Genomic DNA, 70841 nt, shown 5'->3' with positions numbered 1-70841 from the left:
GGCGGTAGCCTGGTTTTCCCCTCCCAGTTGTTTCTCTACATACCACTTCTGATTACGCACCTCTCGAATTCCCTACCAGCTCTAACCATAGACCCCTTCTTTTTCTCTCCTCTTTCCTCTTCAAATGCAAAGTCTAGCAGGGCAAGGCCCTTCCTAGAGAGAGAGAGAGAAGGTGACTGAGGAGAGCCAGCATCCTCCTCTGGAGGCAGGGGAGATGGAAGAGGCCGGAAACACTATTTTAATAATGATTTCCCTCATCACAATAGCTGTCACTGCAGGGAGCCCTTCCCTCTGAGCTCCAATTGAGCAGAACAGTTTCCGGACAAACGAACCATATCTCCTAGACTATTGTGTTCAGTTCTGATGCCAAATATTTTGTTTTAATCCAAGCTCCAAGGGCTACCATTACTCAATTGTCTCAGTTTTGAGTTAGGAGACATGGCTAGCATATCTCTGGCGCACCCTTCCTCTGAGCAACCCTACCATATGCTGACTATATTTAGTACTTGCTCTGCTGTTGCTGATTACATTAGTGTCCACTTGGTCACCTAGAGACTGCAGGTTCCTTCAGGTCCCAAGCAATATTCCATTTGGTCCTAAGCTTCATGACTAGGTTCGTATTAGTTAGCTAATGCTGCGTAACAAAGCACCTCAAATGTGGCGATTTTAAAATAACAGTTGATTTTTAAATAACAGTCATCATTGCTTCAATGGATCAGGAATCTGGCAGTGGCTTAGCTGGGTAATTCTATCTCAGTCTTTCTCATGAGGTTGCAGGCATGGATGAATTGCGCCCCCTCCTCTATTGTCATATATAGTCCCCTAACTCCCAATGTGACTATATTTGGAGATAGGACTTTTAAGAAGAGGAGAGAACTTCTCCACGTGCCTGTACTGAGGAGGCCATGGTTCCCAGCAGGCCATCTGCAAGCCAGGAAGGAAGTCCTCACCTGACGAAGCAGGCTCCAGAACTGAGAGAAAATAAATGTCTGCTTTTTTTGGTTTGTTTTGATTTTGATGCTGAGGATCGAACCCAAAGTTATTCTACCTCCAAGCTACACCCCTAGCACTTTTTATTTTTATTTTTTTAATTTACAAACAGGGTGTCCCTAGGTTGCTGAGGACCTCACTAAATTACTAAGGCTGGTCTTGAACATGTGATCCTCCTGACTCAGCCTCCTGAGTACTGGGATTATAGGTGTGCGACCCCATAATCAACTTAAGTGCCAGTTGTTTAAGCTGCCCAGTCAGTGGTGTTTGTCATAGCAGCCCAAACTGACTAAGACAAGGTGATTACCCACGCCCTTTGCCAGTAAGCCAGCAGGTCCCGGGGTGGGAGCCCTTTGCTCTGCTGACTCAGGGTCCACTGCCTTTTCTGCTCTACCTCCTGTCTCTAGGAGAACATACATCCTCCCTACCCCCGGCCCTCTGGGTATCGTGAGCACATTTCTTTGACTAAAGTGGTAAGTACCACATATAGGAAGGGATAATTGGAAAAGTCAGCTCTGTTTAAATTCAGGCCCATTTCCTAGGTAACTGGCTACCCTCACTCAATCCTTCTCCAAAAAAAAAAATATATATATATTTTTTTTCGGTACTGGGGATGGAACCCAGGGGCATTCTGCCTCCAAGCTACACCCCCAGCCGTATTTTTTAATTATTTATTTAGAAACAGGGTCTGAGTTGCAAAGGGCCTAAGTAGCTGAGGCTGGCTGCGAACCATGATCCTCTTGTCTCAGCCTCCCAAATGCTGGGATCACAAGCATGCGCCACCACACCCGGCTCTTTCTCTGAAATTTCTACAGCCCTCTCACCTCGTGTCACTAAACCCCCCTCAGTGCTTCCAGACCTCTTGGAGAGGTCCCAGGAGCAAAACTTTGGTCAAGCGCCTACAGATGGAGTGGACAGAGAGCCCAGCTCCCCACCCAGGGAGTGACTTGGCTCACCCCTTCTTTTCATCATTCCTCCGTTGGCTTCTGGAGCCTCGGTAGCCTTGGCAGCTCCCCCTGCAGCTGTCATCCGGGGCTCTGTCCCACCCCACAGTTTCCCCGGAAGCCGGGAGTTTCCACGTGGAGCTTGGTGGGGGTGGGGGGTGGGGAGTGTGGTTTAATAGGAGGTCTGAAATTATAGAATCTAGAACTGGAGTCGGGCTGGGACATGAAGAGGGGAGCTCCCACCCTCCTCTATTTAGAGGAAGTTGCTGCAGCCCCAACCTCCCGATTCATTCACTCCAACCTCCCTTCTTCACTAGCTCCATCCAGCCACGACCGCCATGTCTGAATTCCCCAGAGGGATGGCACCACCACTTTCAACAATGGAATTTACAGCCTTTCCCCAAAGATACTATCTATACATTTTTGAGTGTGTATGTGCAGTACTGGAGATTGACCCCAGGGGCATGCTACCTCTAAGCTATACCCCCGACCCTTTTTAATTTTTTGTTTGTTTGTTTTAAACAGAGTCTCTCTAGATTGCTGAGAGTTTTACTACATTGCTGAGGTTGTCCTCAAACCTGAAATCCTCCCATCTTAACCTCCCAAGTACTGAGATTATAAGCATGCCACTACTGTGCCTGGCTCCATCTAGACTTTTAAAATAAATATTTCACCTCCCCTCTTTTTATGCACTGGTCTAGTTATCTCCCAAGTTTTATATATTTCATGCATCTCTGTATCTCTCTGCACTTTATCTGGGAAGTGGGGGAGTATAGCTCACATTAGGGGATCTGGAGTCAAAAGGACCTGAATTAAAGCCTCAGCTCTGCATTCTTAGCTGAGTGATGTAGCCTATGTGGGCCTTGGCTTTCATTCTGAAAAATGGAGCTGATCATGCCCCGTCCTCACAGGGTTGTTGGGAAATTATGTAAGACAGATCTCATCAAGGGCCCTGCACACAGGAAATACTGGAAAGTGTTAGGCATTGCTATTCAAACCCTCATTGCTTGGTTAGCTGTGATCATTATGCACTGACTTTTCCTGGTTCCTTACTGAGAAGACAAGAAACTGGGGTGATCAGGGACAGGAGTGAATGGTCAAACACATGCCATTTCTTTGTCTTTTCCTTCCTTTCTTCCTTCCTGCTTGCCTTCCTTCATTCTCATTCTCTCTCTCTCTCTCTCTCTCTCTCTCTCTCTCTCTCTCTCTCTCTCTCTCTCTTCTCTTTCTTTCATTTGTCTGTGTGGTTCTGGAGATTCTACCCAGAACCACAAATACAAATACCCAGGGGCATTCTACCTCCAGATCTACCCTCCAACCCTATTTTATTTTTTTTTATTTTGAAACAGGGTCTCACTCTGTCTCCTACCTCACAGAGTCTGAGAAAATTCTCAAAGGCAGGGTTTAGAGAACAAAACCAACTTTGGAGGTCCCAGGGCGTCCTCTAGGGAACAGGGAGATTGAACATACGTGTGTGTGTGTGTGTGTGTGTGTGTGTGTGTGTGTGTGTCTGTCTGTCTGTCTGTCTGTCTGCAGGTATATCTCAATGTGGAGACACTACAGAGGTCTAGGCTGAGCGAGGGCATTAACTGAGCAAGCCACCCCTGCCTCCAGGAAGTTTGACCCCAGTTTCCAGGGTCTTATGGTCCAGACAATCTGGAAAATCTCCCTCTTTCTGCAGCCAAAATCCCTTCCTGCCTCGTGAGGTGTGGGGACAACTGAGCGGACAGCAGCTTCCTCCTCTTCTTCATCATGAGTGTTTCCAAGTCCAGGTTTGCAGCCAGTCCCTGATGAAGGCCTCTCATGAAGGTTCCACGGGTCCACCTTGCAAATTGTCTGGGAGCTGGGAGGAGGCCCAGGACTGGCCAGGACGCCCTTCGGAAGAGTCAGGCAGTGCAACTGTCCCAGACATCAAGGCAGCAGGGCCTTAGATGCAGGAAGGGCAAGGAGGCCTGTGTCTGGATTCCCTGTGGACTCTCCTCAGCAGCAGGCACCAAAACGCCCCGCGTTCGTGACCCATTACACCAACAGCGGTAGCCACGGCTGCGAGGTTGCGAAACATTTTCCATCCCGGCCCCGGTTCTGGTAACTTCTCTCTTCGTTTCTCATTCTTCCAGTTTTTCCATATTTGCCTGAGATGAATGAATGACTAGATTCAAGGGAATTTTTTTTTCACTCAAATGTTTGGAAAATGACTAGAAGCATTACAGTGACACTCTTTCTCCTGGCTTGCTGTTGGTTGAGTTGTTTTTTTTTTTTTTTTTTAGGGGAGTGAGGTTAGAATAGCTTGTTCTTCTTTTGAAAGCCACCTAACAACTCAGGTATGTCGTATAGTGGCCACCAGACTTATATTTTTTAAAACAAAAAAGAGAAAAAAGTCCAGTTCTTTAAATTTTTAAAAAGTCAATTTGTTGAATCTATATGCATATATGATTAACTTTTTGTGAATATATGGTGATGGTACTGATGATTAAACCCGGGGACATTGTACCTCCAATATACATCCCTTGCCCTCTCTTTTTAAATTTTTTTGCTTTGAAACAGGGTCTCAATAGGTTGTTGAGAGTCTTGCTAAGTTGCTAAAATTGACCTTGAACCTTCAGTCTTCCTGTTTTATCCTCCCAAGTACTGGGATTATAGGCAAATGCCACTATAACCTGCTGTTTTTTTTTTTGTTTTTTGGTACTCAGGATGGAACCCAGGGGCATTCTACCTCCAAGATACCACCCTCATCCCTATTTTAATTTTCATTTTGAGACAAGGTCTCATTATGTTGCCAAGGCTGACCTGCAATCCTCCTGTCTCAGCCTCCCAAATATTGGGATTACAGGCCACATACCTGGTCTATATATGTGTGTGCAGAAGTGTGACTTTGTTTTCTTTCTTTCTTTTTTCTTTCTTGTTTTCTTTCTCTCTTTCTTTCTTTTCTTTCTTTCTTTCTTTCTTTCTTTTTTTTTTTTTTTTTTTTGGTACTTAGGATTCAACCTAGGAGCATTCTACCTCTGAGTTACATCTCAGGTCAGACATATTTTATTTTTTGTTTTTCAAGAACGTCTGACTAAGTTACTGAGGCCAGCCTCAAACCTGTAATCTTCCTGTCTCAGCCTCCCAACTACTTGGATACAGTCATGTATTACTGTGCCTGGCTTTTTTTTTTTTTCCTTAAGAAATTAAATTTTATTTGGGCTTAGTTAGGCTGGAGAATCTTAGTCTTAATATAGGAGTTGACCCCTCTCCCCAAGGCTGTGTCTAATTTGTGGGTAGGGTGAGCTCTGGCTCTGATGTCCAGTGTCACCTGTCTGCACAAGCATCCTCTGAGACCTCCATCTTCCCATCTGGCCTCGGTGGGTGGACTTCTCAGATGGGGGGCAGCTACCCTCTTGTTTCTGCCTTGTGGTTTTCTCAGGCTGGTGGTCCTCTCTGCCACTTGGCAGTAATTCTGGGTCTCCACCACATGCTAGAACAAACCAGAGAAGACTTCTAGGCAACCTCTCTTTCCCCCTGATGGTATGGGACCTGCCTAGGCACCCCTGCTTTGCTTTCTGTAGGAGCATTGTGCCTCCTACAGCTGTCCAGGGGCAGAAGGCACAGGCTTTATGGTCTTGGGTCCCTCTGATTTCCTGGGATTTTGTCTGTCTTTGGGGCTCAGCCTTGTTACTGGGTAAATAAATGGATGCAGAGCCTACTTCTCCATAACTCACCAATGTCTGTGCGCTCTGTCCTCCCCTAGCGCCCATCCCCAGGCCTCTCCCTGAGTTTTAGGAGATGTGAATCAGGCAGGGGGGGGGGGGTAGGGGTTGTCAATCAGGAGGGAAGTACTGCAGTCTGCAGAACTTCTCTCCCCAGTCTTCCATCTGATTTGTAGATGTAGCTGAGGGGATGAAAGCTGGGCAGGGTGAGACTCCTGCTTGGCTGATACAGCCCTGCCTGAAGCTTTGGGGAAGAAGGCCAAAGAGCAGAAGGAATTGTTGGGAGGGAACAGAGTTAGTAGTTCAGAAAAATTTCCTGCCCCGCCTAAAGACTCACAGCTTTTTAATATGGTGACCATATGTCTGGCATTTTCTATGACAGTCCCCAATTTAATTAATTTTGTTCTTAAACTTAAAAAAAAGGCCCTCTGTTAAATATCTAGATAGATGTATTTTAAATTGCATCCTTTGACTGAGTCTTTCGTATAGAGATAATTGAAAGTACAAGTGGGAAGAAGGTGGGGAGACAATGAGGGCCACTGTCATTCACGTGTGTGTGTGTGTGTGTGTGTGTGTGTGTGTGTGTGTGTGTGTGATGCATCACAGCAATGTGACTGTGTCCCTAGGTCCCATTGTGTTGACTGGAATGAAGCATTTCTCAGAAACCCCGACAGGAGCGAGGGGAGTGCCCCTGAACACTTCCAACCCTCGGGGCGGAACCGTGGAGGGCCCTGGCTCTGATTGGCCCCTGCAGCTCCCTAGGCCAGACAGCTGTGGACCCCAACCTGCTTCAAGGACTCTGCAAGATGACGGCATATCACGCCTGAACTTGATCATGCCTGAACTTGGAGAAGTGGCAACCACATGCTCAGCCCTCCTCATTCTGCTCACCCAAGGGCGGCATCCCTGATTGTCCCGGGCGCAGGCATTGTGAGAGCAGTCAAGGTGCAGTCTGTGTATGTTGCACGGCACCCTGACCACCCCGCCTCTCACCCCACCTGCCACCTCTGGCTGGTCCCAGCCCCAGACCAGCCCGATCTGGGACTCCAGCCTACACAGCTCCCCTAAACGCCACATCTGTACACCCACCTGCCTGCCACAGTGCCACTGCAGTGTTGACTGGGAAACACCTCAAATTCAAATTTACTTTGTCTCAGTGTGGCCTCATCCATCCCCCAAGCCCGAGCCCCCTTTGTATTCCACACTCTGGGTCACATTCAACACCATTCCAGTCTGTGCACGTCACGGGGTGGCTGGGGTGACGGAGAGTGTCTGTGAATCTCCTAAAATCACGGGCAGATTTTGTGTATATGTCTTTTCTTCTTGCAGAAGGAGATGATAGCTTCTGATTCTTTTTTTTTTTTTTTTTTTTTTTTTCCATACTGGAGATTGCACCTGGAGACACTCTACCTCCAAGCAACACCTCTGGCCCTTTTTAATTTTGAAACAATGTCTGGCAAAGTTGCTACAACTGGCTTCAAACGGGGATTTTCCTGTCTCAGCCTCACTCCTACTAGGCTTGGGGGCATGCGACACCACACAGGGCTTCTCCTGATTCTGACTGAAAAACAAATAGCTGCTGAGTCCAGCCCCATCAGGTGTTCTGCTCCATCACCACCCGCATCTTCTCCCATCCCCCAGTCCCCACGTGTCCTGAACCTATGCTTCATGGGCACTGACTGACTCTTTGTAGGTTCTAGAAAATATGATCAATTAAAAAATAAAAATAAAAATGTATGGTGCTGGGGATTGAACCTGGGACCTGCCACTGAGCTGTACCCCAGGCCCCAACTTCACTGATTTAATGTATGCTGGCCTTTCTACCTGAAAGGTATTGCCCACCCTCTTCATCTGCAGGATTCAGACCACACCTCTCCTGAAAAGTCTCCCTCCCTGGCTTCTCTGTGACACTCACATCATGATCTCATAGAATTTTTACAACATTGGAAAGTAGGTTTAAATTAAATATATATTATATCATCTTCACAGAAGAGTGGACCAGGCTCAGAGAAGATAAGTGATTCTCGTCAGGCAACACAACCAACAAGTAAGCAGACATTCACTCACAGCTGGCATGCTGAGCCCCACAGATGTGTCCCACAGAAGCCCGGAGCTCTGGCATCTCCATGCCTCTCCATCTCCCCATCCTCTGGCATTCCGATGGCTTCCCACACATTCCTGAAGCCTCCCAGGAACAGCCAGCATTCCCACCCAAACCACCAGGGGCGGGGGAAGGTCTCCACAGCCACGCTTCTGCCAGCCTGGCTCCCATGGCCCTGCGGTAGGCACGGTGGGCGCAGGGCCACGCCTCAGCCCCTCTCCAAGGCCTGCCTGTACAGGATCCTCTGGGTCCTGTCTTGGCATCAACATGCTGGGCCCTTTGTGGAAGTTTACCACAGGCCTCACTCTGTGGCAGAGGCAACTGGTGAACCAGATGTGCAGGGGGCAGGGTGGGGTCCTTGGACAGGCTGAGCACAGAAGGGCGCTGCGCTGGCTATCTGCAGGGTAGCCAGATGCTGTCTCGAGGCGGGACAATGACGTTGCATAGAATGTTTGGGTGGGACCCTCAGGCAGGGTGGGCGGGACCGGCGGGCGAGGCAGCTCCTTTCTGGTGGGTGTTGGTGTGAATTGTCTGTGATGTGAATGACGGGCCCTGCAGGGGGTTCTGGGCTTTGAAACTCACAGTCCTATTGCAGATGTTCTCAAGGGGCCTCATAACCACCTCCAGCACAGGTACTGTCTTTATGGCTATTCACATATGAAGAGCTGATGCTCGCAGGTCCTGACCCCAGGCCAGAGGCCTTGCTGCTAACCTTGCTAGCCAGGGGACCAGGCCGGTCCTGCGCCTGCGCAAGAGTGAAGCCCGGGAGGGGCGGGGCGCGGAGGCCAGCGCGGCTCAGAGGTTGCCGGGTGGGAATGCAGCCCCGGGATTGCGAGATCTTTGGATTTTTCCAGAGAAGCTGAAGAAAAAAAAAATCTGGATTTAAAAAAAGTGAAATCTCCCATTTTTTAATGTTGACAGCTAATTTAAATTCTATTAAAATGTCTAGTCAAGGAAACAAAACACATTCCTGGGTTGGACTCAGCCCCAGGCTGCCAGACTTGAGCCCACACATTGCCTGCAAGTTGCCAGCAAAGCTAAGAGGAGCCCCTACCTTCTCCGGGAGAATTAAACAATCCAAGTACCCTGGCGGCGGGGCCAGTAAAAGTCAGCACAAAGGAACCACTTGCTGAGAGCCGAACTTCAGGCTTCGTTTTGGGAATGTGAGGTAAAACTTGACAAAGGCAGACAAAACCCCATCCTTATGGACCAAACATTCTAACTGATAAGACCTAAAAGATAGTATATGAAGTTATAATGTGTTAATAGTGACTACTAAGGGGAAAACTAAACCCCATCAGGGAGTCAAAAAGTTTTGTGTGAGCTGGATGTGGTGGCACACACGTGTAATCCCAGCTACTTGGGAAGCTGAGAGGAGGATCAGAAGTTCAAGGCCGGCCTGAGCAATTTAGGAGACTCTGTCTCTAAATAAAAAGCACTGGGGATGTAGCTCAGTCATAGAGTACGCCCGAGTTCAAAATCTAGTACTGCAATAACAATAATAACAACGACAAGAATAATATTTTGTGTGCTGTAATTCCAGCGAGGTAGCCAGAGACAGCCTCCATGAGACAGTATAAGAAGATAAAGCCTGAGAAGCAGACGGGAAATATGTAGAGAAGAACATCCAGAAAGAGAAAATCGCAGGTATGAAGTCCCTGTGGCCTGACGGGGAGTACCGGGGTGGGAAAGAAATGAAAGGGGCGCGTGGTAGAATTAGACAGAAGAGGTCCAAGGAGAGGGGAGAAGGGAGAGGGGAAGTCAGGTGCCGAGGGCTTGTATTAGACTCCATGGAGTCTAATCGGTCTCTCAGCATCCTTCCTGTTGCCGTAAGAAGAGACTGGAGAGCAGCAAGGGAGGAAGCAGCGAGTGCCTCGAGAGGCTGTTGCATCCCGGGTGAGGGAAGGAAGGATTCTGAGTAGCGGCTATGAAGGTGGTGAGAAGGGACCAGGTCCTGCACATTGCCGCGGTGCGATGGCACAGGTTAACTGCCAGTTCTTGGGTGGGGTTGATCTCTGTGACGTAAATTCATCTAACATTGCTGGTTTCAAGCTACCAACAGCATGTGACCCCGCTCCTGAGATTCCAGAAGATGTAACCGTTAGCTCTTGCAGCTTCTGCACACTAGTGAGGAGACCTAACAGGATTTGCTGATGTGGGAGGAGAGAGAAGGAAAACAAAGAGGACTCCAAGTTTGGGGCAGCTCATAAAATGCAATTGTCATTTATTTGGATAGCGAGTAGTATGATGGGATCAGGTTCAAGAGGAGATAACAACTATGCTTGTGGAATCCAGATATCTTTTTTTTTTAATTCTCACCGACATGATTACTATGGTTTTATACAATATTCATCTAAGATCTCTCCATACATTGGCCACTTTAGTTGCTTTTCATTCTTCCTTACCTCTCAGACCTTCCGTCTAGGATCATTTCCCTCTGCCTGAAGAATAAAGGATTCTTTAGTGAGAAACAGCTGGTAGTAAACGTCCTTTTTTTTTTTTTTTTTTTTTTTTTACTTTATTCCTAGCATCTGGAAACATCTGTATTTCACTCTTGTTCTTGAAATGTATGTTCACTTAGAAAATAATTTTTAGCGGTTGTTTGCTTTTAGCATATTGAAAAAAATGCTTAAAATAATCTGTCTTTAATATTTTCCTTTGTGTTTTTAATCTTGTTTGGGATTAGTTTGTCTTCTTGTTGTCTTTTATCAGCGCTGGAACATTGTTGGCTGTCTTTTGTTCACATATTGCCTCCGACACAATTCATCTCTCATGTGTTTCTGGGACTCCAATTAAACTTATGCTGAAGGTGGGCACATTGGCACGTGCCTGAGGCTGAGACAAGTACAGATTCAAGGCAGCCTCGGCGACTTAGCAAGACCCTGTTTCCAAATAAAATGAGTTGGAGGTGTAGCTCAGTAGTAAAATGCCTCTGAGTTCAATCCCCAGTACATACCCCTCCACACACACATCTACACCACATTCTTTGCACTCTGCGGTAACTTTTTTTCCTTTAGTTTTCTCTGTATTATGATTTGGATATTTTCTATATTTTTTAATTTTTATTCATTGAATTAATATTTCTAGAAGTTTTATTTGATGTTTTCTAATTTATTTATTTTTTGTACTAGGATTTGAACCCAGGGCCATTCTATAACTCTGAGTTACACCCCCCAGTCCTTGAGGGTCCTGCTAAGCTTTTGAGGTTCCTCTTGAACCTACAATCCTCCTGTCTCAGTCTTCCAAGAACTCCCAGTACTTGGGATGCACTACTGCGCCTGGCTGTTTTTCCAAATTAAAATCAATTGTTACAGTCTATTGCCTGCAAATATTTTCAAGCATGTCTTTCATTTCTCTAAACATTGTAATCATAATTATCTTAAAGTATCAGTCTGGTCATTACAAAATCTAAACTTTTGTAGTTTAGTTTCACTTGTCTGTTGTATGTATTAGTTCTTACTTGTGGCTTCTGTTTACTGGCATATTTGGTTATTTTTGTTTGTTTGTTTGTTTGTTTGTTTTTGTTGTTGATGTTACCCATCAAACCCCCCCAAAAATTTAGCGAAATTCTTTGAGACCTGGAGGATGAGAATGCATTCTTTCAAAGAAGCATTTCTGTTTATTTTGTTTTGTTTTTTCCTTTGCCAATAACTTGTGGGCAGTACTGATCTAAAACCTCCTTAAATCAAATTCAAGGTGTTGAAGTTCTTTAGACCACAAGTGATGAAACCCTGCCACACTGCTGCCAGCCTGCTTTGATATGGGTTCACCTTTACTCCAAGGTTGTAGTCCTTTGTGGCTCTTGCTTATGAAAAGGAATATAGCCCAATCTTCTCCAAGCCCTGAGCTTTGATTTTTATCTCCTTGCCCTATAGGGATGGAAACAAAAAATGACTGCTGGGCATGGTGGCTTATGCCTGTAATACCAGTACTTTGGAGGCTGAGAAAAGAGGAATGTAGGTTCCAAATAAAAAATACCCTGAGGGGGTAGCTAAGAGGTAGAATGCACTGGGGTTCAGCTGAGGCTGTCCTTGAGCCTTCAGTCCTCCTGTCTCAGCCTCTCAAACACTGGGATTACGGCCATGTACCATCATGCCTGGCTTGACACGTTATTTAATCTGAGTCTTAGTATCCTTTTATTTATGTATTTATTTACTTATTTATTGTGGCACTGGGGTTCCTGGAAACCCTTCTATCTCCGGGCTACACTCCCATACATCTATTTTTTATCTATTTTTATTTGGAAACAGGGTCTCTTAAGCCAGCATGGCTGGCTTCAAGCCTGCACGATCCTCCTGTCTCCGCCTCCCAAGCGTGGGGATCACAAGCGTGCGCCACCATGCCCGGCAGCATCCTTATATTTAAAGCAGGAATAAAAATTAAAATAAATAAAGCAACGTGTTAAAGTTCTCCACATAAGGCTTGGCACATAGTAGACAGCTAATGCAGGGAAATTTATTTTTTATTTTATTATTAGGTAAAAAGACTAATACACAGAAACAAATGAATAATTTAGGACAGGATATAATTCCTCCTACCACTATATGTGATATACTTAAATGCATTTGTTTATTTCTATATCTACCACTAACCTGAAGACTCCAGCAGGGGAGAGACCATATCTGTCTCATTTGCAGGTGTGCCTCAGAGCCTAGCGCAGCACCAGCCACATGGGAGGCGTTCAATAAACATCGGGGCTAGTAAGTGAGATAATTCCTCTGAGGACATTTGCAAGGGGTCTGAGGTAACCTAGCAGCACAGAGACAAGGCCAGCAAAGATGAGGGTAACGGGACTGGCACAGGAGAGGCCTGGCAGGAGGCAACAGGGGACCAGGAAGACAGCTCAGCATACATGGAGAAAGCAAGAAAACGCCCCAGTCAGGAAGTCAGGGCTCAGTGTGGGGCTTAGAGCCCCACACTATTATTGGCACTACTTAGAGCCCTCCACCCCAGCTCTGGGCAGAGTCTGAGCAGGCCAGGGAGCCAGAGCGAAGGCCTTGGAGAGTCCTGATGGAACCATGGGCCCTGGACTGCCCCTCCTAAGAGGGCTGCCGGGAACAAGTGGCCAGGATGACTTAATCCTACCGCAGTGTTATGGTGTTAAGTCTCTTCTCTGAGCTCAATCACAAGAGTAGCCCAAAGACTGGAGAACAGAGGAAGAAGCGGAGAGGAAGGCAGGGGGAGTCCAGTGAGGGCCTGCGGTGGGGATGGGAAGGCAAAATGGAGGGACAGGTGGGAAAGGAGAGGAAGGAGGAAGGGAGGGTGGAAGTGGGGGGTAGAGGAAAGAGGGGAGGAGGAACAGGCAGGACAGCCTTTTAAACCACATGCCCCTCCACTTACCCCTCCCTGGCAGAGACAGCCACGGGAGGCCATTGCAAGTCTGGTTTGGGGGATGGCTGGTAGCTCCTGCTCTGTCCCTGCCTCCTTTTCCCAACTCTTCCCTGTGTCTCCCTCTCTTTTCCTCTCTCCAGAACAAACAGGAGGGGCGGGTGGCTGCCTGCCCAGAGAGCTGCTGCATTCAGAAGGAGCCCACAGGTGAGCACCCTGATGGCCTGGCGGCCGCTTGCCAGCTCCCTGCCTTCTGCCCGGCACCTGTCCCCCAGGACCCCCAGAGCTTTCTGCAAACCCAAGCTTGCTTAAGACCGAGGAGGACTCCTCTGGCCTCCCATAACACTCTGAATGTGAGAAAGGAGCACGACAGGTGGGTGGCAGGTCTGAGACCAGCCTGAGCAACTTAGACTCCACCTCAAAATAAAAAGAGGCGGCTCAGTGATAGAGCACTCGCCTGGCGTGTGGGTGGCCCTGGGTTCCGTGCCCTGCGCTGAGAAAAAATGGAGGATAAAAGGGAAGGAGGAAGGAAGGGAGGGATCCCAGCATAAGGGAAGCAAGGAACAGGAAAGGAACTGTGCTGGCGGATGGACGACGGGAATGATGTCACGTGGGGTGGAGACCGTCCCTTTCTGCGGGTCTCTGAGAGCAGAGCCACCCTCCTAGGCCACCTCTCCCTCATGCCCCACGCCACTCTGCTAACTCCACAGCGTCCACGGAGCCCTGGCCCCTGGTGCAGACGCCGGGGCTGCCAGCCTCCTTCCAAAACATGTTTTGCCTTTTTGCCTTAACTCTGTGGCTTGGCTCAGCGAGGCCTGAAAATTCCCCACACCTGGGGTGGGCCAAGATGTGACGCTCCATCGCTAGGGTCACTCTTTCCAGCCTGAAAGCCCCAAACAGCATCACGGGACAGGACAGACAGGCCTGGGGCCCGGAGATCGGCAAGGGCACCCTCCGGGGACCACAGCCTGCCATGGCATGGAGGGTCTCCTTCTGCTGCATCGCCCCCTCCCCACCCCAGAATGCCTCTCAAAAAAGGGGCCCCACAACAGTCTTCTGCGGCCTGGCTGGGGATGGCAGCATTAGCTCACTGCAGAGGTGACTGGCTGGAAGGGCAGCGTTTGTGCCCAGAACATTACTTCCCCAGCTCACAGGCCTCAGCCGGAGCTGTCCTGGCCGAATTCTCCGGCGGTGGCCGCCAAGGCCAGTGTAAACACTGCAAAGGAAACACAGTGTCTCTTGGCGAGGACACCTCATAACTATGCTCTGGGTCCCTCTGCGATACTATTTCATGAGCCTCAGCCATCAAGAGCCTGTATCCTTTGCTGGGTACCTATGGGGCACACAGTGGTTGTGGGTCTTGGTGACTCAGCTTGTCTTGTCTGTGTCTACATTGGCCCTGTAGAATGCAGGCCAGCTCTTACAGCAGAAGTGGGCAAGCCTCCTTGCTTGCCCCAGGAGCCCTTCTGATAGCTCTTGAGGACCCTGCCACCTTTCCTGGTACTGAGAGGAGAGGAGGAACAAGATGAAGGCAAGTGTGGCCTCTTCCCACACCATCAGCCCAGAGAGCCCTTCTCATGGCTCTTGGGAGCACCTGGTCTGATGGGGAGACAGCTCAACCAGGTAGGAGCTGCAGGTGTAAGACTAGAAAAGGAACCACCGTATGTCCCAGCGGTGCCACTCCTCAGTATCTTTCCAAAGGAACTGAAGTTACAACACTATGGTGAATCACACACACCTGTGCTTATAGCAGCACAATTCACAATAGCCAAATTATGGGACCGGCTGAGGTGTCCATCAATAAAGGAATCGATAAAGAAACTGTGCTCTAAACACACAGGAATTTTACTCAGCCATAAAGAAAACCAAATTGTGTCATTTACAGGAAAATGGATGGAACTAGAGAATATTAAGTTAAATGAGATCGGCCAGTCTTGGAAAGTCAAGGGTCATACGTTTCCTCTTATCTGTGGAAGTTGGAACAAAAATAAGAAGCAAAAGGGATTTTAGCTGGGCATGGTGGTGCACCCTTGTAATCTCAGTACTTGGGAGGCTGAGACAGGAGGATCGCCATTTGAGGACAGCCTTGGTTACTTAGTGGGGTACTCTGCAACTTGGTGAGACCTTGTTTCAAAATAAAGAATAAAAAGTAGGGCTGTGCCGGGCGTGGTGGCGCACGCTTGTAATCCCTGCTCTTGGGAGGCAGAGACAGGAGGATCGCGCTGGTTTGGAGCGAGCCTTGCTGGCTTAAGAGACCCTGTTTCCAAATTATAAAAAATATAAAAAATAGGTCTGGGAGTGTAGCCCAGAGGTAGAAGGGCTTCCAGGAACCTCAGTACAAAAAAAAAAAAAAGTAGGGCTGAGGGTATAACTTGGAGGTAGAATGCCCCTGGGTTAAATCCTCAGTTCCACAAAAAAGAGGGGAGCATTTCAATCAAATGAGGGGGGAAACAATAAAATAGAAGAGGGTTGGGGAAGGAAGAACGAGGAGCAAGGAAGGGGACAGCTCAAATAAGGTGCTGTCTATCCAAGGTTTCACGACCAATCTCACCGACATGGGGAGGGAGAGGAATGAAGCCAGTTTATGGAGAGAGATACAATAAATGATGGGTGCATGTATGTTTGTATCACTTTGAATCTCACCAATAAAAACTTATGACTGGGCACACCTGTGCACGGTGGCACACACTTATAATCCCAATACTTGGAAGGCCAAGACAGGAGGGTCGCAAGTTCAAGACCAACAGCAGCAACTTAGCAAGACACTGTTTCAAAATAAAATAAAAAAAAGGTCTAGGGCTGTAACGCGGAGGTAGAATGTCCCTGGGTTCAATCCCTGGGCTGCCTTCCCTGGTGGAGGGGTGCTCCCACAGCCCCAGGGCAGGGCGGCTCTCTGGAGACCCAAGCCTTAGCAGGTGGCAGGCATGACCGGGACAGCAGCTGTGGCTTCTGCCTCAGCCTAGTGACCTGTCACCTGCCCCAGAAGGCAGCAGAGCCCTTTTGCAGCAGAGGGCATTGCTGGTGGCATCCTGCAGTAGGCGCTCCATCCCCGTGCCAGCCTTCGCCTCTGGCTGGGTCCCTCTGCATTGGCGGGGCGGGTGGTGGGCAGCCACGAGGCTCGGCCCTGGAGTGACCCGCCTCTGAACCAGGCTGGTGTGGTGCATGGAGGTCGGGAGGACCATCCAAGGAGGCCAGGAGAGAGCGCAGGCCCCGCTCAGAGCTGCGGGCCAACCGGCCATTTTTGCAGAATGGGCAAGCAGAGCCAAATGAAGGAGAAATACGAAGGAAGGGCGCTGAGGCTGGCGGGGGTATGGAGAGGAGTGGGCGAGCGTGGGTGACGCCTGCTAGACGAGGTGACAGTTCTATTATTTCAGTAGAAGCCGCAGAGCGGGCCTCAGGAGACGGGGTTTTCAACCCTGCCTGACACCGGGGATGGCGTGGGCAGAGACCGAGACACAGCTTATTTTCCTAACTCTCACATACACACACGCACACACCAGCTCGGAGCCTGTGGGTTACGGTGCATTCTGCAGCATCAGCACCGCAGGACAGATGGCATGGACTCTGGAGCCGCCTGCCTAGGTTCCATCCTAGTTTTGACACTGTCTGCACACCTGGATGATAACTGACTGCATCCTGCTCTGTGTTTCTGTGCTTTCTTCATCTGCAAAATAGGGATGACAGTAATAGTGCCTACTCCTGGGTGGGTCTGAGGATCAAACAAGCTAATGGCCGTAAAGCACATCGCCCAGCACGCGGGAAGAGCCTGGCAGGTGTTAACGCTCCTGAACGTTATCACTGTTTGCCAGGAGCTGGGTTTGAGCTGGGAGTCCCTGGTCGCGCAGGGGAGGCAGATGGTGAGGCAAGAGCCTCTGCACTGTGTGGTAGTGGAGGGTGCTCCACTCTGCCTGTAGGAACCAGCAGAGCAACACACAGCAGGTGCGTTTGAATTGGGGTTTTCAGGTGAATAGGAGTTCCCCAACTGGAGCTGAAGAAGAAGGAGGAGATGTGGACCCAGATTGGGCAAAGACCTACAGACATGAAAATCCAGGGAACCACGATTCCACAAGTCTGGTTCTTGGTTCCATAGAAACTATGGAAGAAAATGAGAAGGGCGGGAAGGTTGGGTTAGACTGCTCAGCCCAAGGCGTTTGAATTTCATTCCATAAACAACCGAGAGAGATTGTGGAATATAGGCGAGGGGATTACATGATCTGGTTTGTGCTTTGGGAAGTAATATACTTGCTGGGTCATGAAAAATAGATGAGAAAGTGAGAAGCTAGAGCACAAATAAATAAAAGGAGGATTTTGCAATGATTCGGGCAAACGACACCCTAGAGGACACTATTCAGAGCTCGCAGGCATACTGCCAGATTAGCACTGGGCGGAGTGAGAGGTTCTGAAAGCCTACTGTGTGTCAGACTCCTGCGGGTCCTGCAGCCCCAGTGGGTGTCAGGCTCGGAGAAAGCTCATGGGAACTGGCCGGAGTGGACAGGAAAGCAAAGCGGGACAGGGGAGTGACATGGGTCTTGGGAGCCACCCATCAGGGGCCTCTGGAGTCCATGGACCAAAGGGTCATGGCTTCCCAGGAACTGGAGAGGATGGTACCACCAGGAGAGCATCCTAGAAGATGTAACAACTGGCAAAAAAAAAGGGGGGGGGGCTTTCTAAACACAAAGAACAGTAAGCAAAGTTAGGGAGAGGTGAGACGGCTTGGGAGACTGGCTGCTGGGAGACAGTCACATGTTTGATTGGTGTCTAGATTTTGAGCAATGGGGCTGGCGAGGCAGGCCGGGATCAGAGCACAGAGCTTGGACTGCAATCCGTAGACCTATAATTCTCAGTCGTGGGGATAGATTAGAATCACTCATGATGACAGCCTTTAAAGATCTCAGCCAGGCGTGGTGTGGCACGCCTACAATCCTAGGACTTAGGAGGCCAGGCAGGAAGATCACAGGTTAAAAGCCATCCTTGGTTTAGTAAGGTCCCTCAGCAACTTAGCAAGACCCTGTTTCAAAATAAGGCTGGGGGTATAGATCAGAGGTATAATGCCCCTGGGGTCAATCCCTCTAACAATAACAAAACACCCCAAAATACAGATCTGGGGGAGTAGGTCAGTGGCCAAGTGCTCACATACTATGCACAAGGCTGTGGGTTTCATGATGAGAGAAGAGAGAGGAAACCTCACAATTCTACTTGAATTGCATCTCTAGGAATGAGGCCTTGGCACCCCAGGAACCTGCGGTGCCGAGCCGGCTGGCAGTAGAGGTTTACGCAGAATGACACCTGGGATCTGGGTGTGTATTTGATCCAGGTGCTTCTGATTTGGGGCAACTTGTGATTTTTATGACATTAGAAACCAGGCATGGTGGCGCACGCTTGTACTCCCAGCATTCGGGAGGCTGAGACAGGAGGATCATGGTTCATGGCCAGCCTCAGCTACTTAGTGAGGCCCTTTGCAACTCAGTGAGACCCTGTTTCAAAATAAAGGATAAAAAATAGGGCCGGGGATGTAGCTCAGAGGTAGAATGCCCCTGGGTGGTTCCATCCCCAGTACCCCCCCACACACACACACACAAATTACGTTGAACTGCAGCGGCACATACCTGTCATCTTCTAAGCCACTTGGGAGGCCGAGGCAGGAGGATGGCAAGTTTGAGGCCAGCCTGGACAACTTGGCTAAATCCTGTGTCAAAATAAAAATCAAGCCGGGCGTGGTGGCGCACGCTTGTAATCCCCGCGCTTGGGAGGCAGAGACAGGAGGATCGCGCAGGTTCGAAGCCAGCCACGCGCGCTGGCTTAGGAGACCCTGATTCCAAATAAAAAATGTAAAAATAGGTCTGGGAGTGTAGCCCGGAGGTAGAAGGGCTTCCAGGAACCCCAGTACCACCAAAAAATAAAAATAAAAAAATAAATAAAATAAATAAAAATAAAAAAGGTCTGGAGGTATAGTGATAGAGTAGTTCTCACCCCAGTACAGTAAAAGAGAAAGAAATGAGGGAGGGAGGGAGGGAGGGAGGCAGGCTGGTCGGTTAAAGTTAGCTTAGAATTCGAGGAGGGCTTGAGGCACCCCAGAACCTAAGAGATCCTCGCTTTGGAAGTCAGAATGCTGCCATCACTCACCTGAGCCCGGCTCCCTGAGGACCTGAGGAACCCCAGGAGTGACTGCCGAGCCGCTGTGGGTCACACCAGCGGGTGGTGGGCTGCAGCACCCCCCGCCTACACGCCATGGCTCTAGGATTTATGTCTCAGCAAAGTTATTTTCACCAGCCAGCCTTGTTCCATCCGCAGGCCTGCTCAGGCAGCCCACGGTGACGAGCCCTGGGCAGGACCACGGACAATGGACAGCGAGTGCAAAAGGTTCCGGGTCCTCCAGCCCCACCGCTCACCGTGTGGCAGGTTAGCTCTTTCCTTCCTTTCCTGCCTTTGCCTGCCCCCCTTCTTCTTGTAGAAATAAGCGACCAGGTCTGTGCAGAGTCAAGAAGAGAAGGCAGTTTACCAGAGACTTTGGCCTCCTCTTCTGCAAGTCCAAGTCTCTGGGGGTTTCTGGGTACAGACACCATGTCTTAACCAGAAGTAAGGGGAACAAGGTAACATCTTCATCCCTGACAAGTGGAGGTTGGAAGACAATAAGGACCACTTATGGGGCTTGAAAGAGGACCATTGCCCCTTGGCAGAGTTCCAGGCAGCTAGCATGGCCCTAGAGAGGAAATGACAGCTTTGCAGAAGGTTTCTGTCCCCTGCATGCGGACCAGAGAATGTCAGGGAGCTGCCGAGCACAGTGGCATGCCTATAATCCCAGTACTTGGGAGGCTGAGACAGGCGAATCCCAGGTTCGAGGCCAACCTCAACAATTTGGAGAGACCTTCTGCAAGTTAGCAAGACCCTGTTTCAAAAACAAGAGAAGAAAAAGGGCTGGGGGTGTATCTGGGAAGTAAAATGCCCCTGGGTTCAATCTCCTGTACCAAAGTGGGAAGAAGAAAAAGGAGGAGGAAGAAGAGGAGAAAGAAAATGTCAAAGAGCTAGCTGCTTGGCCAGAAGAAGCCTCCCAGGATGAAGGGCATGTCCAGGGCATCGCTGGCCAGGAGCCGCATGCATGCCCTCCCCACTCCCCTCCCCTCCCTGCCTGGCCCTGGCACCCAGTCTACCTGCCTCAAGCTGCAGTACAAGCCCAGGGGAAAGGTGAAGGGTACCAGGAAGGACAGAGATGGAATCTTCTGTGGTCCAGTAAAATGAGGACTCCAATCCAGAAGTCTTAGAAGAAAGGTAAATGATGACGGAAAGCCGGAAAGCCATACTTCTTTGACAACTTCAATCAATACCTGACACATGCAAATGAGGAACTGAGATTCAGGACGGCACCTGGAGTAACTCAAGGCCACCTAGTTAGTGTGAAGAGGAGGCGGAGCCAGGACTGGAACCAGGTTTGTGAGACTCCAAGCCCAGCGCTGCCTACCTTAAAAATCAGGAGCCCAGCCAGGCGCGGGGAGCACACCTGCAATCCCAGGAGTTGGGAGACTGAGATAGGAGGATTGAAGATTTGCAGCCTTGCACAGCTTAGTGTGACCCTCTGCAACCTCGTGAGGTCCTTCCTAAAAAAATACGGCGGATGGTGGGGGCTGAGGATATATCTCAGAATGCCCCTGGGTTCAATTCCCAGTAACAAACAAATAAACAAATGTCAGGAGTCCAAATATCCATCAAGAAGGACTAGTCAGCCGAGTGTGGTGGCGCACACTTGTCATCCCAGCATTCGGGGGGCTGAGACAGGAGAATCACGGTTCGCGGACAGCCTCAGCTACTTAGTGAGGCCCTTTGCAACTCGGTGAGACCCTGTGTCAAAATAAAGAATAAAAAATAGGAATGGAGGTATAGCTTGGAGGTAGAATGCCCCTGGGTTCTATCCTCAGTACTGAAAAAAAAAAAAATTGAATGCTCGGAGGTAGCATGCCTCTGGGTTCAATTCTCAGTAACACACATGTACACACAGACTAGTCAAATAAACATAGTGGAGAGGGCAGAGAGAAAGAGCCTCTTGTCTCAATATGAAGAGATTTTAGAATATACTACTGAGTGAAAATTAAAATGCACAGCTGTTTATTGACTGTTTATATGTGCATTAAATAAATCTGGCAGTATACAGGGAATCTCTACATTCTTTTTTTCCTGAAGGAAACTGGGTAATGAGTCCTCCCTTCTATACTTTTTGGATGTGTGTGTGTGTGTGTGGTACTGGGGGTGGAACCCAGGGGCTCTTCTACCTCCGGGCTATACTCCCAGACCTATTTTATACTTGATTTGGAAACAGGGTCTCTGAGACCCTCACTCAGTAGCTGAGGCTGGCTTTGAACCTGTGTGATCATCCTGTCCCAGCCTCCCAAGTGTGGAGATTACAAGCATGTACCACCACGCCTGGCTACCTTTTGGATTTTGAATCAAGAGAATTATTATCTATTCAAGAAATAATATTTTTTTAAAAAAAGAATGTGACAGAGAATCTCCTTAAATCAATGAAACAGACCCTGACTGTGTGTCCAGGCCTTGGTGAGTGCTGTGGGCTCTACCACAATGAACAGGACACCATCTTGGCCCACTAGGAGCCCACTGACCCCAGGCAACCCAGGCCGCCCAGGCTGGAGGGCAGGAAGAGCAACCACAGGACTCCCACGGCTTTTCCCGCTCCCCCACCCCAGGCTGGGAGCCTTGGCTGGAGAGGAGAGAGGGTCTGTCCAGGACCAGCTCCGTGGGGCCTAATGAGGAGGCCAGACACCTGAAACGGCTCCCTTCTGCATTCGTGGGCAAAGCCTGCTGCACAAGCCTCCCTTTCTTCTCAAGCTATAAAAACTCACTGCTGGTAACCACGGCAGCAGTTACTGTGAGGGTCAGAGAAACAGCGAGCCCCCAGATGGGTTTCAGTGTGGGTGGGCAGGCCCAAGCTCCAGAAATGCAAGTGAAGTCCACCGCGGTGCAGCGCCACCTCCTTCCCCTGCCGGGCCCCTGCACTTTCTGTCCCTGCATTGTGTCCTGGACCCCATTGGGCCCCTGCGCTTTCTGTGCATTGTGTCCTGGACCCCATGGTCCCAGACTCTCCTAAGGAGCAGGCAGCCGTGCAGCAATGTGGGTATCTGCCCTTCCAAGCCTGCCCAGTACTTGTCCATGTGGGTCCTCTGGCCACAGCAGGAACAGATAAATACCCACCCTGGAGCCCAGCCTGTAATTCTAGTAGTAGGGAGGCTGAAACAGGAGTGTTGCGGGTTCAAGGACAGCCTCAGCAACTTAGCAAGATCTGTCTGTCTCAAAACAAAATGCAAAGGGCTGCGGATGTAACTCAGAGACAGTGTGCTTGCTGGCACTTGCAGGGCCCTGGGTTCTGTACCCAGCACTGCAGAAACAAAATAAAAAAACCTTCCTGTGGGGTGAAGCACCCCACTGCATGTTCCCCAAACTTGAGGAGAGTAGAGGAGGCTCTTCCTGGAGGAGCCCCCTGGTGTGGGGCCTGTCAATCGCTGAAGGCCCTCCCTGCCACTGCTTCCAGTGATCCCAATTGCCCTGGGTACGTGCTGGGAGGGAGACCAAGTACAGACCAAGTAAGAGCTACTCGTCAGGTGGATGGAGCAGCCGAGCTGACATGTTAGCCCAGGTGTCCTGACTCAGCCTCTCTTCCTGGCAACATTGGAAGAGAACTTAGAAGTCACTTGTGGTACCTTGTGCTCTGCAGTGATAAACTGAGGTAAAGGGTCCAAGGTCACACAGCCTGTCGGAGGCTCAGCCGGGTCTCAAGAACCTGGCCCTCTGGCTAGAGACTTTCTTTATCCTCTGTCGAGGGGACAGGGAAGGCAGATCAGTTGAGACGACCTCTCTCTTAGTGTCTCTAGGTCTGTGGCTGTGAGCTCAAATGTCTTCAAGGCAGGTCAGTAGTGGAGGGGCGTAATATAGGCCTTGGACTCTGGGGTGAGACAGTGTGAAGGGCTGGCCTCCGTGTTGAACAGGAAAGAACCCTGACTAAAGGCATTCAAACCCAATCTTTAAAAAAAAATGCTTCAAAAATATACCAATAGTTCATGGAGACATAGAAGAAACAAGATAGGTCATGAGATGGTTGGTAATTGTTCAAGCTGGGTGTTAGGTAAAGGGGTTATTAATTAATACTCTCCTATGTAAACTGTACATCTTAAAACTTTCATAATAAAAAGGTTTTTAAATTAATGTGCTATCATAAAACCCAATTAGGTCCTCAAGGCATATCATGTCCAAGACCATCGATCAGCCACCGTGCTCCAGGCCTTCCTAAGGGTCCCCTGGACGTCTCTTGCCTTCATTCCAATTCTGTCTATAGAGCTTGAGTCAGGGGAGATGAGAGAGGGTGAGGGAGACCCTTCATTCTGGAAAGAGCTTGGAAGCTGGTTGTTATCCTGTGCCCAGGAGAACAGGCTGGTGGATTTGGGCGGATGGTGTACAAATGGTGAGCTGCCCCCCCTCCCCCGGCACCCTGCGCCTCCTCCCTGCACCTCACCGCACTCGGCTCTGCCTTCTTACACTCTGCCTACCTCCCAGTCCCTTGGGCGACTCACCCACGATTACATAGCCTGTGCATGGCAGAGCCCAGGCGTGCCGGCCCTAATTTATTTATTCGTGAGGAAAAAGGGAATTACTGGGGATTGAACCCAGGGATGTTCTACCTCCCAGCTACAACCGCAGCCCATTTTATTTTTATTTGCTTATTTAATTTACTTATTTATTGTGTGTGTGGTACTGGGGATTGAATCCAGGGCACTCTACCTTTGTGCTATACCCCCAGCCCTATTTTATTTTTCATTTTTGGAACAGGATCTCACTCAGTTGCTGAGGGTCTTGCTAAATTGCTGAGGCTAGCCTTAAATCTGCAAGCCTCTTCTCTTGGCCTCCCAAGTACTGGGATAGCAGGTCTGAACCACCACATTCAGATTCTAATTTATTTACATATATATGTGTATACATGTGTATGTATATGTATTACGGTACTGGGGATGGAACCCAGGGACATTCCTCCTCCGAGTTTTACCCCCAGCCCTATTTATTTATTCTTTATTTTGAAACAGGGTCTCACTGAGTTGCAAAGGGCCTCACTAAGTAGCTGAACCTGTTGCGAACCCAGATCCTCCTGTCAACCTTCCCAAACGCTGGGATTACAAGCGTGCGCCACCACGCCTGGCCCTTATATTTTTTTTAAGACTCACTATGTTGCCCAGGCTGGCTTCAAACTCCAGGGCTCGAGCCTTCCTCCGGCCTCAGCCTCCTGAAGTAGCTGGGATTGTGCCTGCCTCTGACCATAATTTTAATGTTCTCTCCTGTACTCAAGCTGGGGGAGAAGTGGGTCAGTCCTCTGGCCTTGGGCTCTGCAACTCTCCAGAGGTCTAAAGAGAGAAGCACATTTCGCCGAGGTCCTCAGTCACTCATGGGGACCGCAGGAGTTTTGCTGGGCTCCTGCTTAACTGCCCACGTGCTAAGGAGCTGTAACCGAGGAGTCTGTTGGAGGTGACAATGGTACTTGAATGGGTCTCTGGGGTGTGGACGTGCGCACTGGGGACGTGTGGGTTTCCCCACCTCTTTGTGTGATAACTGCACCCAAATCTCACCTGAGTGTGATAAGGAAAAGCTGAAAGAAGATTCCAACTTGTCCATATGAACTAGTGACTTTAAGTCTTACATCAAATCAGAATTCTGTCTTAACTTTGCTGTGTGACCCCAGGCCAGACTTTTCCCTTTCTGGTCCTCAGACCAGCCCTCTGGCAGCCAAACCAAAGGGATCTCTCATACTGGCTCAAGGCACGGTGAGCCGCCACTCTATTAGCAACTGCTTGGAGAAGATGCCTCGGGGAAGGATTGCCACTCCTCAGAGGGAGCACCCCGGCCCCCTCTCTGGGCTGGAAGTCTAACACCAGGGAGCTACGGTCTTCAAAAGCCATGCACTTGTTAGGAGGAATCTAGCAGGCCAGTGTGAGCCCTAGCCCTCCTGCCCTGGCCCGCACACAGGCTGCCTTTTCCTCTGTTGATCTGGCCTGCTTTCCAAACATGGGTCAAGCAGTCTCACTCCAGAAGCAGCGGCAGCAGAAGGAAACATTATTAAAACCGAGTCCGTTAGTGGGCATGGTGTAGGGATGAAGTCTTTGGCGTTTTGGCTGCCAAATAAAGACTTTATTGTTGTCATTCCTCTTTCCCAAGCTCCCTCCCTCTCTCCTCTCCTCCCTCCTTCCTCCCTTCCCCTCCCTCCCTGCAATCTGCCCCTCCCTCCCCCTAACCTAACCTCCCCACCCCAATAGGATCTGGTGGAAGAAAAGCCAGGCAACAGAGGCTCACAAGCACCACGGGGAGACCAGAGCTCCTAGCTGGCTCTCGGCTGCCCAGCCCCACCAAGGTGTGGAGGAGGAGGACGGAGCCCCAGCCCCAGTGCTGAGCGCCCAGCAGGTGTGCACAGGTAAGTCCCATAGAGGTGGGCTCAAAGCCTCCTTCCTTGGTTTCTTCCAGCTCAGCCCATCTGGCTGCCTGGTCTAGCCTCTGTCTTCTCACACCTTCCTCCACCTTTCTCTCCTCTCCAAAGAGCTCCAATTCAGTCTTCCTCCTTTCCTTCCCGACACCCTCTTCCTCTCCTCATCACTCTGAACTCCTATATTCGCTTGCTGCTAAAGTTAAACTTTCTTGGTGCAAAGGTTTGTTGTAGCATGGAGAGCTGTGTCGCACACAGAATCCCACCAGATCAGGTGTTGCCATAGAGACTGGATGTTGGCACCCACTTCTCGGCCCCTCTTGTGTATGGACAACATTGTTGAAGTCTCTCTCTCTGTCTCTCTCTGTCTCTGTCTCTGCCTCTCGTCTCATCCTCACATGCCTCCCCAGCTGTAAGAGCAAAAGAGAAAGTGCGTCTTCGCACTGAGATGGCAGAGCCAAAAGAAAATCATGTGTCCAGAGTCTAGGCCGGCAGGGAGAAGAGGGAGCCTGGGAGGATTTCTCATTCTTTTACCCTTAATTGGGCAGGGGCGGGGAGGGGAGAGAGGAAAGTGGCTTTCCAACCTGCGCAGTTTCTTCTCAGTGAGTTTCTCTGTCTCTCTGTTCCAAACCACTCAGCTTCTGGAAAGAAAGAAAAGAAAACAACGCAGTCTGTCTGTCTTAGGAGCCCCGATTCCCAACTGAGGGGCAGCTATTCCTTCCCTCCAGTTCTTGCAGCCAGCCAGAAAAAAAAAAAAGAAAAAAGAAAAAAAAAACCTTCTTCTGAAATCCATTCTGAAATTATTGCAACCATTCAGGCTGGCAAGGGACCCTCGTGCTAGAGAAGAAAGACAGTAGTTCTTTAAGCAGTCAGGGAGGGGAAGCTGGAGGGTCTCTCTCTGTCCCCAACTCATTCCTCTCCACCAACAGAGAGGGTTCTTGGCAGGCAGGGTGTGGACTAGAGTGAGGCTCCTCAACACAGCTCTTCTTCAAAACCTCCCAGAGTGCTGGCGCATGCCTGTAAGCTCAGGACTTGGAAGGATGAGACAGGAGGATAGCAGGTTCGAGCTCAGCATTAGCAACTTAGCAAGACCCAATTTAAAACAAAATTAAAAAAAAAAAATAGCTTGGGGTCTAGTCTGGAGGTAGAATGTTCCTGGGTTCAATCCCAAGAAAGAAAGAAAGAAAGAAAGAAAGAAAGAAAGAAAGAAAGAAAGAAAGAAAGAAAGAAAGAAAGAAAGAAAGAAAGAGAAAAAAGGGAAAAGGGCTGGGGGTGTAGCTTAAAAGTAGAATGTCCCTGGGTTCCATCCCCAATACCAAATAAATAAACAAACAAACAGGGTTGGGGATATATCCCAGTGGTAGAACATCCCTGGGTTCATCCCCAGTGCCAATAAATAAATACAACAAAATAAAACACACACTCAAAAAGCCCACCTCTATGGGACAGCAGAAGAGGAGGTGCTAAAAGCCCACGTGTATGCACCCTTGCTCCAGACAGGCTGGCTGGAGGCCCAGATGTCTGAAGATGTTTTAGTACATCCAGGATTCTGGTGGTTGGCCAGAGCTTGAGAAGCTGAGTCAGGGCCGAGAGGGACCTGCTGCCAGGTGTGAGCCCAGGGCGCCCCAGTGCTCCTGCTCAGCTGCGCGGCTGAGTGTCCCAGCAGACTCTCCCTTCTTTGAGGACTGGGAGCAAGCACCAGAAGGAATGGGGACAATCTTTTGTGAACACCTCTCCCTCCTTCTTGCAAGTTCAGGCAGTCATATCACAAAGGAATATTCAAGAAAGATAATTCCCTCAAGATTGCTCCAAATTGCTCAGTACCTCTCAGCTGCCAAGCTCCCTGCCGTAGGTGTCCAAGAGTGGTGCTGCCCCCCAGCCCTTCTAGGCCCCCTCCAAGCTCCCTGCCATAGGTGTCCAAGAGTGGTGCTGCCCCCCCAGCCCTTCTAGGCCCCCTCTCCCTTGCACCACAGTGGGCTTTTCTAATGGGCTCTCAGATGTTAAGCTGAACGATTTCTTTGCTGACCCTTCATTTCCCAGGATGGCAGCCCCATTTATGGAGGTTGGAGGCATCTCAAGCCCAGAAGGGGCCAAAAGGCTCCAGATATGAAGGGTTGGGAGGAGCCGTCCTGGGTCACAGTGGGGCTCTGCAGCCGAATAAAAGGGGGACTCACACCTTCCATGCCCGCATCCCCTCTCCAGGTGCAGAGAGTGTAGGGCTGAGTTAGTAAACTGGAGGGACAGGGTGGGCGTCTCCCAGGGAGTTTCTAGGGTCTTTACGACTATTGATTCTGAGTCCCAAGCGGAGTTTTTTAAACCACAAAGGGGAGGGAGTTGCTTTGTGTGGGGAAAAAAAAAGTCAGTATTTACACTGCAAGAAAGTCTTGGAACGGTGGGCGGGGCTCCCCAGGAGCAAAAGGGAAGGGAAAGGACTCCACTACTTTGAAATAAAATCAACAGTCCCTTAACAGACTCTGAGCTCTTGCTCTGCTGCATTAAAAGAAGCTGTTGGCTAGAAATAGAGTGCTTGCCTAGCATGTGCAAGGCCCTGGATTCAGTTCGAAACACTACCAAAAAAAAAAAAAGTTGTTAGTATGCCTATTTTATAGATGAGGAAACTGGGGCGTGCTAAAGGTACCCAGCTAAGCAGCTGAAAGGTTGGGACCCAGATCTACAACCACCAGAGCCATGGAACAGATTCTTCTTGGCTTTCTTCAGGGGTCCGAGATGCCTGGGAGGAGCCAGGCGTTGAGGTACACACCTGTCAACCCAGCTACCCAGGAGGCTGAGGCAGGAGGATTGCCAGTGTGAGGCCAGCCTGGGTAACTTAGTGACACTCTGCCTCAAAATAAAATAAAAACGGTTGGGGATGTAGCTCAGTGGGAGAGCACCCCTGGGTTCAATTCCCAGTGCTGCAAAATGAAAAGGAAGGAGGGAAGCCGAGAGGAGGAAGGATGTGGTGGACAACCCGCTGCCAGAGGAGAGGAGCCTGCTCGCTCTTGTTCTGCCCCATCCCTCAGGGTGGAAGCTTGTTCTTCATGCCTGAGACCACGAGAACTTCATTCTGTTTACACTTTGCTGCCTGGTAGGCACCAGGGAGACAGATGGTCTCTCCATCATAGTGTTATGTTTATTTTTAGCACACTTTGATCTGCAGCACATTTTAAAGTCGCCTATCACACTTGCTTCTGACAACTGGATGAGGACTAGAGAGATAGAGAAGATTTTGTCGCCCCTATTTTACAGATAAAGAAACTGAGACTGAGAACAGGTCCACACCAGTCCTAATGGGGGCCTTGAAGGCACCCTAGGAAGACAGAGAACACCTGAGTGATTCCTCTACGAACCAATGAGAGACCCTGATTCTCTCTGCTTCCAGCTGTCCCCCGGGCAACAGGAAGAGATACAGACAGCAGCATGGCTTCCAGAAGTCTGGGTTTCGAAGAGAAAGAGGGAGCCAGGCACAGTGGCGCACACCTGTACTCCCAGTACTTGAGAGGCTGAGACTGGAAGATTGCAGGTTTGAGGACAGCCTCAGCAACTTAGTGAAACCCTGTTTTAAAATTTAAAAAATTAAATGATTGGAGGGGTAGTTCAGAGGTCTTAGGTTTAATTCCTAGTACCACAAACAGAGAGGGAGAGAGAGGAGGAGAAGGGAAGAGAAGGGAGACAGGAGGCTGGGAGTCACTCAGTGGTAGAGTGCATGATCAGTATGCAAGAAGCTCTGGGTTCCATCCCAGCACTAAAAAAAAAAAAAGGTGGGCCATCCTGATGTCCATCGGCATGGCTCTGGGACAGAGCAGCTAGCTGGATGAGGAGGCAGGCTTGAGGGTGACCAACTAGGTAAAAAATCTGTGGAGAGAAGAACGCCAGTCCATAGTATGAAGTAACCCTGGTGCTAATCCCATATGAGCCTGGGAGACAACCCTGCCCTCCACATCCACAGCCAGTTATTCTTAAACCTGCTTCAGATAACTTGACAAGCCCTCTAAACCTCTGGCCAGCCGTGCCCCAAGCCTAAACACTGCACCAGTCCTGAATTCTAACCTTAATGTGATAGACAGGGAAGCAGACTACCTCGCTTTAAGAATCCAGGGGAGCCAGGCATGGTGGCGCACGCTTGTAACTCCAGCATTTGGGAGGCTGAGACAGGACGATTGCAGTTCATGGACAGCCTCAGCTATTACTTAGTAAGGCCCTTTGCAACTCAGTGAGACCCTGTTCCAAAATAAAGAATAAAAAGTAGGGCTAGGGGTATAGCTCAGAGATAGAATGCCCCTGGGTTCCATCCCCAGTACTGAAAAAAAAAAAAAAATCCAGGGGTCTCTCACAGGAGAATTGCAAGTTCAAGTCCAGCCTTAGCAACTTAGTGAGCCCCTCAGCAGCTTAGACTAGGTTTCAAATTTAAAGATAAAAAGGGCTAGAGGTATAGCTTAGAAATAGAATTCCCCTTGGTTCAATCCCCAATACCAAAAATAAAAAATAAAAACACAGGGATCCCTCTAGAGAACCTGTTCTTTTGTAAACAAATAGGTGACCAAGTCCTGCCATCTGCAGAGGTTTTACTTCCATAACATGCCTTCAAATACATGATCTCATTGTTGATCCGCACACAGGTGAGGTGCCTGGCATCCAGGGAAGAAAGTCAGAGTCAAGGTTCAAGCCTGGATCTACAGGACTGAAAATGAAATTAGGATTTTAAACCCTCTTAGGAAATTTTCCTAAACGTAGAGAGTGGATCTGGGGTTGGGCAAAGCAACTACTCTCCCTCCCCCACAAAGCACTGCTGTTTGAGAGCCAATGCTGGGGGTCAGGGCTACACAAAGTAGGTTGTTGTAGGTGGACAACAGGCAGCCATTGATGGAGCAGAGGGCAGGGCCGGGTAGAAGGGGGATGCTGGGAGGTGTGCTTACAAAGTCATAAGAAATTTTAAATATACCTACACACCACCCTAAGGAAGTTTGTGATAGTACAGAAGGTTCTGGAAGGCTTGTGCCTTTGGGGCTTTGTAAGAGGCACTGTGACTTCCCTTGGAGTCTGGCTCTCTATGTCTGATTTTAGAGACCTAGGACATCACAGAGGCTGCCTGAGAGAAAGGCTGTGCTGCCAGGACCCCCAGCCCAGCCCAGCCAAGTCCTTACTGTGCTCAGCTCTGATTCAGCCTGGGGCTCAGAGAAAGGGGAAGGGGTGTAGGATGACCAAGTTTCCCAGTAGGAAACACAGCCCAGGGAATGGTTCCTAGTGATCTCCTGTAGGTTCTAGGAGAAACCTGGCTGGTCCTGAGGATTGGAACGTAAAGGTCAGAAGGACCAGCGGGAGCATAAGCCGCGTTCTGGAAGGGCCTGGCACTGGGGGGCCAAGGGGAAGCCTGTGTTCACTGGGCCTGAGGAGGGCACACCCTGCCAGGCGGAGCTGGGACTATTCCCATGTCTCCCTGATAATGGCGACCAGGCTGGCGGAGGCCAGCTCCCGACCCACTGTCTGTGGTGCATGGAGCAGGCTTTTGCAGGAAGCTCTGGCAAGCTGGACTTGATTTGGCGTCCAGTATCTCCTATGTGCTTTTTGTGACAGAGGTGCCCAAGGGGACAAGGAAACCTCAGCCAAGTGCCAGTCTTGGCCTTGGGGCTGGCTTTCTCACAGAGGAACAAATTTCTGGCTTATTTTCAGACTTCTGAGTAATGAGAAAAGAAAGATATAATAATAAAAAAATCAGGGTCTCAAACAAAATGTTTGTTTTTAGAATATTAATGCTCTAACTACTCTCTCAGTTCATTTGAAATACAATTGTGTTTTATTTCCAAGAAAATGACAGACCTTATAAAATGTTAATTCCTAAGTCACCAGTTACGAATGGTGTGAAGTCCAGCAACAAGGCTCACATTTAAGATCCTGCAATGAATGTCTTGTCTTTCTAGTTCTTGCAGAGTATCACAGACTGTTAAAACCTCAACTGTAGATAAAGCCAGGGACCTAACTGCAGGGTCCCTGTGATAAAGACCCTGGGCCTTTGAGAACCCCTCAGAGAAGCCTATCTAAGACCACCCCGAGGAAAGAGGAGAAACATCTCCTCTTTCTGCCTCTTCCTGCACTCCCCCTTCCTTCCTACACCCAGCGGTGTGGCACATGCTACATGAGCATTCACACGTGCACACAGGAGACATAGGAGTGTGAGTTTTGCTATGTGTCTAGGAAGGGGAGAGGGCCATGGGTATGTGTGTGCAAGTGTGTGTGGGCTGGAGTCAAGGCTGTGTGCATGTATTTGTGCATCTGTGCACATGTGTGTGCATGCATGTGCGTACGTGTGTGTGTGTGTGCGCGCGCGCGCATGCATGTGTGGACAGAAGCTATGGTGAGATGGCCCTCTGCCCATCCAGGCATCTTTGAGTTCTGCCTTCTTTCCTACTTCCTGTCACATTCAGCTCTCCCTGAGCATCTGGCCGGGTCTCAGCAGCTGGTGAGGGTTTTCTATTGTCTTCCTGTGATCTAAGCCAGGAGAAGGCGGCCACTAGAGCAAGCACAGAAGAATCTAAGCTGATGTGGGCTCACAGGCGGGACAGGGTCTCGATTAGAGGCAGAGATCACAGGGTCCAGAGACAAGCTGGGAACACAATTCCACCCACTCAACCACCAAGAACCCCAATAAGCTGGCATCTTCAGTGTATTTCAGAGCCCAGGGTCAGAAGCAGACCACCACAATTGTAAGCAAAGCACAAGGAGAACCAGTTGAGGCAATGTGGGGAAGGGACCCCTGAATGGAGACCAGTGTGGGTATCATAGAGATGATGTGCTGGGAGGGGAAGGTACAGGAAAGAGAACCTGTGGGTGTGGCCCCTCTCCATCTGCAGCTCTGGGTTGATTGATATTTTCCCAGGTCCAAGTCAACTGCAACTACACGGCCCTATCTGAGGGGTCATCAGGGCCCATGGGAAAGGCAATCCCAAAAGACCCTTCAGCTCCAGTGCCACTGAGGCCAACAGGAAGTTCTTCTTGATAGCCTCAGTACTACCAACTCCAAAGGCTCTGGGGAGCAGTGCTATCAGGTCAAACGAGAGGAAAGTGTTTTTCCCTATGCCTTTCTGTTCCTTTTCCTGTTTATTTTCCCAGGAGCCTCCACATCTGGGGAGAAATTCTTGGCAGGGCTAATGCTGGCAGAGACCAGCATTCTCTGAGCCAAGCACAGCGGGTGAGGGGAGGGAGGCCCAGAGCTGGGTGAGTGGGGTTGGATGCAGGTGTCTGTGTATCTCCCTTCCTCCTTTGTGCTCTGCTCTAGAAGACAGAAGACCTGGACTTCTGTCCTCAGCCGCCTGTGAAATGGCTTCCTAGTCTTGGCAAGACACTTCTCTCTCGTCTCAGTTTTTGTAAACAGTGGTGCCTTAGATGTGATTGGTAGATTTCAACCCATTTTTAGCAATGAAATTTTCCTTTTTCCCCACCCCCACCTCCAAAGGAATGTTTTGGCAAAACCTCAATATATACAACAGATTTTAAAGATTGAGCTTCTTAAGTTGGCACAGGAGTGGGCTGAAGGCACCCCAGGGCCAACTCCTCAGTGTCACCCCCGGAGGGGGGGGAGAAATAGAGGCACAATTTGAAAACCACTGTGTTATGGGATGGCTAAGGACCCTTCCAGATGTGAGACCCCAGGAGGCTGTGGGTCATATATCCTAGCATCCCTCTTACAAAGGCAGGGCAAGGCAGGGCTGGTTTCCTCATGCCTACAGATGGAGAGTCATGGGGCGGGAGAAGAAAAGGAGTTTCTCCAGTAAGCCTCGGAACTCCTGACTCTCAGCCTGTGTGTTCTCCCAAGATGGCTCACCCTCCCCAGAGCAGGCTTAGTACATGGTGCCTCTGGGTAGGGAATCTAGCGCCTCCAGCCCTTATTATCCCTCACTTGCTCTGCAGGTGCCCAAGCTCTGTCCCACCTCCCCTGGAGCTGATCCTATATGATTAGCAGAGAGAGACACAGCATCTACTACAGACCCACAGGCTAATGACCTCCCGTGTCCCCTCCCTGCAGGTGCATCACCTGGACCATGAGGTCATCCCTCTGCTGGCTCCTCCCACTTCTCCTCTTGGCCTCAGTGGTCCAAGGCCAGCCAACAAGACGACCAAAACCCGGGACCGGGCGTAGGCCCAGGCCCAGACCCAGGCCCACACCCAGTTTTCCTCAGCCCCATGAGCCGGCAGAGCCCACAGACCTGCCTCCTCCACTCCCTCCAGGCCCTCCATCTGTCTTCCCTGACTGTCCCCGGGAATGTTTCTGCCCCCCGGATTTCCCATCGGCTCTCTACTGTGACAGCCGCAACCTGCGCAAGGTCCCCGTCATCCCATCCCGCATCCATTACCTCTATCTCCAGAACAACTTCATCACCGAGCTCCCGCTGGAGTCCTTCAAGAACGCCTCGGGCCTGAGGTGGATCAACCTGGACAACAACCGCATCCGAAAGGTGGACCAGAGGGTGCTGGAGAAGCTCCCCAGCCTGGTGTTCCTCTACATGGAGAAGAACCAGCTGGAAGAGGTGCCCGCGGCCCTGCCCCGCAACCTGGAGCAGCTGAGGCTGAGCCAGAACCACATCTCCAGAATCCCGCCCGGCGTCTTCAGCAAGCTGGAGAACCTGCTGCTGTTGGACCTGCAGCACAACCGGCTGAGCGACGGCGTCTTCAAGCCCGACACCTTCCACGGCCTCAAGAACCTCATGCAGCTTAACCTGGCTCACAACATTCTGAGAAAGATGCCTCCCAAGGTGCCCCCAGCCCTCCACCAGCTCTACCTGGACAGCAACAAGATCGAGACCATCCCAAACGGATACTTCAAGGGCTTCCCAAACCTGGCCTTTATCCGGCTGAACTACAACAAGCTGTCAGACAGGGGGCTCCCCAAGAACTCCTTCAACATCTCCAACCTGCTCGTGCTGCACCTGTCCCACAACAAGATCAGCAACGTGCCTGCCATCAGCAACAAGCTGGAGCACCTGTACCTCAACAACAACAGCATCGAGAGTGAGCGGGGCCACGGGGCGGGGAGGGGCGACTCTGCCTCCGCCTTGCTCGGGGTCCTCAGGGTGGGGTACCAAAAGCATGCCCTGGGCTGAGTGTGAGCTCAGCGACAGAGCAGGAGGCAAGTATGGTCCCCATCACTGAAAGCAGAAGGCATCCACTTTGGACCTGGACTTTAAATCCTGGCCACTTGGTATTCTGTATGACCTTGAAAAGATGTGTGTGTGTGTGTGTGTGTGTGTGTGTGTGTGTGTGTGTGTGTGTGTGTGTGTGTAATACTGGGGATGGAACCCAGGGGCCTCCTACTTCTGCACTACAACCCCAGACCTATTTTCTTTTTTTATTTTATTTTTTGACACTGAGGATTGAACCCAGGGACATTCTACCTCCGAGCTACACCCTCAACCCTATTTTATTATTTTTATTTTGAAACAGGGTCTCACTAAGTCGCTGAGACTTGAAAAGATATTTGAATGGGGTGTGTTGGCAAACACCTATAATCCAGTCCTAGGTAGGCTGATATGGGAGGATCATAAGCTCAAGGCCAGCCTCAGCAATTTAGCAAGACCCTGTTTCAAAATAAAAAATAAAAAGGGCTAAGCCGGGCGTGGTGGTGCACACTTGAAATCCCAGCATTCGGGAGGCTGACACAGGAGAATTGCGGTTTGCGGCCAGCCTTAGCTATTTAGTGAGGCCCTTTGCAACTCAGTGAGACACTGTTTCAAAATAAAGAATAAAAAATAGGGCTGGGGCCGGGCATGGTGGCTCACGCTTGTAATCTCCATGCTTGGGAGGCGGAGACAGGAGGATCATGCAGGTTCGAAGCCAGCAGCGCTGGCTTAAGAGACCTTGTTTTCAAATTTAAAAAATATAAAAATAGGTCTGGAAGTGTAGCCAGGAGGTAGCAGGGCTTCCAGGAACCCCAGAACCACCACCAAAAAAAAAAAAAAAAAAAATAGGGCTGGGGGTGTAGCTTGGAGATAGAATGCCCCTGGGTTCCATCCCCAGTACCTCAAAATAAGGGAAAAAAAAGAGAAAAAAAGAAAGAATAAAGAAAGAAAAGAAAGAAAGAAGAAAGAAAGAAAGAGAAAATAAAAAGGACTGGGGTTATAGTCCAGAGGTAGAAAGACCCTAGGTTTAACTCTAGTACCAAAAAGAGAAAGAAAAGAAAGGAAAGGAAGGAAGAAAGAAAGAAGAGGGAAAAAAGAGATAAAAGATATTTGGCCTGTTCAGGAGGTTTTCTCATTAGTAAAACGAGAATGGTAATGCTACCTTTTAGCACAAAGTTGAGATAGGAGGATTTAATAGTTTAATGTGGATGATGTGTGAGGATACCATCTTGGCGGGTAATGGGTTTTCCTCCTCCATTTCTCATCAGCACCAGCTTCTTTGGCCTCTGGATTTATAAATAGGATAGACATATAAAATACTCCCTAACATCCTCCTAAAAGCAGAAGAGACACTGAAATGCTCACTCCGAAATGTCCTCAGCCTGCCTGCCTGCTGCAGAATCCAGCAGCTGTGGGAGCAAGCTTCTAGAAGCTCAAAGCAAGCTTCAGTTTTGAAGAGTCTGTAAAAGGTACCCAGGGAGACAGCTGTTTTCTCAGAGTATGCAACTGGTAAAATATAGCAGCTAGGAAAAAAATGTCTATTTGTTAATGTTTTCTCAATCTATTGAGAAGGCTGCAAAGTTTAGTTGTACAATAAGTATATTTGAAGGAGAGTTTTCTTATATTTATAGGGTCCTCAGCTTGGAGTATCAATCAGAGCCCAGGACAGGAGGCTGGGACTCTCAATTTTCTTCAGTTTATAATGGCAGCGCCCAGCATGAGGATGCACACCTGTTATCCCAATGCTTGGGAGGCTGAGACAGGAGGTTTGCAGGCTTGAAGCCAATCACAGCAACTCAGCGATACCCTCAGCAATTTAACAAGGACCTGTTCCAAATAAACAAAAAGAGTTGGGGTGCAGCTTAGAGGTAGAATGCCCCGGAGTTCAACCCCCAGTACCCTCCTCTATCCCCCTCAAAAAAGAAACAATGCCAGCTCTGAGCAGGGCAGCAATAGAAAGCTTCGGAAACAAAAGAGAGAGTATTATCTGGCTACATTCATACAAAGAATTAAGGGGCTCAGGGTAAAGAGGATCGAGGAGAAAAAGAAGGAACCCTAGGATAACATTAGAGAATCCTTGGTTTCTAATTCAAAGAATGACAGAGATTGAGGACGTTTCCATAGTCTTGAGACAAATGAATAGAACGGGCCTGTTCATTTATCTGGGATAATTACAAAAAGTAGGGGAGGGTTTTTGTTTTTTTTGTTAATCTTGCAAGAAACAAATTCAGGAAAATAGAAAAACTGCCTAATTTTATTCTGTAAGTAGCAATTAAAGTGGAACATATTACCCCAGGAAGCTGTGTAGGCCGTAAATGTAAACAGAAAGGAAAGCTCAATTAATAAATGGCTGACAGGTCTCTGCCAGACGGTGGAAGAACACACTGTTGAGAGACTTGTTCTCGGCCTTCTGAGGCTGAGTCAGAAAAATCATGCCCCCTCTGCACATGCTCACTCCCTCGGGGCCTGAATCTGTGTCTCTAGCAGAATGGGCACAGTGGGACCCGGGTCAGCACGAAGATTATGTTTTTAGCAAAGATCATACTGCTGCCACCTGGACTGTCCCATATAGTTTGTAAAACGCCTTCACACACATTCTCTTTGATATACAGGACAGGTTCCTCCCTAACCATTTCACAGATGGGGAACAAGTGTCAGGGTGATGAAGCCCCAGATCACAAAGGCCATGTGGGAACATCTACCTGGGCCAGGCTCTTCTGCTACATCAGGGATGAAGGAGGACAAACAGGAGGAAGGGAATGAAGATGAAGACGCCTCCTCCTCCTCTTCCCTCCTCCACCTCCATAGACGACAACAAGGCAAGCCTTAGGGGGAATTACAAACATGCATTTAGAGCTGGGCATGGTGACGCATGCCTGTAATCCCAGTACTTAGGAGGCTGAGACAGTAGGATCACAGGTTCGAGGACAGCCTCAGCAAGTAGTGAGATTCTCATAAACCTAGTGAGATCTTGTTTCCAAATAAAATCGGGCAGAGGGTGCAACTCGAAGGTAGAATGCCTCTGGGCTCCATCCCCAGTACCACAAACAAAAAAACAAATGTGCACTTAGAAGATGACATGGCTGATGTAATCTAACAAGAGGCGAAGGAGAAAATGGAATCTCGGGCCTCAGATACTTCAGAATCAGTCGGCTCGGCATCTCCCCAGCAGCTCTTTCCTCTTGCTGATGTAGCCATTTCTCTCACCATAACCGTCTTCCATCCATCCTCACACCGCACATCTGATCCACAGGAAAAACTCCAGCAGAATTCTTACCTCCCTGCTGGCTTCGGCTCTCACCTCCCTGATTGCTTCTCCATACTTGACAAGATTTGTCTTTCTGCAGTATAAAGCAGATCATGGGGGGTCTCTAAGGATCCTTTGCTGATTAACACCCCAGGATGCTATGGTTCAGACAGCCTCGCATCTAACTCTCCAGAGTGAACCTGCAGTGACAATTAGTGATCATGTCCAGCTTAAGTCATTTTACAGATGAGTCAACTGAGCCTGAGGGTTGCGCGACCCATTCCCAGTCACCCACTCACACATTCCCAAAGTCATCCAGTTCCGGAGAGGAGGACCCTGGGGTCCTGACTTGGTTGTCCTCACCCACCCTGCTGCTCACGTCTCCCCTTCTTTCTCCATAGAGATCAACGGGACGCAGATTTGCCCCAACAACCTGGTCGCCTTCCATGACTTCTCCTCAGACCTGGAGAACGTGCCACACCTGCGCTACCTGCGGCTGGATGGGAACTTCCTGAAGCCACCCATTCCTCTGGACCTCATGATGTGCTTCCGCCTCCTGCAGTCCGTGGTCATTTAGGCTTTTCTTGGACTGGACCTCCTCTGACCGCACTTGAAGAAGGCTGGTGGCCCAGGCGCCTGTGCCCACCATTTTTCTCTATCTCCCTCTCTTGCTCCCGGCTCTGTTTCTCCTGTCCCTCCCTTCTGAGGATGGAAGATGCCATATGCTCTGCTGTGGCTCTAGACCCACACTTCCCAGGGCTTGGTTTAGTCCTATCCAGTTTAAAGGCACCCCCTGAACACACGCCCAATATCTGGCCTTCTATGTATCCCTCTGCTTCTGAAACACAGATGTGTGGTTAAAGACTTCACAGCTTCTCCTCTCTCCTCCTCCACCCATCATTCCTGGGTAAGGCTGGGCCATGGACTGACATGTGAGCTTGATTCCAGTCAGGCAAGTCACAGAAGATAGTTTGGGGCAGTTGGAAGGTACGCTTCAGAAAGTCCTGCTGGAGACCCCCCGCATCCCCCATCTTGGGCAGCTCTGCCTCAAAGAGGCTGAGAAACCTAGGTCTCCTCAACCAAGAATTCTTTCTTCCAAAACTGCTGTTCACCACCCTGTTTCCTGGCATCTGGCATTGCATTGCTTCCTGCCAGCTGAGTCCTCCAAGAAGGAAGTGTAAGGGAACAACAGGTGGGCAGAGGGCCAGGGTTCCCACAGGGGCCTGCCTCTGGCCATCTCTGCGCAGGGGTGAGTTGGAAGCCCCTCTTCCTTCTCCAGGAAATCCCAGCACACGCCCTCCTGGCCGGGCCTCAGCTAGGAAGAGCCAAGGAGAAAAATGGCTCAAGAAACTAGGAATTAGCTAGTGGGAGAGAGCTGAGGGTCACAGCCCCAGGACCAGGCTGTGTGGGTGTAAATGAGTCCTGCAACCCGCCTTACCCAATCTCAGCAAGAAGCCAGAGGCCCTGGGGAACACAGTGTTCACAGTGGAGGGTCAAGAGGCGCTGTTCCACCCCGCCATCTGTTCTCTGTTAGTGTGGATGGCCCGGCCACTTCCACCCCCAGGGAGGAGGCTCTGGAGAAACAGGGAAGAAGGGGCGGAGCACCTGGAAATCTCCCAGAGGCCTCTTCCATCTCTAAGACAGACACATCAGTGACACCTGGTGGCTGCTGCAGGTCACCGCTGGCTCCAGTCTTCTGGAGTAATGGCCCAAGGTCAAGGAGGACTCCAGTTTGGAAGAGCAATGGGTGATATGCATGGTGTCTCCATCCTCTAGAGTCTAAAGGGCACAAAAGTCCAGAAGCCAGGGCTTTCCCAATCAAGCATAAACAGGAGACTTTGGGAGCCCAGGTGAGGATATAGTTTGCCCTTGACCCTGCCAGGTCACCAATGCTCTCAGCTCCCACATCTGTAAATCCAGTGGTGGGTAAACTGCTCCTCTGAGGTCCTCTCCATGCTGTGTTCCAAGTCTACAGCTCCACACTCTAAAACATACCCAGGTTCAGGACAAGTCCTAACTATTATCCCTTCCCTTGCAGTAATTTATTTGCCGTGACCGTCTGTCCCCTGGAGGCTTTCCTGTCCTCCTTACCTGGACCAGGTGGGCAGCTCAGCAGGGCTCCTAGTGGGACCTGGGCTGCTTCACACTTCTTCCCTGACTTCCTCTAGGGGATGCTGCCCCTCCCGAGTCCTCTGAGTATGTGAGGTTGAGGAGCTGGATGTTCTGGGAATGAGTCGGGCACAGTGCTCTTCCACAAGCTGAAATAAGAAAATCTCCAGAAGCTTTAAGAAATTGGATGGGCCAGGTGTGGTGGCACAAGGTTGTAATCCCAGCATTTGGAGGGCTGAGACAGGAGGATCGTGGTTCAAGGACAGCCTTAGCTACTTAGTGAGGCTCTTTGCAACTCAGTGAGACCCTGTTTCAACATAAAGAATAAAAAAATAGGGCTGGGGGTGTAGGTCGGAGCTAAAATGCCTCTGGGTTCCATCCCCAGTACTGCAAAAAGAAAGAAAGAAAGAAAGAAAGAAAGAAAGAAAGAAAGAAAGAAAAAGAAAGAAAGAAAGAAAGAAAGAAAGAAAGAAAAAGAAATTGGATGAAGCCGGGTCCCTGACTTAAAGAAATCCTCATGCTATTTGCTATTCTTGCTCACCTTTCTCTCTTTTGGCTTATAGAGAATAGGGCCCGTCTCCTCATGGCCGCCTTCTCCTGCTTCCTACAGCTTCCTCATTCTTCCTCTCTCCAGCTGGTTTCTCCAAGGCTCCTGCTTAAAGTCAGCATATTATTATGGCTATAAGCAACCTGGTGCTATGGCCTGGATAAGCCCCTTCACACCTCGCAACCTCAGCCCCTTCGGTGAGGCCCTTGGGGGCCCCACTCCCGTGACCTCCCAGGGGTCACAGTCCTGCAAACCTGGGCTCTTTTGTTTTAGCAGCCACACAATCATGACCATTCCATCGCCCCATCTAGCCTGTGTGCACTCCCTCCATTGCTCTCTGCAGTTGCACGCCAGAGGGGCTAGAGTTAAATTGGCTTTATAGTTACCCCCTCCCTGACCAAACACACACAACGTGCTGATTGGGTTTAGAAAGCCTCTCCTCCTTCCACTAATTCATTCCCTCACCTGAGTAGGTGGGCATGTGTATTTTGTACATGTGTCTACTCTCTCTTGAAGGCCATGTTAACTTTGTGAAACATCTTTCATATTTCAACATGCTTAACAGCAGAGGAAATAAAGTACTATGAAAAACTTGACAATGTGAACAGGTGAAGAATAATGCCTCGACGCCCTCTGGCCCTTCGTCTCTTACCTGCTCTGGGGAAATGGGTGAAGAAAATATCTTATTCTTACGAAACTCCTGGGACACCTACCCCAGAGCCTTTTCTTGGAGAATTTTCTCCAAAGTCATGCCCCTCAGGAAAAACTATTCCTAAAGTCAGACCAAAAGTCTAATAGCTACACTTGATGCCCAAAGCCTCGGGTCATAAGCCTCCCAGGACTCAGTACTGAGGCAGATGTGGGAAGATGAAACAATCACCTTTTCTGACCAAGTAAAGCTTGCAAAACAATTGAAGTACAGTGTGCACATGTGCTGTGGGAATACCATTTCAAGGGCAGAGGATAAAGGGCCAAAGCGTGTGCAGTGGTCTAGAAACCAGGCAGAAGTTCACGAAGAGTAAGAACAGAGTGTCCCAGGCTCTCTTTGGAGGGAATTTGGCTCCAAATGTGAGATTCTTAAGCCTTGCGGCCAGGTGATAGCTGCACCCTTCCTACCCTGCTAAACACTGGCTGCCATTCAATTCAACAAGTGTTCAGGGGACAGAGACTATATGCCAGGTTCCATGATAAGAATTCAGGGCTGGGAGCCCAGTGGTGGCACATACCTGTAATCTGACTACTTGGGAGTCTGAGACAGGAGCATGGCAAGTTCGAGGCCAGCCTCAGCAACCTAGTGAGACTCTCAGCAACCTAGTGAGACCCTCTTTCAAAATAAAAAGGACTAAAGGTGTAGCTCAGAATTCCCCGGGTTCAATCCCAATACAGAAAGAGAGAAAGAAAGAAAGAAAAAAGAAGAAGAAAGAAAGAAAGAGAAAGAAAGAAAGAAAGAAAGAAAGAAAGAAAGAGGAAGGAAGGAAGGAAGGAAGGAAGGAAGGAAGGAAAGAAGAGAAAAGAATTCAAGGCTGGGCAACTTATACCCCATACCCTGGAGGAATTCACTACTTAATAAAAGGGGAAATTCCATGGACTGGTATTTATATCTGAAGTGTACGGAGTATGGGTAGGATCAGCAGGGGCGGAGGGACCTTTACCTTTGCTTGGGGGACACCTGAAAGGCCCCTTGACATTTGAGCTGGCTCTTAGGGGTGAACCAGATGTTGCCAGATGGAAGGAGGGGAAAGCACACGACAAGGGAGGGGCAGCATGAGCAAAAACCGAGGAAGGCATGGGGGCTCCCTTGGGGGGGAGGAGCAGAGCTGTGTTCCTGTCCTGCAGTCATGAGGCTACAATTCCTCAGCAGGGAATATACCTCTGTCATCCAAAAACCAGGAGGGCTCCTGAACTTTCCACCCCTGCCTCTCTCCCTACCCACAACAGGAGCCTCAACAGAATTGGCTGACCAGACTTCTGTCCACACCGCCTGCCACCTCTATTCCATCAACACTCCTGTGCCTCTCCTAATGAGAGATTAGAATTAGGCGTCCTCCCCCACCAGCCGCCCGCTTTGCCAGGCTCTCGGGGAGCTGAGCCGCCTGAACAGCGTGCGGGTTACCCATTTCCCACGCAGGTCACACGGAACATCGGAACATCGACGGCCACTCCCTGAAATCCATGGGAACCAGAGTGTATAACCATGAGCTTGTGAGCAAGAATAGAAGTTGGGAGAGGGGCTAGAAGTCTGCTCAGAGGTGGCTGCCGGCAGATGATAGGAGGGTGGTGCTGTGCGTGTGTGGACCCAGGACAGGCGCGGTGGTTGAAGAGAGCGTGGAGGAGGACCGATAGCAGGGTTGGGGGCACAGCGAGTCAGAGATATGGCAGGAGCGTGGAGAGCGTGTCGCCCAGAAAGTGTAGAGGGAGGATGGGAACAGGCGGACAGATGGTGGAGGAAAGAATGCACAGTAGTCGCATTTGCATTCCAGGAATAAATGACTTGGGTTGAACTGGGGGAGCTCCCAGGCTGACTGTAGGGCAGAGGGCCTCTGGCTGCAAAGCCCCAACTGTGGAGAGAGGGGAAGGGCCACAGCCCGCCAAGAGTGCCATCTGCCTCCTGAGAGCCCTCCTGGTTCCAGCAATGCACCTCCCTCTACCCAGCAGAGCCCCTGGCAGTGTGGCTTCCTGGGACAGCCAGGGGCACAGGAACATGTGTTTCTGGGGTGCCCAGTTCTTGGGATGAGGGGAGCCCTCTCCCACTGCCTAGGTGGAGTCCCCTTGGACTGGCTATTAGGTCCGCTTCTTCACCTGCTGGACCAAGGCAGGGATGACCTCTGCCAAGGCCATCTGTCCTGAGGGCACAGTGACACCTGGTCTCAGGACTCCCTGGGATGAGGCTGAAGGAATGCAGGTCACACAAACCCAGGAGCCCATCTCTGAAGAGAGGGGAGAGTCTACTTCCCAGACCCCAAAGCCTCTGCACAGTGCCCTTGGTGTCGATGACCAGGAAGTCCTTCTAGGGCCCGAGCCCTACTCATGTCCACTTCCTCTTCTCCTAGAGGATTTAGAGAATTCCCTGCCTCCTCCTCCTGGCCATCAGCTATGAACTTCAAGCGAGCTTTCAGATCCTGCCCCACCCCCAGCTCAACATGCCCAAGAGCGAGGCCAGGCCGCAGGCCCCCTGTCTGGCGCTGCCCTCACCACACTCAACACTGTGGGTGTTGGGGCTGGTGCTGAGGCTCAGCCCAGCCTCGTTTTATATTTGGATTCCATCTACAGTGCTAATCCTCATCACTCTTTGGCTGGAGAAAAGGAGGTGGGAAGCTGCCCCAGCTCTCCACATGCATCGCCAGCTCAGCCTTCTCAGAGCTCAGGGTCTCAGGGGAGAGGCTCCTTTCTTTTGGGGAGAAGTAGCAGATAGTAAGGAGAGAGGCTGAGGACCAAGGGGCAGTGGGAGACAGGAAACATTCCTGTTCATCCAGCAAAGGAATGGGGCTGGGGATCCGCTGAGGACAGAGGAGGAGGAACAGCAGGACAGCAGAAAGGAGACATCTGATTGGACACGCGTTTACCTACTTGCCCTCCCCCTCTCCCTTGGGAATTAATCCAATCCACTGCAGCCAACCGTTTGGTCAGAGTCCCTCTCTCTTTGGAAGCTGTCAGAATCCCTATCTGTTTGGAAACCATAGGGTTTCGGTCTGAGCCCAAAGCATCTAAAGGTAAGGTTCAAGGTTGGAGGCCTTTGGCCCATCTATAGGCAGATGAGGAAGAAAGGCGGGGCCGGAGCTGGGGCTGGGACTGGGCGGGGAGGATGGAGAGAGGCTGAGTCTCTCGCCCAAGAAGTCGGAGGAGGCTTCTGGGTGGGCCATGAACCCTGTCGTTTGGTTTGGAGTGAATATGGAGGTGAGGTGAAGAGACACCTTTTCCTCTGGCTGGGGCTTACCCTTTGCCAGTCTGAAATGGAAGGGGAGAAGCAACTAGAAATGTGTGCAGCTGGCTTTGGGGTGGACAGCGTGACCTGCTGAGGCTATGTGCACACTTGTACACAGACACCTCAACACCCACTCCCACACACATTTCCCCACCCATCTGCACTAACGTGGGTGAACCACACGAACATCCAGACTCATATCATATCACACACACACACACACACACACACACACACACACACAGATTTACAGACATCTAAGGAACTTTCTAGATGCATACACACTCCCACAACCGTACACAAAGAACCCGTTTCTATAATCATCTGTTTGTAAAAAAAAAAAACAAAAAAAAAAACAACCTGCATTTCTAAGTAATGTTCGTTTTTTAGGTTGTATGCCAAATTGTAAGTCCATGTCTTTCAAGGAACTAGGCATTCCTTATTTATTTTTTAAAATTGTTTATTCATGCATTGTAGTCATACATCTTCATGGGGTAAAGATGGTGGAGACATACATGCACACATCACCCAATTAGCCCTTCCCCCATTTCTGCCCCTTTCCCTACACTCCCTCCTTCTCATGTTTGGCCTAGTGATTGATATTGATAGTTTGTTAAAGTACATCGTGTGCACTAGAGAATTTCCCTCTCCCCCCCTCAGTTAGGTCGCCTTATTTGCACATCTATAGAATCTCTTTCTTCAGCTAGAGTTCCTCCTATGACCCATTTTCTCCCTAGCTTCTGCATAGTAGGGAGAACATCCAATTTCTTATTTCTTTGTGACTGACTAATCTCACTAAGCATTATTTTCTCCAGTTCCATCCATTTCCCTGTAAATGATGTAATTGTGTTTTTCTTTATGACTGAGTAAAACTCCATTGTGTACATATCCCATAGTTTTGTAATCCATCCATCTGTTGATGGACCTCTTGGCTGGTTCCATAGTTTGGCTATGGTGAATTGTGCAGCTGTGAACATAGATACACATACATTAGTTTGGTAGTTTGGTTTCTTTTCTTTTGGGTAGATACCCAGAAGTGGTATTGCTGGATCAAATGGTAAGTTGGTTCCCATTCTTCTGAGGATTCTCCATACTGTTTTCCAAAGTGGTTGCACTAATTTGCAGTCCCACCAACAATGTTTTAGAGTTCCCACTTCTCCACATCCTCACCAGCATTTGTTGTTGTGTTTTGAATGATTGCCATTCTAGTTGGAGTTAGGTGAAATCTCAGGGTAGTTTTGATTTGCATCTGTCTGATTGCCAAGGATGTTGAGCATTTTTAATGCATTTATTGACCATTTGAATTTCTTCCTTCATGATGTGTCTATTTAGTTCACTTGTCCATTTTTTATTGGATTTTTTTTTAGTGCTAAGTTTCTTGAATTCTCTGTATATTCTAGATCTTAGTCCTCTATCAAAGGAGTAGCTGGCAAAAATCTTCTCCCATTCTGTTGGCTCTTGGTTCCTTATTGATTTCGATACCTCTAGGGGCAAGTCCAGTGCCTAGGATTTAGTACCCCATAAATGTTTGTTGAGTGAGTGCATGAATGAGTGATATTTATTTATTTATATTTTGTGGTACTGGGGGAGAAACCCAAGGGCTTTTCTACCTCTGGGCTATACTCCCAGACCTATTTTATACTTGATTTGGAAAAAAGGTCTCACTAAGTTGCTGAGAGCCTCACTAAGTAGCTGAGGCTGGCTTCGAACCTGTGCGATCTTCCTGTCTCAGCCTCCCAAGCACTTGGGATTACAAGGGTGTGCCACCACGCGGCATGAGTGATTTTTTTTTTTTTTTTTTGTGGTACTGGGGCTCCTGGAAGCCCTTCTACCTCCGGGCTATACTCCCAGACCTATTTTTACATTTTTATTTGGAAACAGGGTCTCCTAAGCCAGCGCGTGCGGCTGGCTTCGAACCTGCGCGATCCTCCTGTCTCTGCCTCCCAAGTGCGGGGATTACAAGCGTACGCCACCACGCCCGGCATGAGTAATCTTTAAAAAAAAAAAAAATCCACAAGACTTCTCGATGCAGAGGTTTCTCTACATCTAATTTAGTGACTAACAGTCCTGCTCTGAGCATGCAGTTAAGAGAGCCCGGGCAGGTATGCACCAGTGTGCGCTGAGTACGTTGGGTATGCACAAAGGGCTTTGGGCAGGGTGTTTGTGGTGAGATGAAGAAGAGAACCTCTGCCAGGGGTCTGCGCGCACTGCTGAATGAGCACTGCCGTGGATGACGGGAGGGGTTCCGGAGGCGCCCCAGACCTAGCTGAGCCTTTGCTGAGCTTGAGCGCAGGGTAAATACTCGAGTAAGCGTGTGGGCGTGCGGATGGGAAGCAGAGTAAGCTTGTGAGCAGATCGCACAGGGAGGTTCCCAGAGCACAGACAGCTCTGCCTTTCCTCCTGCCCGGGACTGGGTACTGAAGCTAGTCAACCCCATTCCATTCCCACCCCCAGGACCCCATGAGGCCCTCAGCTCTCCTGAGTCTGCTGGCCTTGGTGCTGCAGGAGGCGGAGGCAGCTTCTCTGGCACAGAGGGAGAGGACGAGGAGAGAGGAGCAGAGGCTGGGAGAGAGCGACTCTGCTGGCCTCCTGCATGGGGGGAGCCCCGCCCCGAGCCCTGAGGACTACAGCGAGGCCATTGACCTGAGTGACTCTGAGGACGTCACAGACTACTGGAACCAGCTCCCGGAGGTGAGGGACATGGCACACCGACTGGGAGCCCCGCAAGAAACAGGCCGAGCACGACGATGCATGCTTCTAATCCCAGCACTTGGGAGGCTGAGACAGGAGGGTCACAGGTTCCTGGCTAGCCTCAGGAACTTAGTGAGGCCCCGTTTTAAAATAAAAAATAAAAATGGCTGGTAGCGTAGCTCAGAGTTAGAATGCCCTGGGTTCAATCCTCAGTACCAAATAAATAAATAAATAAATGATGTAAAGAAATAAAGAAAAAGGAAAAAAGGGAGAGAAAGGGGTCAGGGGCCTGGACCCTCTTCACCTGCCCCTTGAACAGTGCCTCAAGCTTCCAGCTCTCTCTGTAAGGGGAAAATTCTTGTCCCTCCATAAGAACTTGCCACTTACATGATACTAAGGAAGAGAACACACACCTCCCATTTATTGTCTGATGATAGCAAACTTGGTAGCCCTCTCCTCCAATTAGGGGAGGTCACACATCTCTCCTCGGGGCCATCGAGTCAGAATCATCAGCAAAGTCCTCGTATTCTCCCTAGCAAAGGAAATGCCACTCCCGTCTCTTCCTAGACTGCCCTCCAGTCTGAAGCCTCTGCTGTGTGTGGTGTGAGGGGAGCAGCATGGAGTGAGGAGGAGCCCCAGCCTGGGGAACCGGGGACCCAGATCCTAGCTGTGCTGCACTTGCATAGTGGAGACGCAGGACCCGATGCTCTCTAAGCTCCCTGCCTGCTCGCTCTGCTCTCCCTCCTCCTCCTTGTCCACAGTGACTCTGAAAGCTTGAAATTGGCCAGAGTTAGGTTCTTCTCAGGCAAAAACCTACCATGTGCTATGTCTCCAGGTTAAGGTGACCAGCCTGGCTCCTCCAACCAGGATCGGTCCCACCCAGAGCACTATGGCTCCAAGGACACCCTCATCAAACCCCACCATGACTAGGCCTACTACGCCAGGCCTACTGGGCTCCCCAACCAGCCTCGGTAAGTGCGCAGTCAAGCGGTCACAATATCCAAACGGTCATAGCCACGAACCAGCACCAGAAGGTACCAAAGTGGAGTGTGGTCAGGGGCAGGGGCGGAGTGTCTAGGCCTCTTTACCAACCGGAAGAAGAGGGGGGATAACCATGGGGGAAAATCCAAAGGGAGAGGCTGGCTCCTTCTAACGCTTTTGCATCAGTGCACAAATTGGGTAAGAAGCTGAGCAATGCAGGAACTCCCTGTGACCTAACAAAGCCTCCCTACCTTAATTGAGAGCCTCACTTGGGGAGCAGATTGAGTGGTAATTAGATTAGAGGTAATTAAAAGCCTGTAGAGAAGAATAAATAACTTTGTGGCTGTCACTTGGTATGGGGGCAAATGAAGCAGTCAATCTGCTTTCAGCTTCCAGTTCACCTCCTTAGCAGCTAGCCCTCCTTCCTCCCCTGAAGTCTTCCTGGAGTCTGGGGTGCTAGAACCCCTGGCAGTGGGGGCTCAGTACTCTGCTGGGAATTAGAAACTGGGGCAGAGGAGAGATGCAACTCTTTCTGGGCTTATTTGCATTTGGCAGCCCTGTTCTCCTCCTGTTCAACCTGGGGTATTGGGGCATCAGCCAGAGGCAATCAGGGGAATCCATGAGCTCTCAGAGCCAGAACCTCAGCCTCGAAGCCTCAGCTGGACCTGATATTGTTCAAGGCTTTGGGATAAGAAAGGGACACACACACACACACACACACACACACACACACACACACACACTTCACCTTCCCTTCTTGGTCACTGCCAGCAGAGGAGAGCTGCTGCTTCATCTTGGGGTCATTACTGCTACCAGGGTGTTCCTTGCATGGGACTAATACTGGTCTCTCCTGGTAACCTTGTGCCTTGTGATGGCAAGTAACAGGAACCACTTGTCTTGTCTTGTATGAGTGAATAAAGTCTTCCCAACATTTTAAAGCCAGTCTGAGTGGGCTGGCCCGGCCTTAGTCTCATGGCCACTGGTTGCAGAGATGGGGTCACAGACTGAGAACAGGGGACGGCTGCTTCCCCATGGAAAATTGGGGTGCTGATGCCATAATAAGAGGAAACGAGTACCAGGCAAGCAGGGTCCAGTCCACCTGGGCTTCTTTATGCTTCTTGGAGCCACAGAGAACATGTCCAACTCCTCTTCCCTAAGACCACTGCCAGTGCCAACAACCACTGGCTGTTCTGCTTAATTCTGGCTTCATTTAATTGTCACTGTACCTTTTAGGACCAGAGAGGAGCCCTGGAAAAGATACCAGTAGATGTCCTAGGAATACTCACATAGACCCAAGACAACTGGGTTGTCATGAAAGCACTGAGTAGTAACTGAGGTCTATCTAGGTTGAGGGTTGAGTGACAGGGCAGCCCATCATCCCATCTGGAGCATCTTGCCAGTGGATTCTGGGCAGCAACCCACAGGTCACCAAAAGGACACAAATGGCCATGGGTCAGACATCCCTGGGGCAAGGGCCACTGACTGCAGAGACTGAAGGGCATATTTGTTTTCTTCCGGGGCCAGGCCTGCCCACCTGCCTGGTCTGTGTGTGCCTTGGTTCCTCCGTGTACTGTGATGACGCTGACCTAGAGAACATTCCTCCTCTTCCCCGGATGACCACCTACCTGTACGCCCGCTTCAACCGCATCAGCCATATCAGGGCCGAAGACTTCAAAGGGCTGGGTATGTATATGATGCCCTGGGAAGAGGGAGGGGTCCAGGCAGAGGGGATCTTCAGAATCCTTTCCTTTGCACCTGGCCACATGAACAGTGACCACTGATAGTCACACCTGTGCTAGCCTTTCCCTGAGAGCTCTTTGCAGTCTCTCCAGCTAAAGGGAAATTGCCCCAAATCTTATATTCTTTCCTTGAAGAGTTTAAATAGACTTGGGTGTAGTGGTGCATGCCTGTCATCCCAGTTCTTGGGAGACTGAGACAGGAGGATTGCAGGTTCAAGGCCAGCCTCAGCAACATAAGTGAGGCCCTCAGCAACTTGGTGAGACCCTGTTTCAAAAAAAAAAAAAAATAGGACTGATGGCATAACTCAGAGGTAGAATGCCCCTGGGATCAATCCCCAGTACTACGAGAGAGAGAGAGAGAGAGAGAGAGAGAGAGAGAGAGAGAGAGAGAAAGAAGAGAAGAGAAGAGAAGAGAAGAGAAGAGAAGAGAAGGGAATGAATTTAAATAGAAGTGGCCTTTCCTTGCTTCTTCTCAAAGACCTGGAAAGCCAGGAAGGGAAGGTACGACTAAGCTAACCTTTTTAGGATGTCCAGACAACTAGGGCTCTGCTGGCCTCTGGACCCATCCTAAGTCAGTCTTCACAGTACTGGCACTGTTCATTTGTTCTGTTGTTTCCTGCCTTGGAGAGCCGGGCCCTGCTCCAGCCTCAGCCACTGACTACCCACAGCCTTGCCCTTCTTTGATGCCCTTTGCAGATGGAGAGCAGGTGGGATGGGCGAGTGCAGGTGGGATGGGTCCGGGACTTGGTTCCTGTCCTTGAGCAGCTTCTTGCTGTCCGGTGCAGGGTAGGTAGCCACACACAGCACAGAACTCCAGGGAAAGGGATTGAGGAGCCTCGGGGCTTTTCCTAAGAGTCCCCATCTAGACTGTTATTTTTTCTGGTTTGGATCTCTGGCAGGTGGAAAACTGGTTAGAATTCTTTGGTATTGGGAGGGATGGAGCAGGTTACAGAGGCAGACCCAAAAGGAGACAAGGAAAGATGGCTCGTTCCAGTATCTCTCTCTATCCTTCCCCATCGTTGTTCAGCAAAACTGAAAAGGATTGACCTCTCCAGCAATATCATCTCCTCCATCGATAACGACGCCCTTCACTCGCTACCTGCCCTGCAGGAGCTGATCCTCCCAGAGAACCAGCTGGCAGCTCTGCCCCTGATGCCCAGCAGCATCGAGTTCCTGGATGTCCGTCAGAATCGGCTCCAGAGCTCAGGGATAGAGCCCGGGGCCTTCAGAGTGAGTCTATCTCCTGTGCCCAGTGGACTTGCATGCAAAGCACAGCATCAAGGCCTCTGTTATGGCGGGAAGCAGAACCCCCTTGTGGCCCTCAGGCCTCTGTCTTCCTGTTTGTAAGTGAAGAGCTGAGACTGCATGATCACGGAGTTCTCTTTCTGCCCCAGCCTGGAGGAACACTTAGCTGTCTCCAGGGTAGGAGGCACTTCTTGGCCTTGACCCAACAGTATTTTCTCAGTCCAAGAAAAGATAGAAGCTTTGGAGGCGAGGGACCAGGGCTCATGGGCGAGTCACCTCACTGCTCTGATCTTGTTTCCTAATCTGCAAAATGAGGGTAATAATACCTTCTAGACACAGTTGCCACAGGATGAAATAAAACCGCATTCATGCAGAGCACAGGAAGATTACATATAGATAGTGGGTGCTTCGTGAACGGTATCTATTATTCTTCACTGCTCTCTGCCCTGCCCCTGAAGGCGTATCTTTCCTTCTCTGCTTGGCCCTACCTGGTTCTAATAGAAAGGTCACACTCACACCGTCTGTTCCTGTGCACCTTGGGCTCTGACATCCCCACATCGGTGCCAGGTTTACATGGGGAGACCTTTCATTGGGGGAGAGGTTGAGGCTGAGCTGAAATGGGCCCTGTCCTCCTTTCTCCTATCTCTCTGCCATCCCCTGCTCCCCCCAGCTGTCGTCACATGCCCCACTGCCAGCTCCCCAAGGCAGCAGCAGCCAGTTGGAACAAGTGTGTGTGAGCTCCTTGAAGAGCCAGGCATCGCCCAGAAATGCTAGGCATGGAGGCACATGGCTGAGGCTGGGTAAACCCTGAGTGAACACGAGCAGCCACTGCGGTACCGACTCACTGCCAGGGCCCGGGACCCACCAGCCTCCCGTGCTCTGTGCGTCCTGCAGGCGCTGGAGAAGCTGCAGTTCCTCTACCTGGCAGATAATCTGCTGGATTCCATCCCCTGGCCTCTGCCCCTGAGCCTGCGCTCGCTACACCTGCAGGTGAGGAGACCCAGCCAAACGAGGAGAGATGGCAGAGATGGTGGAGAAAGGCGGGTGGCTGCAGGAGGCAGAAGCCTGGGCAGTGGGGCATGTTGGGGGTGTGATCTTGTGTAGGTGACTGCATGGCCTTGGTTTGATTCTCTCCATTCTTTGCCGCCGCCTCCTCCTCCTCCTCCTCCTCCTCCTCCTCCTCCTCCTCTTCCTCCTCCTCCTCCTCCTCCTCCTCTTCCTCCTCCTCCTCCTCTTCCTCCTCCTCCTCCTCCTCTTCCTCCTCTTCCTTCTCATCTTCTTCTCCTTGTACTAGAGATTAAACTCAGGGGTGCTCTATCTCTGAACTACACCCCCAGACATTTTTATTTTTTATTTTGAAACAGAAACTCCCTGAGTTGCCGAGGGTCTCACTAAGTTGCTCAGACTGTCCTTGAACCTGCAATCCTTCTGTCTCCCAAGTACTATAATTATAACCCAGCTTCCTCTCCATTTCTTATTTCTTCTTGCTCCTCTTTTACTTCTTTTAAGTTTTATTTATTTATTTAGTACTAGAGATGGAACTCAGGAGCATTCTACCACTGAGCTGCACCCTCAGTCCTTTTTTATTTTTATTTCTTACTTTGAAACAGGATCTAGCTAAGTTGCTGAGGGTCTTGTGAAGTCGCTGAGGCTGGCCTCAAACCTATGATCTTGTCTCAACCTCCCAAGTACTGGGATTGCAGGCATGCACCACCAGGCCTGGCTACCATTTCTTCTTTTTAAAACACTTTCTCTCCCTCCCCATCTTTATCTCATCTCACCCACCTGCTTTTCCATCCTCCTTTTTCTTACCCTTTGCCTCTCTTCTTCCTTCCACCAGAGCCTCCAACCATCCTTTCTCCTTTTCCTCTCTTCATCCCTTTTAATCCCCACCCGCCATCTTCCACGGGTGTCCTCTTCTAACTCCTGGTTGTGTGGCCTCAGCCCCGGTGCCTGTTTCCCCCAGGTGTACAGGAAAGGCAAGGGGAGTGGGAATGGCTGATCTGAGCCGGCAGTGCTACCTAAGGCCTGAGCCTCTTGCACGGGCCTGCTTTTTCCAGAATAACATGGTAGAGACCATGCAGAGGGACACCTTCTGTGAGGCCGAAGAGCACAGGCACACCCGCAGGTGGTTGGAAGACATTCGCCTGGACGGCAACCCTATCAACCTGAGCCTCTTCGCCAGCGCCTACTTCTGCCTGCCAAGGCTCCCCATAGGTCGCTACACCTACCTTCACCCAGCCTTCTCCTCCCAGGTGGGGTCCTTCAGGGGCCTGCCTGGGGCACGTCCCCAAACAACAATCATTAGAGAGCATTAGAGAGCTCTGCCCCTGCCCCCCCATAGACACACACACACACACACACACACACACACACACACACTGCAATGTCCTTCAGTAGCCAGATTTGCATTTCTCCCTCCTCTTTCCTTAACACCTTATGGTTGCTGGCTCAGAGAACTGCAGCATCTGCAGCAGAGCTCTTTTCCATATTCCCATCCCTCCTACCCACACAGAATGCCAGGACGGCTGGGGGTGGGGAGGAGGGGGAGGAGGAGGAGCAGGAGGAGGAGGAAGAGGAGGAGGAGGAGGAGGAGGAGGAGGAGGAGGCTGTGGGAGTAGGAAAGACGAGGAGAAGCAGGGGCGTCCTGGAGCCAGTTCTTAGTAATCAGGAGGCTTACAAGAGCTGATTAAGTTTTCCAGAATTTTGCAAGTCAGTTATTAAACACAGAGATTATGAAAAATCAAATTGTATAACCTCGCAACCAAGTCTATTATATTGAAAGAAAATGTAATAAATACTCAAAACTCATCATTTCCTGGTTATTCTATTGTATTTTGCTAAGTTATTCGTGTCTGCACTACCTATGCGGTGAAAATTTGAGGCACTAGTGGGCGTCTTTTCCGATTCCTCATCTGGTGACGTCACTTTCATAGTTTAAAATTGACCATGGTGCGAATTTTACACCATAAGTGCTACAAATTGAGGTGTTTTTTTTTAAAGAGAGATTATTGTTAAAAAGCTTGCTGCACACCATTGAGAAAAAAAGAACAGCGACTTAAACTAGTCCTCCATTACCCCTATGTGTGCTACTTCAGTGAGTAGGGTTTCTACGGGACATTCTTTAATTGTTGGTGCTTTCTAGGCTGGGGCCTCCTGTTAAATTTGAGGGCGCCATCCAGAGGAATGGAGAACTGCCCTGACCTTGTCCCCTGGACTGCCTCTTGGTTGCACGGACCCCCCCCCCCCCCCCCCAGCTCACCAGCCAGTCTGGTTTCTGGCCATTGGGGTTTCCCTTTCCCATGCACTCCTGCACGTTCAACCAGCAGAGGGCAGGCTTGTGCAAAGATAAATAAATAAATATAGCAATTACTCACCTGGGGCCTTTGGGGTCCTGGGCAGGGCTGGCTGGGCTGAGAGGATGGGAAAGGAACCATTATCCAGCTGACTGGTTTCCTGAGTGATAAGAGAGGAAGACACCCTCCTTTCCCTGCTTCTTAAAAGGAGACACTGGGCAAGGGGGCTGTGATGGATGGTGCCTGGCATCAGGTGTTGACTGAGGCGTGGAAGAGGCAGGAGGCGGGCAGTGTGCCTTCACTCACCCGGCCAGGATTTTATGCAGTGTCTGTATGCCAGGCACCTAACAACGTGCTGGTGAGGAGATGGTGTGCAGGGAGACATACTAGTGCAGAGTCTAGTGCAGAAGAGGTGTTAAGCAGATAATCACACAAACAGCCACACTCTTCAACTTATGATAAGTGCTATAAAGGGAGTGTACAGAACACTACAGGTGCTTACAAGAAGGGGCAAGTCCAAGGATCTAACGAATTGACCTGCACAACTGACATTCAAGCTGAAAGGAAGATGAAGTAGGAGTTAGCCAAGCAACGGGTCGCCCAGGCAACCACTCAATGTCCCAGGTGGTCCCTAAGTCTGGAGAGCAGGTGTTTCTCGTGGCCCACAAGAGAACCCATTTATCTACCTCCTCCAGCCCTGTCTAGCACCTCACCAAGCGCTTTGGATGCTCATGACAGTCCTGTAAGAAGGCACGGCAGGGATTATTATTCACAGCCTTTAGATGAAGAAATCGGGAACTAGAAAACATATATCACTTGCTGGCAGCGAGAGGTCTTAGAGGTGGTGAGAGGTGCCCTGGCTAAGGTGCCTGCCTGCCTTTCTAGAGACCCTAGGATGCCAGCCAGCACACCCCTCCAATGGGACCTCGCCTTTCAGATGCTGGAGCCATCACTGGCTCCCAGGTTGGTTACAGCAGAATAATTCTCATTCTCTCTCGCGCACTCGCTCTCTCTCTCTCTCTCTCTCTCTCTCTCTCTCTGTGTGTGTGTGTGTGTGTGTGTGTGTGTGTGTGTGTGTTTCTCTATGGCTCATTTTCTTTCATCCATCAATCCTATCCCCTTCTGTACCCTAATATCTCCTTCTGTTTCCTGCTGTGTTGGTTGATAAAAAAAAAAATCCTACACATGCAACAGCTGGAGGCTTCAAGATCACTAACTATAAGAAGCTCTGAGTTGAAGAACCCCAAAAAACAACAACAAAGAAAAACTCATAAATAATATTTTCCAGAACTCGGGCTCCTGGGTGCTAGAAGCTACCTCATACCCAGACACCGAGGGGGGAGGGAGTCTGTTCGTGGAGAAAGCCATCAGCCCTGCTCTACTGTGGGGCGGGGGACCTGCATTCCTGGGTTCCTGGGATTTTCCAGGCACTGCAATGGAAGCTTTGTGTAGCTCGATTTATTTAATCCCAAGGACAGCCCTAGATAGTAGGGCTCATCGCCCTGCTGCAGGGGAGGAAACAGGCTTCCAAGAGAAGCGGCCCACATTCACACAGTGGAGAAATGGCAGAGCCAGAGCTCAAATCCAGGTCCATCCACCAGGAGTCAGAAGTCCTACTCTTACCCTGCGACCCTGCACAGGCACTACATTCTGTCCGGGTCAAGAAGGCCGTGGCTGCCTGACATCCCTGGCCATCCGGTGCTCTGGGTAGGGTTTCCCCAAAGCTGCCGCCTCTGCAGCTGTCTTCTGACTAATCCCCCATTTTTGGCTAGGGAAGCCCGAGGAACAGAAAGAATGCCCTTGTTGGCTGTCTCCCTCAAGAAATTCTAAAAGGAGCATCCGTCTCTTACCCCAGGGAAGGGGAGGGGACCACTCTCTTCTGTAGCTGTTACTTCCTACATTGCTGGGGACAAAGGAGTTAGGGTTGGGCCCTGGCAGGGCAAGCAGAGAGCACCTCTCTACCAGAGTGAGGCCCCTGCATCCTGCAGAACGTAAGGATGGAGGCGTGGGCAGGAGCCTGGGAGCCAGCCAGCCCTGACAGAATGGAGGCTAAGGAGGCAGCCTCGGCGTCCAGTCAGGCCTCACACCGCACCAGCCTAGGTTTGCTTAAGATCCTCTTCCCAGAGCCAGGCTTGCCGAACCCCACTTATCCAGGTCCTTGAAGGCCCGTCAAAACATCCACACCTGGATTTGACCCCGGGGAAGACAGCCAGCGCTCTGCTTAGGCACCCGTGGCCTTCAGGAGGGTTCTAGTGCCAGGACAGCCCCCTACCCTGTTCTGAGAGCATCCCAGGGAGTAGAGGTGAAGACTCTAGGGCCCCTGTTCTCGACAGTGACCACCCCCTGACCGGCCCCAGCGTCCAGTCCCATCCTCAGTCCACAGCGCTGGGTTCCCCGAAGCTCCCCCAGCAAGGCCCGGAGCCAAGGAGGGAGGGGCTGTGGAGGAGCTGGAGCCAAATCCATTTTAGGAGGCAGGGAGGTTTCCTCCCCCTGACCTCGCCTGCGCTTCCTTCCTGCTTCCTTGTCCCTTTGGTCCCCTCCCTGGGAATAGTGACCTCTTTCTTCCATGCTGTAAATTTGCAGTTTACAAAGCTCTTTTACGTGTCGGGTCTAATTCCATAGTCCCAACAACTCTGTGAAGAAGGAATTATTTTCTCTGCTTTACAGAGAGAAAATGGGAGGCAAAGTGCTTGCTCCAAGAGAAAGATGACAACATATAACTTAGAAAATCAAGAGGGGCTAAGCTGTGGGGAAGGCCACCATTTCTGGGAATTTCTGTGGGAGAAATGGGAAGTCCTGTCTCTAGGACCTGGAGCCATGGATTAGCACCCCTAAGGCAGTTGTGGGGGGGGCAGTGCTGGGGATGATCCTAGGGCCTTGTGCATGCTAGGCAAATATTCTGCCACTGAGCTACACCCCCAGACTACTAAAGCACCTTGAGAAGCAAGGACTGGGAAGGGCATATCCCAGGTTGGAAATGGGGAGCTCTGCATAGCCTGAGTGGGTAACAGCAGCAGAATTAGGGCTTGCATCCTCAAGGGCCCTGGGCCCTGGAAAACCCCGGGGCTCAAGGACACACTGCCCCATTTTTCCCTGGCTCCACTCCTGGAGGGAGGCAGACAGACACGGTGCCACGGCTGGTCCAGCTCCTCCCTGTCTAGATCCTCTCAGCATCTCCCTCCCACAGCCGGCCCGCCCCTCCCCCACAGGAGACACCAGCTCGGAGCCTCCCTCTCTCTCAAGGTCGTCTCTCTGCAGGCGGGCTGGCTTCAGTCTCCAGCAGCCTCCATGGCTTGAGCCTCCCTCAGGTGGTCAAGGCAGCTCCAGCCAGCATCTCTGTACGGGGAGGGTGCCTGTTGATTTTCCCATAGCTCCCCCATACCGGGTCACCTTCCTTCCTCCTCCCTGCAATCAGATTCCTCATGATCAGGCCTCTTCCTTGTCTTCAGTCTCCTTCAGCTTCTCCAGCCCTTCTAGATGTGACCCTGGGCCAGCATTATATACCCTCCTACCCCCACCCCCGGGCCCCAGGCCTTCCAGTGTCCCTTTCTGTGTCCCAGGCACCAGAGTGAGCAGCTTTAGGTGCGCCTGCACCTCAGGCCAGTCCCAGTTTCAGGGTCCTGCTGGCTGCCTGCAAAGGAGCTGTGGGGTGAGGGAGTGAGCAGGGTCAAGAGTCCCAAGTCCTGAGTTTGGGCCATGGGTGAAATCAGCCCCTCCCTCTGCCTTCCCCCTTCCTCAGATGGCCTCTAAGAGTAGCCGTATTTATTGCTCAAAGCATACCCAAGCCCAGGGGGCCTCGTGCCCATGCCTACCCTGATACGCTCTCAATAGCACAAACCCATATGGACAAAGATGGATGCTACGGTGAAGGAGAATGGAAAGGAAGCCAGTACAGAAACAGACAGCACCCAACGAGTTTAGGCCCTCCCCTGAGTCCAGGCGCTACCCCAAGTCAAGTGTGCCCTGGCCTTACTGCTAGCTTGGCTGCAGACCTTCTTGCCTCTCCTCTGGTTGGTGCAGAAGTGGGAACCATCCGAGCTTTCTACACCCATCCTGGTACCAAGAGTAACAGTGCCTGAAGAGCACACTGCCCACAGCTGACACCCTCATGGATATCAACATGCAACCTCAAGAGGAGTCCCCAAATCCCAGAACAGGCGCCTAGAGCCTGGCGCCTGTAAAAGCAATCGTGCTTCTCTTGGGGATCTAAGACCCTCAAAAGGCCTTATCCTTGGGGACTTGGCAATGGGGGAGTGAGCCTCTGGCCTGGGGGAGTGCTGGAGGCAGGGGAGCTGGGGAATGAGTGGGCAGAGGATGTGGACCCTGCATGAGCTCCTTGGCTCTGGATAATCCTGAAAAATAGCAGCCCACAAACAGCTGCTCTGCTGGGAGTGTTCTGAAAAATAGGAAGGTGTTAAGCAGTTACCCAGATGTTTCAAGTCAAAGCACCCAGCAGGGAAGGGGGGTGTGTGTGTGTCTGCTTTCTGAACGCAAGTCTTCTGGATCAGCTGTGTACTCTGGATGATACCACCTTGCCAGCGTAGATGTTGCCCCTTTGAAGAGGACAGTCTGAAAAACAGGGTCCTCATTAAAGTCAGCAGATCTACTGCAGAGAGTACAGGAGGAAGACAAAGATAGGAAGCTGGCAGAAATTTGATCTTCCAAAGGACCAGAGAGTTCTCCATCCCCTGGTTCATGACCCTATGTCCAGGCAGACCTCTACCAAGTACAGATGGCCATCTCCCCTTGGCCAGAGGCCCAGGCTGCAGGAATCCACACACCACCCTTTGTAGGACGCAGTGCTGAGCCTGTGATAGTCCTATGCCAGGCATGTGTCCCCTTGTTTCACCTCCACAGATGCTGGAGGAGGTGGGCACTGTCCCAATTTTAATAGGGGAACTCGGAGAAGTTAATTCCATACCCAAGTTCACATAGCAGGTAAGAGGCAGAATGGAATTTCCAATTCTGTGTGTCTGCAAAGCCTTCCAGCCCTCCGGGATTGGAGTGCGGTGTCTGACACATGCTAAATCATGTCTCACTTCAGACCTCCTATGGGAACCTCGCTCAGACACACCCAGTGAACACTGTGCCAGGCTGGGGACACAGGGTGGGGGAGGCAGACCTGCTACAGAAATCTGACTACCAGTGGCCCCTTCTCCACTCCTGCCTCCCCTCAGGTCCCCAACTGGTAGCATTTGCCACCTGGATGTCTCCTCCAAGCCTCTCCAATCTCCAGCCCCATCATTCCCACACCCTCCCTTCCCAGGCATTGTCTCCGAGCCTAACTTCTTGGCTCACCAATTTCTCTCCACTTCCTCCACCCGAGTACAATAGGCCTCTTCCTGCTTGTTGGTAAACAGAATCCTGCAAGGCCAGCAGAACCCTCTGAGCCAGGCCTGCGTTCCTCATGGGCCCTCTGTCTCTGCAGTGGCCCAGCCCACCCTGTTTCGCTGCTGCCCGCCGAGGCCATGCTTCTGCGCGGCAGCTGGGGGGCACGTGGGCACCGCTCCCCACTTGCTGCCTCTTTCCTTCCATGGAGTCCAGAAACTGCCCACACATCTGCGGCCTGGAACATGGAAGGAGGGGTGGGAAGGGGAAGGCCACAGACTGCCGTCACCAAGCAAGTCCCCACTGCCCATTCCCGGGCCAGGTCTGGTGTATCCTAGAGGTTGAAAGGCATCTGAATTTTCAGACAAAGAATCCCCATATCAAGTGGATCCTGAGTCTGTTTTCTGAGTAGGGCAAAGAGGAACCTCTCTCTCTTTCTCTCTCTCTCTCTTCTCTCTCTCTTCTCTCTCTCTCTTCTCTCTCTCTTCTCTCTCTCTCTCTCTTCTCTCTCTCTCTCTCTTCTCTCTCTCTCTCTTCTCTCTCTCTCTTCTCTCTCCTCTCTCTCCTCTCTCTCCTCTCCTCTCTCTCCTCTCTCTCTCCCTCTGTTTTGGGGATTGAAGCCAGAGCATCAGGCCTGCAAGACAAGTGCTCTACCACGGAGCCATATCCCCAGCCTATTCTTCAACTCTTTAAACAGCTCTTTATTAAGTGTCAAGCACCAGGATGCCATTGTAATAAAGACAAACAAGAGACAAGGTCTCTTCTTGGTATGGGAGACAAATATATGGTAACAGGTAAACATATCAGATAGAGCCAGATGCTAGGAGGGAGTGCCAGACTGGGATGGAGGCAGGTAATTGTATGATCGGCGAGGTTGGCGAGTTCTACAGATACGCGAGATTACCCATGCAGGTACCATAAGCCTTTATTAGATCGGCCCATTAGTCCCGGGCAGCTCCCTCCCCCACCCCCGTGTCGCGGGTGCGGGGTGGGGGTGGGAGGGACGTGGAAGAGAGCCTTCCACGGATGTAGAAATCTCTCTGTCCCACAGGCTTCTGTCTCTCGAGATCGCCGCGTTCCCCTTTTTATCAAAGGAGAGTGGCTTTCCGTGGGAACATCCTGGGTCTTGCAGGATAGGCGGGTCAGCCCCGCCCCTGTCCAATATGGGGAAGGTCCAGAACCTAACAGTAATATTAGCTGAGGTCGTCAAGGAAGACCCCTCTGATGGTGATAGCTGGGCAGCAGCCAGCTAAAGAGGGCATTCTCCAGGCAGAGGCCCTCCCTGCGTAGCAAGCATGGAGAGTCTGAGGAGGCGATGTGAGCACCAGAACTGGGTTTGGGGTGGGGTCAAAGAGGCAGTGAGGAGATAGAAAGGAAATAGGCAGATAGGGAAAAGGCCTCGGTAGAAAAAAGCTATTTCCTGAGTTCCCTGAGGGGCAACAAATGCCTGAAACTCCAAAGGCTCAGGAGATAAGAAGGCCAGAGCTTCACAAAGCCATCCTGAGTTTCCTAATCAACAAACCCACCCAGCAAGTCTGGCATTCCTGAAAGGAGACCCTTCAAAGGACTTGCAAATGCCCTATGTAAATTCTCCTTGGAATCCCAAAGGACTTACAAATGCCCTATGCAAATTCTCCTTGGAATCCCAAAAGTCACCCTAACCACAAAACGGACTTGCAAACGGTCAGACATCAGCCAGTCAGATGGCAAGAGCGGGGACTTTCCCGCTCGGGACCCCCTCCCCTTTTGGGGAGCTGTTCTCTCTCTCGCAGTTCGTGTTGGCCCTGAAAGAAGGCAGAGTGCATCTGAGGGCATGTGGCTCGGGTGACCTGAAGGCCTCTGCTGGACATCATGGTTGACCAGGCCCCTAGGGGTGACCTGTACCTCTTTTCTGGCAGATCGCGTGGACTCTGGGAGAAAGTAGTTTGCAACTGATGGGCACTTGCAGCTACTGGACCCAGGAGTTCCGACAGCCCGGCCACTTTTCTCTATTCCCTTCTGGCAGATCGCATGGACTCCGGAAGAAAGCAGCCTGCACCTGAAGGCAATTCGGCTTGGGCTACTCTCAAATATTGTCCTGAAGGCAGCTGCTGGACCCAGAGTTCCAGCCCCTTTGGAGGTGTTCAGCCACCCTTGCCCCATTCCCTGCTGCTTCTAATAAACCTTTTACTACCCTTCCTGAGGTCTGCGGGTGTCATTCTTTGCTCTCCATACTCGGGTTTTCTCTCAAGAAACCCCCGTTTCAGCAGCAGGGCCCTGGGTATGAAAATCTTGTGGGATTTTATTGTAAGCACAATGGACCCCTCCCTGAGCAACTCAGATGTGATCATCCTTCTCTCTCCGTTAGTCATGCTAAAAACACAAGGCAGGAGGGAAGGGAGCGTGATTCACAACCAGAGGGTGACAGTGACCAGAACAAATATAACCTTTTCAGGAGGAAGCTTCTGTTGCCTGGCTACTGGACCTGGGGAGGGCGATGGGTGGAAATGGGGAACTGAAATGGAAAAGGGAAAGACCTCAGGGGCTCAGGACGGCGTGTGAGGCCAGGAGGCCCTACTGGGCAAGCTTGAAGAGGGAGGGAGAATTCCAGCAGCTTCCAGGAGGCCTTGGACTTTGAGGAGGGCAGAGCATTTTCAAGGAGCCTGTTGGGCTTAATGCACTTGCTTAGTCTCAAGAAGACTGCCAGGCTTCCGAGGCCCACTGTGGCTTTGGACGGGGTGGACAGGAAGGCTTTGGCCCACTGGGCACAGGAAAAGCAGAGGCCTGCTGTGCAGCCCATCGGGACGGGCTTCGGATGGAAGGGCTGCTGCCCCTCCCACACTGACGCACAGCATGGCAAGTCTTGTCTTCTCTTTCCTTCCTCTGCTGTGAGCAGACTTGGATTCCATGATCTGGGAGGTACAGTCTCCGACTCCATGAGTCACATGTGCTTTTGCTGTCTTAACAGGGAGGATAGTCAGAGACCAGCTGCTGTGGCTGCCTGGAGCAGGACAGAGAATAGTTCCTCAACCCCCAGGCACCTCCCTGGGATGAGGGTTGCGTGGCCTGAGCACTGAGCCAGCTCTGTTCCCCTTAGCAGTCAGGGACAAATCGCCGCGAAATGCTCTCTGTTCCCACCACCTACACCTGCCGAGGCCCAGCCACCCCCAAGGAACGGCCGCTCCCATGGGCACAGGGACTCCCGGCAGCCTCCATAAGCTGCCAGATTTGGGTGCCAGGACAGGGCTTGACACAGCTCTCAGGAAAGCAGAGAAAGAGACCAGTGGCCATGCAACGCCTCCCCAGAGGAGCCTGTGATGCTGTGGGTGAAATGTCGCCCTGAATCCAGGAGGAACCCCTTGCCCTTCTGGTGACTAGGGGTCTGCTTGAGAGTCCCGTCCCTGGGTCCCTTTCCACCCCGTGGCTCCAGGGCAGAACAGTCCCCAAGCCCTGGTGGCTCCCCTCCCTCCCCTCCAGCTTGTCGGAGGAGCCTGGAGAGGCTTCGTTAGCCCACTGTCTGTTCTCTCATGCACAACAAATGCTTCCCCGCAGAACCCATGGAGCCTGCCTGCCCGCATTAGTAATCAGCGCACGGCAGCCCCCCACCCCTCCCGTCTCTCCTCTCTCTGCTCCTCCTTCCTTTACCTACCCAGGCCTCCTCCCCATCCATCAGAGTCACTGCCACCTCCTGGGAAGCAGAGCCATTTCCATCAAATCAACCTCTGTCATAAGGAAAACAGGTTAATTTCCCTCGCTTTGAGGAGGTGCGGCAGGATCCGAGGGGGGAAGGTAGTTGTGTGTATTCAAAGCTTTTATCCCCTGTGGCTGAATCTGGCACTATCTTATGATTTACCTGCCTTTCTGCAGCTGCCCTCTTAACTCTTCCTACCTGTCCATTCCTCGTCCTTCCTTCCTTCGCTGCATTTAGAGCTTTTCCTTTTATGTTCCAGGAACTGCAGGTGCTGGGGATGTGCGACACAGTGTGGGGGTGGGGGGCGCATGTGGTGCAAGGATCCATGAATAAACTATTAAAATACAAAGTGGTAGCTGGGGCAACCGGGGTGTGTGCACAGGCCTAGCCTTATGGCCGCACCGAGGGGGGCAGCCAGCCCACACAGGCCCAGAGATCAAGGAAGGTTCCTGAAGGCCGAGATGCTGGAACAGGGAACCAGAGCTAGTGAAGCTCCTGGGATTCAGGGCCATGGGAGGCTGTCACGCCAGGCCCTGGGCTGCAGAAGCCAGGAGGGACAAGGAGCAGCGCGTAGCCGGGGGCAGGGGTGGCGAGGGAGGGGCAGAGTCAGGGGTTTGGAGGCTAAGGGTTAAGAGTTGGGGTCAAAGGATCACAGAGCCAAGCACATGGCACATGTCTATAGTCTTGGGAGTCTGAGACAAGAGGGTCACAAGTTCAAAGCCAGACTCAGCAACATAGAGAGACCCTCAGAGGCTTTGTTTCAAAATAAAAAGGGCTAGGGGGTGTAGCAGAGTTAGAATGTCTCTGGGTTCAATCCCCAGTACCACAATACAAAACAAAAGCAACAATAACAACAATTTTTAAAAAATCAAGCCGAGGTGGTTTCAAAAGGAAGAAACCTGTGGTCATCAGTTAGGAGGCCGGGGCCATACACATTTGAAGATGCGAGTTCTGGGTGAGAATGGCAGTGACGAGGTTGGGTGGGGGAAGGGGTAGGAGGCGCCCACAGAGCCTGCCCTAGGCTGCGGCTGGGGCTCTCCAGCAGAGGGGCCCGCTGGCTCTAAGCCCAGGTGCTAGAGGGCTTCCTGAGCACCCCTGCATGCGACGGGCACGGAGGGCACTGCTTGGGAAGGACACCTGGCCAGGGGCAGGCCTGGAGGGAGCCACAGAGGCATGAGAGAAGAGAAACCCAAGAGGCCAGAGAAGAAGTAAGAAGGAAGGAGGGAGGAGGGAGAGTGGAGGAAGGGGCTGTGGCAACAGGCTCAGAGCAGAGGATCTGATGGGAACTGACCTTGGAGGTAGGAATGGCCTTGCTCCTGGTGACTGCCCTGTGTGCAGCCTGTGCTCGCCACCGCCTTCCTAGATGAAGACAGCCCTGCTCGCTCACCGCCTGGGTCGCCCTGGATATGAAACGCTCTTCATTCTGCAGCCACCATAGGCACAGTGACTGCTGAGTGTCGCCAGGTGTGGCTGGCCATGGGTCCTCTGACTGGGCTCTCACCCAGAGGAGAGACCCAGCCCCAGTGCTCAGAGGATGCCCACTTTAATGCAGAGGGGGAAAGCAACCAGCCGGGGCTTGGGATGCACACCTGTGATCCCAGTGTGTGGGAGGCTCAGATAGAAGGATTGCAGGTTTGAAGATAGCCTCAGCAATGTATCAAGGCCCCTCAGCAACTTAAAGAGACTCTGTTTCAAAATAAAAATAAAAGAGAGCTGGGGGTGTAGCCTTGTGGTAGAATGCCCCTGGGTTCAATCCCCAGTGCCCTCCCCCCACACGCAAAGCCACCAACTAGTAATAGCCACACAGGAATGCATGCGGCGTGAAGCACATACATGCTACAGGGATACTGGGGAGAAGAGATGCCTGGGGAAGGGGCAGGAAAAACCCTCTCTGGCTCCAGAGCTTCTGAACACCTAGACTGATTGGGATGCGTTGTCCATAATTCACAACCAAGTCAATCCCGGAGGCCCGGACGCTCTGGCCCCTTCGGAAACCGCTCTCTTTCTGACAGCTGAGCCCTTCCTCTCAAAGGCCAGGGCAGGAAGGATGTCCGTGAGCTGCACTCTGGTGCTCTGCCGCCAGCATGATGGATGGGGAGGCAGGAGGGGCGCAGGGCGCCTGAGGCCAGAGGGCTGAACAGAGAGAGAGAGAGAGAGAGAAAGAAAACAGCAAAGCCACTCGGAAACAAGAGCTACTCGGGAATGGCTGGGGCCAGGGGAACTGTGCCATTTTGCCTGTCTCTCTCTAACGAGGTCCTCAGTTCTGGGGCACAAATAACACAGAGAGGTTGGGGTGCAGGGAAAGGAAGGAAAAAGATGAAGAGTTGCTGGGTGTGGTGCTGCACAAATATAATCCTAGCTACTCTGGAGGCTGAGGCAGGGAATTGCAAATTCAAGGCCAGCCTAAGCAATGTATTGGAAACCCTGTCTCAAAATAAAAAATAAAGCCAGGTATGGTGGCTTGTAATCCCAGCATTTTGGAGACTGAGACAGGAGGATCGTGGTTCGAAGACAGCCTCAGCTACTTAGTGAGGCCCTTTGCAACCCAGTGAGACCGTTTGAAAATAAGGAATAAAAAATAGGGCTGGAGGTGTAGCTCGGAGGTAGAATGCCCCTGGATTCCATCCCCAGTACTGAAAAAATAAATACATAAATAAAAGTAAGTAAGCAAGTAAGTAAATAAATAAATAAGTAGCTGAGGCTGTCTGTGAACCACGATTCTCCGGTCTCAATCTCCCGAATGCTGAGATTACAAGCGTGCGCCACCATGATCGGCTCTTACATACATAAAATTTAAAAATAAAAATAAAAAGGGCTGAGGATGCAGCCCAGTGGTATAGCACCTCAATACCCAGCACAGTGAAAGAAAGAAAGGAAGGGAGGGAAAGAAGAAAGGAAGGAATGAAAGGAGGAAGGGAGGAAGGAAGGGCGAGCAAGGGTCCATGGCGTCATCTCTTCCCTCTCCTGAGGACCACGGATCTTGGAGTTCGCTGTGCGGTGGCCGCCCACGTCCAGCCCTGCTCCCTGGCCCAGTGCTCTACTGCCCCAGAAACAGGCCTGGCCCTGGCCCTTTTGGCATAGACACAGATTCTATCCAAGCTCGCTGTCGCAGGCAGAGGACACAGACACTGGGGCTGGTAGCCTGCAGAGGGAAAGGGATATTTCCTGGGATTCAATTGGATCAGGACTCCATCCCAGAGACCAAGGTAGAATAGAATTGCAGCCGCTCTCTCCAGCAGCTGAACCCTGCAATTAGCCTGCCTGGCAGAGGACGGAGGTGTGGTGGGCAAGGCCTCGGCCTACTCTTCCCCAGCCCATGAATTCCATCTGTCCAGACCTTCCACACGCACACAGGGCAGCGGGCTGGTTATTAGTGTCCTCCCACTCACTCCTGCCAGCTGCTGGGGGGTGGCAGAACAAAGACAGAGAAGCCACAGGAGCCCTCCCTGGCTGAGTATCTAATGAAATACAATGCTGGCTACAGGGCTGGGGGGTCCTGGGGCTGGGGGCTGCTGTCATTAGTGGTCTCCTTTGCCCAACAGACTGAACGTGACTTCTTTATTGGTTGAGTCATTGAACCGGCTCTCTTTCTGGAAGTGAACATGAGGCAGTCAGGATTGCAGGACATCTCGGAGCTGGGCCTTCCTGTGATCCCCTTCCTCCTAGACATGAGGGTTCTATTAACCAATCAAACATGTGCCCATCCTGGGAGCAGAGACTCTAGGGCAATAGCTGTAGACAGGAACGTTAGCAGGGGCCAGAACAGATAGGGAGGGAGCTCAGGCCAGAGTGAGCTGGAAGGCTCCATGGAGGAGGCCACGGCTATCCTGGCACAGTCCCTCTTCACCCACTAAGCAAGGGCCGATGACCCATACAGGGCCGGCCCACACAGACAGCTGCTTAGAACACGCTTCTGCGTGCTGGGGATGAGCCTTGCACACAGTCACAGCACAATACAACGCAGTGGAGACAATAAAAGGCAGTCAGCTGGGCACGGTGGTGCACGCCTATATTCCAGTACTTGGGAGGCTGAGACGGGAGGGTCACAGATTCGAGACCAGTCTCAGCAACTTAGCAAGACTCTGTTGCAAAAGAAAAAAGAAAATAGGTCTGGGGATCTAGCTTAAAGGTAGAGTGTCCCTGGGTTCAATCCCAGGTGCCAAATAAATAAAGACTGTGGACAGCAAGCGTTTCTGAAGGTGAGAAGCAGGGATGCTGCTTTCCAGGGCCACAGCCCTGGCTCTCATTCCTGTTCCCCAAAGGCTGCTGCTTACTCCTTACTTCTCCCCATCTCCCCCACCCCCCACCCAAGGCCTCTGTTCAAGTCTGGGACATCCTCTACACCCCTGAAGAGAAGAAGGACCCTCTCCCGGGACTGGCACCCAGGACATCAGGTGGGTGGTAGAGAAGCCAGAGGGAAGCAACTGTCTGGATGCTGGCCTTGCCACTTTCTCCTCAGCCCCCCTCAGGGGCCCAGAGCATGATGGTGGCCACAGGCATCCCTTGGAGAGATCCAGAAGCAGCTTCTCAGAATCCAGTTGCTCCTGCGGTTCCTCCCACTCTCTGCCCTGTGCCTCGACCCCTCCATGCCTTATGCCTGCCCACCAACACCCAGGCTTGTGCCCACTGAGCTCTCCAGACCTCGGGCTCTGGGGTCAGCCATGGAGCCCTGACTGCAGGGCGCAGGGCCTGCAGGGGCTTCTCCACGCTTCCTCGCACTCCTGGGGTCTCACACGCTTAACTATTCTCAGGCCGAGAAGACATCCCCTCTCCTGGTGCGGCCCTTCCTCCAGCTGTGGTTTTCTCCAGAGCTCAAGAACCAAGGCTTGGTTCTGCTCCCCTCAAAGGTTCTACCCGCTCTTGAGAGTTCTTCTCAACCTTACCTACTTTCCTGCCGGACACCAATACACACCTTGTACCTGCTCTCTCCACCAGTAGGAGGCAGTCAGGAGTGAAGGTGCCTTGGGCCGCAGTCCCTCCCACAATAGCGCCTCATCTGGTTAACTCCTGGAGATGAGCCTGATTTAAATCTTTGTCCTGTCAGTAGGTAAGTTGTTTTTCTTGTGTTTTCCTTCTTTTGTCTGTGAAACAGGGAGACTGCCCCCTCCCAGTGCTGTCATGAAGATTGTTAGCTTCAATAATGTACACACACAGCCAGGCATGGTGGCACACGCTTGTAATTGCAACACTTGGGAGACTGAGAATGGAGGATTACAGGTTTGAGGGCAGCCTCAGCAACTTGGTGAGGCTGTCAACAACGTAGGGAGATGCTGTTTCTAAATAAAAAATAAAATAGGATTGGGAGGTGTAGCTTGGAGGTAGAATGCCCATGATGGGTTCAATCCCCAGCAACACACACATAATAATAATAATAATAATAATAATAATAATAATAATGTGCATACTCAGAGCATTCAGCACTTATAATGAAGCTATTGTTGTGCTCTAAGAGAAGCATCATGTGCCCTGAGCTCTCCCCCTCACAGTCCTTTTGTACACAGCCAGAGATCATGATGAGCAAGATATGGGGCGACCGCAGGGCCCCTGGCATACTACAGGACAGTTCCCAGACCCTACTCCTGGAGTCACCCCTCCTTTGCTGAAAGGTTACCTCCCAAAGAGGCCTGCACCCTCCCTTGGGTGCCCTCAGAACAGCCCAGAAGCACAGGTGTGGGGAGGGGCGGTGGACAAAGGTCCTTTGTATTGGAATCCCAGCAGCCCGCCTCTCTGACGCGCTTCCAAGTTTCACTCAGTGCTCATCATCATACCAAGATCACAATGTTGGCTCCTTCCCTGTCTATGGTATCAGCTCGCCGTGACTCATCGCTAAGTCTCCGGGGGTATTGAGAGCCACTGGGGCTATGTGGCTCCAAACGTGTTATTCTTTAGGGATGGGAACCGAGGACTGAAGCCCAAGGCCGCCTCCCTCCAGAGACACACAAGAAAAATCTGGAGCTCAGGAGGGTGGCACGCTCCGCGTAAGGCCACGCCGCTCATCCGCAGGGCCCCAGTCCTACCCCACCATCTGCAGCCTCTGGGGAGCAACGGAAGTCGGGGGGGGGGGCATGGGGGAGGGGAAGACAGAGGTAGGGTAGGTAAAGAATGGCAGGGGGCCCAGCTGGCAGGGCCTGAGCTGCAGAGGCTGTCATGGGAAGACTGAAATCAGGAGAAATCAGCTGCCTTGGGTGGGTAATCGGGTCAGAAACACCTGGGCTGGGAAGACTTAGTGCCGGAGGCCCTTGGGTGGCAGCTGGGCCCAGAGTGCAGTCGCTGCTCTCTGCAAGATCCCACAAGAGCCGGTGCTTTGGAGAATAAGACACAGAGAAAGAGGCACAAGCACGGTTTTTCCAAAACACTGGCTCTAAGGTCTGAGACCCAGCCTCGGAGGTGAGACAGGAGCCACAGGGGCTGTGGGTGATTGTGTTGGAGGCAAAGGAACCCGCCTGCCAGCAGGATTACAAAGTATACACTGTTGGCCACTAGTACATTAGACCTTGGGGTGACTCAGAGGAGATAGGAAAAGGGGGAGGAGAGGGGAGCCAGGGAGCCAGGGAGCCAGGGAGCCAGGGAGGAGAGCCGGGGAGCCCTCCACACACCCAGAAGAGGAAAGGGACCCTCTGGTAGGGTGTGCTGGTGTGCAGGGTCCCAGGAGGCCCTATGCCACCACCTGCATCCAATCTGCTCTTGGAAAGCAGAGGTCCCCTATAGAACACTAGAGCGCCGGCTACCAGATTGCTAAGATTTTTTCTTGGCACATATACTCAGTGTGTCCAGGATGTCACCTTTCCTGGCCAGCTCTAGCACTAGCAAGTTGGTGGGGTCTCAACTGGACCCAGAACCCAGCATCGACCACAAAGCCATTTTTAACTGCGAAACTGTAATCCACTTCATATTTTCAGGGGAACTGAAAAATAGTCACATGATACGTCCACTTGATTGTGGCTATATGAAAATCCATTCCCATAATGTTTAATATTTTTGATTTATTGAATTTTCATTCAGCTTTCATTGGCCGCCCCCCACCCCACACACTTCCTGTGACTATGATTTATATGAACTTAGGAGACTGCCGGGATCCTTGGCAGGGGAGGGGCCAGGCACCAGCCAGCAGGACCCCAGGACCTCTCAAGAATGCCCCTGGGAAGTACCAGACAAGGGCTTAAGCCAGCCAGGCTAAAGCTGAAGCCTTACCCTCAGCACACTAACAGGGGGCACCCAGGGGGCCCACAGGACTTTCCCCCAGTGCAGAGCCATCACCAGAGCCCAGGCAGGTGGCTCTCCCACTGCACAGGCATAGCTGTCCTGAGTTCATGTGTGTGAACTCATCCAGGGTCCCCAGCACCTAAAAAGAACTGAGCTAGATGATGCAGGACTGGGACCCACAAGAGTCTCCATCAGTGGTCTGTGAAAGGGAGTTTCTCTCACCTACAACAGGGCAAGAGCT

At 51.1% G+C, this 70841-nt stretch overlaps 1 protein-coding gene across 1 annotated transcript; it reads left to right on the top strand.

The window, feature by feature from the left end:
• Positions 1-33548: 33548 nt before the first annotated feature.
• Positions 33549-38446, top strand: PRELP (proline and arginine rich end leucine rich repeat protein; the record flags this gene model as incomplete). The annotated part of the gene is made up of 2 exons (XM_080699423.1): positions 33549-34515; positions 38271-38446. 2 exons carry the CDS (start codon positions 33549-33551, stop codon positions 38444-38446), a joined length of 1143 nt encoding a protein of 380 aa, XP_080555549.1.
• Between the last annotated feature and the right edge of the window lie 32395 nt (positions 38447-70841).

Source organism: Muscardinus avellanarius (genome assembly GCF_963383645.1).
Source record: "Muscardinus avellanarius genome assembly, chromosome: 7".
NCBI lineage: Eukaryota > Metazoa > Chordata > Mammalia > Rodentia > Gliridae > Muscardinus > Muscardinus avellanarius.
Note: the sequence above shows the minus strand (reverse complement) of the source record. Positions and strands in the feature narration are given on the sequence as shown.